This window comes from Chrysemys picta, chromosome 2 (genome assembly GCF_011386835.1).
Source record: "Chrysemys picta bellii isolate R12L10 chromosome 2, ASM1138683v2, whole genome shotgun sequence".
In the NCBI taxonomy this organism is placed as follows: Eukaryota; Metazoa; Chordata; order Testudines; family Emydidae; genus Chrysemys; species Chrysemys picta.
In genome coordinates, this window is record NC_088792.1 from 287,888,465 (window position 1) to 287,950,703 (window position 62,239).

General features: G+C 58.8%; 3 protein-coding genes across 4 annotated transcripts; 2 read left to right on the plus strand and 1 right to left on the minus strand.

Moving 5' to 3' along the window:
* Nucleotides 1-16,266: 16,266 nt before the first annotated feature.
* On the plus strand, nucleotides 16,267-35,095 carry LRRC24 (leucine rich repeat containing 24). Its single transcript, XM_008165098.4, has 5 exons — nucleotides 16,267-16,585; nucleotides 30,126-30,288; nucleotides 31,401-31,679; nucleotides 32,518-32,686; nucleotides 33,631-35,095. Exons 1-5 carry the CDS (start codon nucleotides 16,542-16,544, stop codon nucleotides 34,647-34,649), a joined length of 1,674 nt encoding a protein of 557 aa, XP_008163320.2. The 5' UTR covers nucleotides 16,267-16,541; the 3' UTR covers nucleotides 34,650-35,095.
* A 3,873-nt stretch (nucleotides 35,096-38,968) lies between these two features.
* IQCN (IQ motif containing N) lies at nucleotides 38,969-40,667 on the minus strand. Its single transcript, XM_065582487.1, has one exon. The coding sequence runs from the start codon at nucleotides 40,665-40,667 to the stop codon at nucleotides 38,994-38,996; it is 1,674 nt and encodes a 557-aa protein (XP_065438559.1). The 3' UTR covers nucleotides 38,969-38,993.
* Nucleotides 40,668-51,118: 10,451 nt separating this feature from the next.
* On the plus strand, nucleotides 51,119-54,236 carry LOC101934397 (uncharacterized). 2 transcript variants are annotated; one of them, XM_005291114.4, is made up of 2 exons: nucleotides 51,119-51,433; nucleotides 51,935-54,236. In XM_005291114.4, the coding sequence occupies exon 2, from the start codon at nucleotides 52,038-52,040 to the stop codon at nucleotides 53,232-53,234; it is 1,197 nt and encodes a 398-aa protein (XP_005291171.1). In that variant the 5' UTR covers nucleotides 51,119-51,433; nucleotides 51,935-52,037; the 3' UTR covers nucleotides 53,235-54,236. The 2 variants fall into 2 exon arrangements, with proteins under 2 accessions (XP_005291171.1, XP_008163319.1); XM_008165097.4 differs by having other exon boundaries at nucleotides 51,307-51,433; nucleotides 51,938-54,236.
* The last annotated feature ends 8,003 nt before the right edge of the window (nucleotides 54,237-62,239 follow it).

A 62,239-nucleotide genomic window follows, 5' to 3' on the forward strand; every position in this document is an offset into this window, starting at 1 on the left:
TCAGGCATGACAGCTCTGAGATGAGCACACGAGGTGCAGAGGACCCACAGGCTGGGTCCTGGGAGAGAACAGCCTCTGAGGGCAGCTGCAGCTCGCCTGTTGGCCAGACCGTTGGTACAAGGCCGTTGGCTGTGATGGGTGTGTTCCCGAGCGCTGGAAAGTCCTTACGTCTGGCTCCACCCACCAGGCGAGTCGAGGTCCCGGGCGAGTTTTGTTTGGCCTCGGTTCAGGGCCAACTGAAGAGCAGCGGGACCAAATGGTGCATTTACTCTAGGTCCTTCGTGCGAACAAAGCTAAGTGTGCCCAGACCACTGTCAGAAAGCTGCTGAGGGTCGCAACCCGGGAGCGGGTGTGTTGTAATTCCTGCTCCTGTCTCTGCTCGCTCCCGTTCGTTGGGCGATAGCAGGAGAACCGAGGGGCAGGTGAAGCGCAGGGAAACGAGCCACGTTACACTGGAATAGCCGCCGAGGGCAGGGGCACGAGCCCTGTTGCTCAACACCCTTGAAACGAGTCTGGACAAAGCACAAATCGGTGCCCGCAGGGAATATGCTGTTCTGGCTGGGAGACGGGCTGGCTGGGCCCATGGGTTATTCTTCGCCTTGGCCTCCACCCACCCTGAGTACGTGTTATCCCCCGGGCACGGCTCAGCGAGCCACGTACACCAGCCCTGCGTGTAGCTGCACGCTCCAGGCTTCTGCTGAAATCCCCTCTGGTGCTGGGAATGATGTAAAAATAAATGGAGATATCCTATCTCTTAGAGCTGGAAGGGACCTTGAAAGGTCATCGAGTCCAGCCCCCTGCCTTCACTAGCAGGACCAAGTACTGATTTTGCCCCAGATCCCAAAGTGGCTCCCTCAAGGATTGAACTCACAACCCTGGGTTTAGCAGGCCAATGCCAATATCGCCACCAGTGCCACTCGTTATGGGGACAAATGGTTATGAAAACCAATACCCCAATAAAAGAAAAAAAAGGTTCTCCTGATCCCAAAGGACCAAGCCCCAGACCCAGGTCAACATACAAATCAGATCTTACCCACAAATCACGCTGTTGCCAATCCTTTACAATCTAAAATCTTAAGGTTTATTCATAAAAGGAAAAAGCTAGAGATGAGAGTTAGAATTGGTTAAATGGAATCAATTACATACAGTAATGGCAAAGTTCTTGGTTCAGTCTTGTAGCGGTGATAGAATAAACTGCAGGTTCAAATCAAGTCTCTGGAACATCCCCAGCTGGGATGGGTCATCAGTCCTTTGTTCAGAGCTTCATAGAATCATAGAATCATAGAATATCAGAGTTGGAAGGGACCTCAAGATGTCATCTAGTCCAACCCCCTGCTCAAAGCAGGACCAATTCCCAGCTAAATCATCCCAGCCAGGGCTTTGTCAAGCCGGGCCTTAAAAACCTCCAAGGAAGGAGACTCCACCACCTCCCTAGGTAACGCATTCCAGTGTTTCACCACCCTCCTAGTGAAATAGTTTTTCCTGATATCCAACCTGGACTTCCCCCACCGCAACTTCAGACCATTGCTCCTTGTTCTGTCATCTGCCACCACTGAGAACAGCCGAGCTCCATTCTCTTTGGAACCCCCCTTCAGGTAGTTGAAGGCTGCTATCAAATCCCCCCTCATTCTTCTCTTCTGGAGACTAAACAATCCCAGTTCTCTCAGCCTCTCCTCATAAGTCATATGCTCCAGACCCCTAATCATTTTTGTTGCCCTCCGCTGGACTCTTTCCAATTTTTCCACATCCTTCTTGTAGTGTGGGGCCCAAAACTGGACACAGTATTCCAGATGAGGCCTCACCAATGTCGAATAAAGGGGAACGATCACGTTCCTCGATCTGCTGGCAATGCCCCTACTTATACAGCCCAAAATGCCGTTAGCCTTCTTGGCAACAAGAGCACACTGTTGACTCATATCCAGCTTCTCATCCACTGTGACCCCTAGGTCCTTTTCAGCAGAACTGCTACCTAGCCATTCGGTCCCTAGTCTGTAGCAGTGCATGGGATTCTTCCGTCCTAAGTGCAGGACTCTGCACTTGTCCTTGTTGAACCTCATCAGGTTTTTTTCGGCCCAATCCTCTAATTTGTCTAGGTCCCTCTGTATCCGATCCCTACCCTCTAGTGTATCTACCACGCCTCCTAGTTTAGTGTCATCTGCAAACTTGCTGAGAGTGCAGTCCACACCATCCTCCAGATCATTAATAAAGATATTAAACAAAACCGGCCCCAGGACCGACCCTTGGGGCACTCCACTTGAAACCGGCTGCCAACTAGACATGGAGCCATTGATCACTACCCGTTGAGCCCGACGATCTAGCCAGCTTTCTATCCACCTTACAGTCCATTCATCCAGCCCATACTTCTTTAACTTGGTGGCAAGAATACTGTGGGAGACAGTATCAAAAGCTTTGCTAAAGTCAAGAAATAACACATCCACTGCTTTCCCCTCATCCACAGAGCCAGTTATCTCATCATAGAAGGCAATTAGGTTAGTCAGGCACGACTTCCCCTTCGTGAATCCATGCTGACTGTTCCTGATCACTTTCCTTTCCTCTAAATGTTTCATAATTGATTCCTTGAGGACCTGCTCCATAATTTTTCCAGGGACTGAGGTGAGGCTGACTGGCCTGTAGTTCCCCGGATCCTCCTTCTTCCCTTTTTTAAAGATGGGCACTACATTAGCCTTTTTCCAGTCATCTGGGACCTCCCCCGATCGCCATGAGTTTTCAAAAATAATGGCTAATGGCTCTGCAATCTCACCCGCCAACTCCTTTAGCACCCTCGGATGCAGCGCATCCGGCCCCATGGACTTGTGCACGTCCAGTTTTTCTAAATAGTCCCGAACCACTTCTTTCTCCACAGAGGGCTGGTCACCTTCTCCCCATGCTGTACTGCCCAGTGCAGCAATCTGGGAGCTGACCTTGTGCGTGAAGACAGAGGCAAAAAAATCATTGAGTACATTAGCTTTTTCCACATCCTCGGTCACTAGGTTGCCTCCCTCATTCAGTAAGGGGCCCACACTTTCCTTGATTTTCTTCTTGTTGCTAACATACCTGAAGAAACCCTTCTTGTTACTCTTAACATCTCTTGCTAACTGCAACTCCAAGTGTGATTTGGCCTTCCTGATTTCACTCCTGCACGCCTGAGCAATATTTTTATACTCCTCTCTGGTCATTTGTCCAATCTTCCACTTCTTATAAGCCTCTTTTTTGCGTTTAAGATCAGCAAGGATTTCACTGTTTAGCCAAGCTGGTCGCCTGCCATATTTACTATTCTTTCTACACATCGGGATGGTTTGTTCCTGCAACCTCAATAAGGATTCAGCTTGTAGCAAAGTTCCTCCAGAGGTATGAAGCAGGATTGAAGACAAGATGGAGGGGAGACATCAGCCTTTTATAGTCTTTTCCAGGTGTAAGAACACCTCTTTGTCCTTACTGTGGAAAATTACAGCAAAATGGAGTCTGGAGTCACATGGGCAAGTCCCTGTATACTTTGCTGAGTCTCAAGGCATATTTGCCTTCTCTCAATGGGTCAGTTGTGTAGCTGATGGTCCTTAATGGGCCATCAAGCAGGCTAGGCAGAGCTAACACCAACTTGTCTGGGGTGTCATCCAGAAACATAGCACCAGTTTGAAATAAAGACAGTACAGAGCCAATATTCATAACTTCAACTACAAAAATGATACACACATACAGAGAGCATAATCATAACCAGCAAACCATAACCTCTCCATAGCCCCTTTTGCAGGGGCACTAGCCCATTGCAGGGGCACTAGCGCCCCTGCTTCTGCCAAACCCCCCCCCCCCCCCGCTTCTGCCACCCCTGTTCTGTCCTGCTCAGAGCACTCACTCCCTGCCCCCAGCTAACAGCACCGGTGGCTCTAAAAACCCCAAACGCCCATTGCCTTTAAAGGGAGCTGGAGACGGGCGCCTGCCTCAAATTCCCGGTGAGTGCTCTAGCAAGCGGAGCCGGGGTGCCGGGGTCTCTCCTGCCTTTGGGCTGCTCTAAGCAAATGGCCCTCCCAATTGGGGTTTGCTCCTGGGACGGGAGCAATGGCCAGACTGGAGCAGACCACAGGGCTATGTAGCCCAGTTGCCTCTCGCAGCCAGCACCAGATCCCGAGAGGCAGGTGTACGAACCCTGCAGTAGCAGAGGGGGAATAATCTACCCCCCACCTTAGGTCTCAGCCTAATCTCTAGTCGTTAGAGATTGGTATAAAGTAAGCCCTGAAGCCAGAGATTTAATATCCCTGCCACCGTTTGTTATAATTAATTGTAACGCTGGCTATTCTTGTTAGCCATATAAATGCCCAATCCCTTCCTGAATCTTGCTGAGTTCTGGCCTTAGCGATATCCTGTGGCAAGGAGTTCCACAGGCTAATTATGTACCTGAGTGGCAGATTCTCCATCTCAAAGGGTGACTGGCCCCTTTAAGAGGGAGTAGGGGCCAGGGCAGCTTGACTGATTATCTGTGGCTTAAAGGGAGGCACCTGGGTCTTGCCCAAATTTAGTTAGAGGGTTGCAGAACGGTTCTGGCAGGCTGCTGTTATCTGTGGATCGCTCTGAAGTAGCTGGGGAAGTGGCTGGGTGAGCTGCTGTGGGTGGGCATTAGGCAGATCTGCAAGACCCTGGACTGAGTGGAAGGGTTTGGGCCTGGAAGCCAGAGGTGAAGAAGGCTGAGGACTAAACAGGCCAGACTCTGGAGTAGAGGAGACTCCAGCCAGGAAGGGCTGAGAGGGGCCTGCCAAGGCAGTGCAGAGCCGTAGAGCCCAGACTCGGGGGGCAGAAGAGAAGCCGTAGGACTGAGCACTGGTTTGTGTCCTTAGGTCAATAGTGGACACAGAAATGGCGGCACGGCAGCTGCAGAGCCCTAGGCTGCCGGGCAAGTTCCCTTCTCTGTCCTTCAGCCCGGAGTGGCTGCCTCGCTGGAAGATGCTTCAGCCACGCCTAAGGGCCTGGGCTCCGGAGAGGGGCCCTGGCTGAAACTGCCCGGCCTGGGCGCACCCAGAGGCCTTCGCCTCTGTGAATGGTGTGACGCGGTATTTCCCGTAGCAGGGCTGAGTTTGCTGCTCGCTGCGGGGGGGCGGTTTCCCCATCTCACTGCTCCGGCTCTCTTGCTCGCTCCTGCACCAACGCGCTGGCTCGGAAGGGCCTCCTGGAGGGGCTGAGCAGACCCCTCTAATAGGGGGCTGGCGAGGGGGGGCTAATTAAGAGCAGGCGTCAGGGGATTTGGGCCCTTTGTGCCCTCTCTGTTGATGGGGCAGAGGGGGCTGCTCTCTTGGGGAGCTGCCTCTGGGGAAGGGGTGGCCCCAGCATGGCCGGGGGGAGGCCCCAGCCAGCCCCTGTGTGGGGAGAGAGGAGAGGAGAGGCTATGGGTCATTGCTATAGAGTGGGGCAAACCCTCTCTGGGGCTGGGTGGAGGCACCAGGTAGCCCTTGTGTAGGGGGAAGGTGCAGAGGGGCTAATGGAGAGGGGTAGCCCCCCTGGGGGAGGAGGGAGGGAGGTTCCCCATCTCAGAGGGGGTGAGAGTCAGAGACCCACTGCTGAAGCCTTCATTCCCCTTTCCTTCCCCATGGGCCTGCTCTGCCCCCTCAGACAGCAGCCGTGCTCCCACCCCCCCCCACACCCTGTGCCCCCCCTGCCGCGGCAATAGGGGGCAGCGCCGGGGGGCAAAGGAACTGGCTGGCTGTGCCCCCCAGCAGCATGCCCTGTGGCGACAGGGTGACCAGTCAGTGCTGGGGGGCAGGGGTGGGAGCAGGCAAGATGTGCCCTGGCCCACCTCTGTGCGGCCCTTGGCTGGCTGGGCCCAGCGCTCCTTTGGGATCCGCGTGGTCCTGTGCCCGGGTAACCAGCCAGTGGAGTTGCTGAGCTCCCCCCAATGTGGCCAGGGAGGGGCAGTGGCATGGGGTGGTTGGCCCCTTGTAGGGGAGTCAGGGCCCAGCCCGCCCATGACAAACTCCTGCAAAGGGAGGCAGCTGTGGGACTAAGGAGCCCGTGGGCCTGAGAAAAGGCCGTGAGGGCCCAGCTGCAGGGAGGTGTCCCAGCGAGTGACGCGCTCATTGGGGAGAGGCGCCCCCAGGCCAGGGCTGCGAACCACACGCCCTAAGGAGGAGGCTGGGTAACCCCCAAGGTGAGAGACTTTAGTTCATGTTTCTTTGGACTCCGCAGAAGCCCAGCGGGGGAATCCTGTCTTGCCTGCTTTGGGATGGGGTGGAGTTCTTCGGGGGCCCTGAAGGAAGGAAACTGAGGCAGGGTGTGTGCAGAGCCATGCTGTGCATGTGGGTGTTGCACTTCAACAAGCAGGAGTCGCTAAGTGCACAGGGTGGGGCACGCTGCTCCCAGACCCGGCCCCCCCATGGGGAGAGGAGCTCAGCTCAGCCCAGCCTCCAGGGCCCGCTCAGTCCCTCGGCAGGCGCGCTGTGCACACCAGGGGCCAGGACTCATTTCACTAGTGAGCTGCCTGGACTCAGGCCTCCTCCCCCTGCAAGGCTCCCCCAGGGCAGGTGGGGGGAACTCGTGCTGCCCAGCCTGTGCCCGCCCCTGGGATACCCAGCACATGCCCAGCTGTGTCAATCTGGCATGAGAGGCAGGCACAGGGCAGAGGGGTCCCAGAGTGGGGTGGGGAGGGCATGCCGAGTGGGGAGTTGGGGGGCAGCAGGGCCCCCTGAGACCTGATCCCCATTTGCCACCAGAGCTGCTCATGCGAGACAAACAGCCCGTATGTTCAGAGGGAAAACAAGCCATTAGTGCCGGGCTTAGAGCTTGGCAGGCAGATGATGCGTGTGACGCTGGCACTGCCGGCTCTCAGGGCCACGTGCCAGCTGTGGGGATTCCAGCAAAGAGCCGATTGCAGAGCAAGGGGCAGTGCCCACGGCACAGCTGGGAGCCCCAGGGATGGGGGGAGCTCAGCCTCCAGCCAGATCCTTCTCCATCCTGGCTTCCAAACCTCGCTGACTGCAGAGGCCCCTAACACTGCTGTCCTCATGGGGAAACTGAGGCACAAACCCATCCAGTACCCCAGAGAGACGAACCCCCAGTCGCCTGGGCCCTCCTTGACTCCCATGCTTAGTTCTCAACTCTGTCTACTGAGTCTGCATCACCACAGAAGGGCTGTGGGGCACACACTGATCCCCACTGTGGGAGGGGGAGCAGAGCCCGTGCGCCTAAGAAGATGGGGGGACAGCTGGCCTGTAACAGGGTGCATTGGCCCTATAAGCCAAACGAGGATCCTGGCCCAGAGCGAGTTGAATTGTGGAAGTTGTAGTTCCTGGGGCTGATGGGAGCTGTAGGCCTCACAGCCGGGAATGCTGGGAAGGGAAGCTGTATATAAACAGCTCCTTCCCCTCATTCTATGGCAGGGGGTAAGAGTGGTGTTGTGAGGGGTGGCTGGGAAAATACCCTGGGGAGGGGGGATTGCTTGGGCCCATGAGCCAGGCTTCCCCAGGGACTGTAGCAGAGCTGAAGGATATAGCCTTGCAGGGAGGGGTGTGGGTGCTGGTGTTTTCACCAGGGTCCCAAGGCTGGTGGTCTCAGTGGGGGGAGGGTGGGCGCTTGACTCTGAGGGACCCCAGCGGTGCTGTTGTTATACCCTGGAGAGGTGAAGGTTGGGAACTCTCTCTGCACTCCTGGCCAGCTGAACACTTGTTCTGCTGGGAGGTGGGGGACTGGACCTAACCTCTTCTGGTGGAAGGGAAACTGAGGCAGCACAGCCAGTGGTAAGTGACTCCTGAGTCTGCCCCAGAACCCCCATGCACACCCCTGGGGACGTTCCCTGTCATGCCATGCAGAGCTTGATAGCCCCTCCCTGCTCTCTGCACAGCTCCCCACGCCCCCAATCTCCTAAATGCCTACTTAGAAGGCCTGTGTCACTGCTGTGCCTCTGACACTCGTGAGATAATTTTCACACACCCCAGGAGCTGGGGGAGTGCCAAGCCCTGCCCTGCAGATGGGGAGGTGCCTCATCTGGGCTTGTGCACAGAGCCTGCATTGGTGCCAGGAACTGAACGCAGATCTCCTGGCTCCCAGCCCAGTGCCTTAACCAGCAGCCTCTTACTCGGCCGCCTCCCTTGCTCCCTCCAGCCCTGGGTGCTGGGGGTGAGGAGAGGGGCTGCTAACTCCCCCCCCCCACACACACACACACACATCAATGGGAGGGAGGAAGCTGGGGACATCCCTGTTGGCAAATGGAGTCAAATTCTCTTCTCCCAGCATCAGCCTTTGTGGGTTGTTTAGCATGGTGGGAGGGTGAGTCGGCTCCCTTTCCCCCCCGGCCCTGCCCCAGCCAACTGAGCAAGAGCTGGGGGTAGGCTAGCGGTATCGGTGATTCAGTAGGGGGTGCTCTCCGTTCTTAGTGCTAACCCCAGGCTGGCACTAGCGGGTGCTGTGCTGTAGGGGAGGAGGGCGGGGGGCTCTGTAGAGGATGCCTTCCCCTGGGAGTCACTGCTGACCCCAGAGCTAAGGGGCGCTGTGCTGTAGGGGGGGAGGGTGGGGGGCTCTGTAGAGGGTGCCTTCCCCTGGGAGTCACTGCTGACCCCAGAGCTAAGGGGCGCTGTGCTGTAGGGGGGGAGGGTGGGGGGGCTCTGTAGAGGATGCCTTCCCCTGGGAGTCTCTGCTGACCCCAGAGCTAAGGGGTGCTGTGCTGCAGGGAGCTAGGGCCATCTCCCAGGGCAGATCAGACTCTCTCTGCCCCTCCAGTCTGTCTGTAAGTGTCCCACGTATTATGATTAAGTGTTGGAGCCCATCCCCCGCCTGAGAGCTCTTCCTACCCTGGCTTGAGATGGGGCTCGGAGGCTGGGTAGAGGAGAGTGGGGTCGGCTGATGGAGAGGGCAGCTGCCAAACGGCCTGCTGCGGTGTGAATCCGTGCATGGCCGTGGGTGCCCCAGCAGCACGCCGTGTGCACACTTCCTCACGTGCTCACGGCCTGTTTTCGGTCTCGCTTTCTTGGCAGTCGTCCCTGATCCTGCCTGGGGGGGGGATCATCTGGGTAAACGAAGTGACATTCTAGAAATTCATGAGCTCTGCTAATTGAGTTGATCTAGGTAAATTAGTGCAATTAGAACGGCGCTGCAGAAAGCAGCCGCTTTGTTTGCCAGCTCTTGTCTGATTAGCGCGGCGTTGGGGATGAATAGCTCACGCGGATGCAGCCCCTTCCCCAGCAATCCGGGCCCGGTTGCTCCTGCTTCTCGGGGCTCATCTTTAGAAGCTGATCTCGCACCTTGTCTCTTTCCACCTGCTCCTCTAACAACCCCGGGCAGCAGGAAGTTCGAACCCCGCTCCGTCAGAGCAAACGCCTCTGCCCCTGGAGCTGAGGAAGTAACTCCTTCGGCTGGTAGCAGTAGTTGGCTCTTACCCTCAAAGGGGGCCCAGCCACCAGAGCAGGAGGTGAGACAGACTGCTCGGGTGGGTTGCCCTTGCTCAGTTAGCACTGGCCTCCTCCGCCACCCTTCCCATAGTCTCTGCACGCTTGGCGTGAGAGCTCTCGTCCCGCTCCTGGTGTCTGGCACCGTCTCCCTGGAGCGCTCCCTCAGCAGCCGTTTCATGACACGGGCTCTGCTGAAAACAACCCCTCCTCTCCCTGCAGCACCGCACCCCTAGCCCTGCCCTAGGGCCTGTACTGATTAAAGGGGAGAGCACCTCCTACTCAGCCATGCACTGCACCCCTCACACTGACTCAGGAGAGAGCTCCCTGCTGAGCCACCCCTCGGCCGCACAGCACCTCCTAGCACTGCTCGGTCAACCCCCATGCAGAGGAAAGAGCATCCGTACAACAACACCCCCCTTCCTTTGGGGCAGGGTCCTTGTCTGGCTCTAAACTATCCGCAGAGCAGCAGCGACACAGATTGTCCAGTGGCTCTGGGTGGTGCTGTCCATGTCCCCTCGTCCCTAGTGCGCCCCCTACGGGCCAGCCCGTTCTCTCTCTAGCGATCACCCCATTTCCAGCCCTGCCTCTGGGGATTGTCTCCCCCCACGAACACTGGCCCTGCTTAGCTTAGGAAACCGCTGGGGCGTCTCCACTGAGCTCAGCACCGCCTGGTAACCCCCGGGGCCGCGCCGCTGTGCACATGCTGCAGTACGGGCCGTTTGACGGCCCCCCGAGCACTGGCTGGGCCGTGGCTCTTTAAGCCGGTGTTGCTGCTAATTGAGTTTTACTAGCAACTTTACCGCTCTCCATTAACACCCATTTAACAGGTCTAGGTCTAGGCCAGGCAGCAGGTCCCTGAACACTGTCTAATGCAGCTGCTCCCAGCGGGTGCCTGGGGGCAAGGCCCTTCCTGGCCAGGACCGGGGCCTGCCTGCCAGTCTTGTCCTGCGAGCACACATGGGACAGTTGATCTGGATCGAGCTGGGGGCCATGATGTCAGCAGCAGGGTTTGGACTCACGGCCCCTGTCCCAGATGCCCCCCCGACTCAGCACTCTGTTGCCCATCACCTCCATCGAGGCCTGGTCACTCCGTGAGCTCTGAGTGCAGAGGGGGGGTGCTGGCCCTAGGATGCTAACTGGTGTTCCTGAGGGTAGATCTGCGCTTCAGTTAGACCCCCGCGGCTGGCCCAGGCCGGCTGACTCGGGCTAAGGGGCAGTGTAGATGTTTGGGCTCAGGCCGCAGCCCCAGCTCCGGCCCTGCCCCCTCGCTGGGTCCCGACTCCCAGAGCCTAACCCCGAACGTCAACACCGCAATGAAACAGCCCCGTAGCCCGAGGCAGCTGGGTTTTCAATTGCAGTGCAGACAACCCCTCTAGTGTCTCTGTACAGCACCCGGTGGGTGAAGTCCGCAGGCAAATCCATTGCTGGGGCAACCATTTGAAAACGTTGCCTGTGTCTCATTTTGCTCCCTGATCTGCCTTCCTTTCCCTGCAGGTGATAACACGCTGGGCTCCTTCCAGCCAGGGATCTCCAAACCCTTGGCAGACATCCGTGATCTGCCTCTGACACGCTGGGAGTCTGACTCTGTTATCCCCCTGGGGTGGGGGGAACTGAGGTACAGAGCAGGGGAGTGACTCACTCACCGCTGTGCAAGCAGTCCATGTTAGAGCCAGGGGCCCTGAGAGAAAGTCCCCCTAGGAGAGGCTGCCCGCGGTTATCTATGAACTTCCCCCCTCCCCCCCAATCCCCGCACTAGGCTGCGAACACACTGGCTTTAGCCAGTCTGGCCGAGTTTGGTAACTCCTAGGAACGCTTTGGCCCTTTCGATACTTGGCTGTACCCTGAAGAATGGCCCACGGTGCTTCCTTCTATGGTGCGCCTGACAACCCTCCATTATTGAAGAGGAAACTGAGGCAGAGCTAAGTGGGGTGACTTGCCCAGGAAGTCGTGGGCAGACCTGGGATTGGCTGCATGGCTCCAGCAGGTGGCCCCAGCCCACACTGCCTCTGGAGCACCCCTCTCGGGCAGCGAGCAGCTTGGACTCCCGCTCCCTGGATTTCTGGGCACTGTGCGAACCCCGGGGCTATTCTGCCAGTGGCAGGGCTGCTGGTGTGTGACTTTACCCGTCAGCCTCGCTTCCCCACCCTGGGGACGGAGCTGGGAGCCAGGAGCTGCTAATTGCGGTGAAATGATGTATTGGATTTATCGACAGAAAGTTTAGCACAATGGGCTAGTTAATTACAATGATTCCTGGCATCCTATGAGTGCCACAAAAGGAGATGTGTGAAGGCTGATAGCTGGGCTGATATGGGTGCCTTGGAGTGTTTTTTAAAGCTAAGCAGGAGGGAGCCCTGGTTGGCATTTGAATGGGAAGGGCTGTGATTCAGTAGAAGGGGTGGCTGTCCTTTGCAGAGGAGACATAATCCTGGGGTGGTGGTAGCCTCTCTAGTCTGTTCTCAGGGGATTCTTATCCTGCCCTTAGCACCGGAGCCCCTTCCGGATGTGCACTCTGTGCTGTGAAGTCCCTTCACTGGGGTTTCCGAAAGGAGGCTGGAGCCGTCTGTCTGGGGTGGGTCAGACACAACAAACCCTCATTTTGGCAGGGGGTTAGACCAGCTGACCCTTGTGCTCCCTTCTACCCCCGTGATTCATCTGAGACTGGCGTGTCCCTCGCTTAGCTGAGGGATTTTTAGTTCTTTGTTTTGGGGTTCGCTGTGCTGTGGGTAAGCTCAAAGGGCTGGTCCTGCCAACTGCATTCCTTCTGTAGCTCCAACTACACCGGGCAGGGGGAAGGGGGGCTCGTCTTTCTTCCTCTTGTGTCAGTGCCACCGTGCAGCTCCCACGCGCCACCCTAGAGATGCTGCATTTGGGAGGTGGGTGAGCTGTCCCTGACCGACCTCAGGGGATGGCGTGAGACTTAGTGAGTGAATATTTGCGAGGGCTTCCTGGGTGAAAGGTCCGGAGCGGAGGATGCACCCGGTGTGCCTCGGGGAACCCATTTTCTGACACAGGTTAACACAAAAACAGCCCCAGAGTGAGCCCTTTCTCCAGCAGCCGGCTGGGTAGCTCTCTGGACCGTGGAGCAGTGGGCCAGACCAGGAGGGAGGGGGGCGCTCTGGGAAGTGGGGGTTGGGGGCAGCATCCATGGAAGCGCTGTGCCTCACCCAGAGGCCGGGGCCCTGATCTGGCCGGCTTCAGGCGGACGACTGGGATTGTTGGTGTGGTGTGTTACAGCCGAGAGCGTCAGTGCCTCAGTGGCACGAGGTGGCCCCCTGCCAGCTCACCGTGCTGCTCTCCTGCGCTGCGGGCCGGGTACTGAGCTGCTCGCCCACCGGGGCCGCTCGGTGGAGGCTGCACCCTCCTGCACAGCGAGGTGTGAGGCCTGCCCCATGCAAGGGTGTGTGTGTGACTCACCCGCATAAAACCCACTCAGCTTATAACCCTCCCCTCCCCACCTGAATACAACACCCAGGCCCCTGCCTCTCTCACACACATCCCTACCTTCATCTGCATCAGCCGAGGGGAGGCCCCCGCTGTCCCCAGCTGAGAGCACCTGTGAACTCAGCCCCCTGTGATAACAGGCAGGGACTGCCCTGTCTTCCTCTGGAAGGTGGGGGGAGGGAGGGATCGGGGCCTCGCTGGAGTGGCCAGGTAGGGAGGGGAGCATGTGGGGAGGATCCCCGTGGGAGGCTCTTTGCAGCACAGACGTTCCCTTTGCACCGTCTATGGTGGCAGCTGTTCTCTGGTGGCTCCACCCACAACTTGACCTTGGTGAGGTTATGCCTGTGACGATGCCGCCACTTCGGCATCCTCGAGATCGTGGTGCCAAGGAGGGGAGCACATCCGGGGTGTGCTCTGCTGGGCTGGTCGGGCGCCATGGCGATCCGTGGCCAAGTTCGCCAGCCCTTGCCTTGGTGACAGGACGGTGTCTGAGCAGCGGGGAGTGCTTTGCACCCTGCCGGAGGCTGGCAATGCCCTGCTCCAGCCCTGCCACAGTGCCAGCTCCCCTGCGCTGATCCCTGCCCTAGAACTTATCTCAGGAACACAGAGATGCGGTTTATGGCTAACGAATGCCTGGTGCTGGTGCCACTAGCGGCTGGTCGTTAAAGGCCCAATCTGGCATGACGTGTGCATGCCAAACTCCCATTAATGTCAGTCAACAGCCCAGACACCACCTGGTGGACATCAGCCGGGTTTAACCCTCTGCCCCTTCAGCTCCATAGCACAGGTTTCTAGAGCTTGTGCTAAAGGAGTAACTTTACTAGCTGGTGGCAATAGTAGGCTGTTACCCTTTATGTGGCCTCTACAGGGGGTAATGAAACACACTGTGCAAGCTCATTGTGCCGGGTGTTGAGGCCATTGTTATCTGGAAGCTGGGCTTTTAGCTAGTTTCAGAGAGGCCCATTTCCCACAGCCTGGCCAGATCTGGGATCACATGCTGTTCTCCTGGCCCGGGGGTAACATGCCTGTCTGGAGGAGAGCTCTGCACAGAGGCTGGGAGGAGAGCCGAGGTTGAATCACTGAGTGTTTGCCAGGCGCAGTTTCTCCCTGCTCAGAAACCAAGGGGGAAGCGCCCGTTGTTAATCACTGGCAGGGGCTGGAAAGGACGGTTAGAGGCAGATGAGCTGTGACCCCTGCAGAGGGTTCAGTCCTTCTGTGGCTGCCAAGTTGCAATACGAAATGAATTTGCGTGGCTGGATTACAGCGTGCCCTCGCCCTTCGCTGGCGGTCACAGGGGGGCTGGTGTCTCCATCCTGCCCAGCTTCTCTAGCCTGAGACGCTCAGAGCCCACTGAGGCTGCAGGCTCCGCTGCGCTGGGAGAGCCGCTGACCTTTCCGTCCACAGGCCAAGGTGCTGCCTGTGCTTTGGGTGAAACCGTCGTAAATACGGAGAAAGAAAATCAACCCCCAGCCAGAGCATTTCACACACTGCACGTGGGTGGCAGCAAGTGGGCACTGTCCATGGTACCCAGCAGCAGCCACCCCCCCTCCCCCCGCACCCCCAGGCAGGGAGCAGGCCCCGGCTGCATTCAGGAAAGGAGACATGGGGATAGCTTGGGGTGGGGGTGGGAGTGGGGTGTCCTTGTGGGGGAGGGGATTGAAGGGAACCATCCCTAGGTGACTCCCAGGGCAGCTCGGGAACTGATCAGCCCGAAAGAAATGAGAGAGTCAAACCTGCCAAGCCGCTTAATAACAGAGCTAGAGCTGCTGGTGTGTCGATTCAGCTGTCGCCCTCTGTCCGTCCCCCCCATACACAGCGCTCTGTCTGTCTGTCCAGCCCTCCCCGTACCCCACCCTCTGTCTGTCCAGCCCTTCCCGTACCCCACCCTCTGTCCGTCCAGCCCCATACACAGCGCTCTGTCTGTCTGTCCAGCCCTCCCCGTACCCCACCCTCTGTCCGTCCAGCCCCATACACAGCGCTCTGTCTGTCTGTCCAGCCATCCCCGTACCCCACCCTCTGTCCGTCCCTCCCATACACAGCGCTCTGTCTGTCTGTCCAGCCCTCCCCGTACCCCACCCTCTGTCCGTCCCCCCCCCATACACAGCGCTCTGTCTGTCTGTCCAGCCCTCCCCGTACCCCACCCTCTGTCTGTCCAGCCCTTCCCGTACCCCACCCTCTGTCCGTCCCCCCCATACACAGCGCTCTGTCTGTCTGTCCAGCCATCCCCGTACCCCACCCTCTGTCCGTCCCCCCCATACACAGCGCTCTGTCTGTCTGTCCAGCCATGCCCACGTGCAGCCCTCTGTCCGTCCCCCCCCATACACAGCGCTCTGTCTGTCTGTCCAGCCATCCCCGTACCCCACCCTCTGTCCGTCCCCCCCCATACACAGCGCTCTGCCTGTCTGTCCAGCCATGCCCAGGTGCAGCCCTCTGTCCGTCCACCCCCATACACAGCGCTCTGTCTGTCTGTCCAGCCATCCCTGTACCCCACCCTCTGTCCGTCCAGCCATGCCCACGTGCAGCCCTCTGTCCAGCCATCCCTGTACCCCACCCTCTGTCCGTCCAGCCCCATACACAGCGCTCTGTCTGTCTGTCCAGCCATCCCCGTACCCCACCCTCTGTCTGTCCACCCCCATACACAGCGCTCTGTCTGTCTGTCCAGCCATCCCCATACCCCACCCTCTGCCTGTCCAGCCAGCCATGGACGCAGCCCTCTGTCCATCTGTCCAGCCAGCCCTGTATACAGCCCTCTGTCTGTCCATCCACCATAGTCCATCTATCTATCCCCCCCCGCCCCCCCCCGCATTCACACCTGTCTATCTTATCTTCCTTATACGCCCCCTTTCTCGGCCCATCGCCCATGCTAAGACCCGCCCCCCAGGTGTCTGCCCCCCACCCCCAGGCGCGGCACAGCGGTCCCTTGGCCAAACCGTGCCCACGCGGCTGTCCCCGGCACTTTCCCCAGCGCGTTGGGGCTGTGAGTTCTGCTGGGGCTCCCGCACAGTGTGTGTGTGTGTGTACGACCCGTGTGTGTTTGTGTCTGTGGCGGGGTGTGTGTGTGTGTGTGTCTGTGAGTACGACCCGCGTGTGCATGTGCATCTGTGTGTGTGTGTACGACCCGTATGTGTGTGTGTGTCTGTGGCGGGGGGGGGGAGGTGTGTGTGTGTGTGTGTACGACCCGTATGTGTGTGTGTCTGTGGCGGTGTGTGTGTGGCTGTGTGAGTACGACCCGTGTGGCTCTGTGTGTGTGTCTGTGTGTGTGTGTCTGTGTGAGTACGACCCGTGTGGCTCTGTGTGTGTGTGTGTGTGTGTGTGTGTGTGTGTGTGTGGCTGTGGCGGGGTGTGTGTGTGTGGCTGCGTGAGTACGACCCGTGTGGCTCTGTGTGTGTGTGTGCACGACCCACGCGTGCACGTGGGAGCCCGGCGCCCCGGCCCCGCACGGCGAGCTGGCGGGCTCAGGAGCGTGACATCACATCGCAGGCCCGCGGTTGGCCGAGCCCGGGCTGATGTCAGCCGGAGCCGCCAATCGGGTCCCAAGGCAGCCGGCCGGGGCTGCGGGTTCGGGCCCGGGCTGCCGGCCGCGCTCAGCCGGGGACGGGCGCAGGGGGCGGCGGACGCGCAGCGCACAGGGGCCGCCCGCATCCCGCTGACCCGCCCCGACCACGGGCCCGGGACGCCGCCCCCTGGAGCCGGGGCCAGGCGCGGGGCTCGGGCAAGGTCCCCGCGGGCTGCAGGCGGATGCCATGGACCGGGAGCGCTGGCCAGGCAGCCCGCCCGCGCAGGTGAGCCGGGCCGGGGGAGCCCCGGGGACGGGGGGGGTCCCCAGAGGTTGACCGGGGGCGGGTCTGGCTCTCGAAGTTGGGGGGCAGTAGCCCCCCCCCCATCCCCGCTAAAGTCACCCTCTGGAGGGAGGCGAGCTGCATGTGAGAGCAGCGTGGGGCCATCCGAGCTAGGACGCCTGGGTTCTCTTCCCGGCTCTTTGGCCTGGTTCAGGTCCCTCTGCCCCTCCCCCCGGGCCTGTAAGGTGGGGTGAGGGAGCGGTCATGCCCCCCCTCCCCCTCCCCCGTGGGAGGACCCGAGTGGCAGCAGCGGGGCAGAGCCTGGGGTGGATCACAGGCAGGGGAATGGAGGTGCCAGGTGCCAGTGTCGCCGGGCGGGGGGCGGGGGGGGGAGTTCCTGGTGGGATCTGCTCGCACCCGGGTGCCTTTCCAGCCCCCCCCCCCCCATTCAGTCACAGGCTGCTCAGGATACCCCAAGAGGGGCTGATGTCTGCCCCCCATGCAGCCCCATTGATTCCTGAGCAGAGTCAGGGCAGAATAAACCCAGGTGGCCCAGGGCAGGGGGCTGTTCTGGTGACAGGGTGGAGGGTGCCAGCTTGCAGGGGGTTGGCAAGAAGGGTCGGGTCTTGCTCCTGGGATGGTCCCCAGGTCGGCTGGGGCATGGAGAGTATCAAGGGGAGGGGGTAAGACTGAGACTGGAGGTTGGTCGGGGGAGAGACTCGCGGGCGAATGGGAAAAGCCAAAGGGAAGGAGCAGGATCCCAGCCAGGAGCATTCCTGTCTCCCTCACCTGTGAGAGAGGGTCACTGGCTGGGGTGGGCCAGGGTTCCCCCAGCTTTGTGACCCTTTCTGGAGCATCAGGCCTGAGCCAGGGCTGGTGGACTCAGGTGGTTGATCTGGCCCTAGGCCCAGAATCAGGGTCACCCACGCTGTCCCGCATGTGCGACAGAGAAACACAAGCCCTCTGGAGACATCCTCTCCCAGCCATGCTGGCCTGCACTGGCTTCATGCTTGGATAACCCAGAGCGGGGTAGGGGACCCCGACCTTGGGTGTGTGTGTGCACCAGCCAAACGGGGCTTCCTCCAGGTACAGGGCGCTAGGGAATTCCTGGGCATGCAGGATGCCAGGTGGTTCTCTCTCCCTCCACCTCCATACCCCACCCCTCGCTGCCTGCAGCCCCCTATTTCATCGCCCATAGCCGCGGCACAGGCTTGTTACGCCCTATACGCTGCGAGGCGAGTGTGTGGGTCCAGAGTCCTGAGCTGAGCTCTCTGTACCCGGTAATGTCACTCTGTGTGTGTACATGCGTGCACCACTGATCTCTGGTGGGTGGAATCAGATCTGCCCGGCTGTGTCACAAGCCCCGTATTGCTCACAGCTGAGGGGGAGTCTCCCTGGCCGAAGTGGCGGGATCTGTGCATTTGGAACACGAAGCTCTATTGTTGCTTTAACCGTGAGGCGCCGGTTATGGGCGGTGACAGGGCGCGCACGGATTGGCTGGTGCCAGTGGATCTGTCTGTCTCTGCCTGGGGGGAGGAGTTACAAATGTATTGCTGGCGAAAGGTGCTGTGTTGATGGCCCTGGGGGCTGGATCCTCTGAGACGCAGCCCGGGCCGCAGTCGTGCAAGGCGCCGCCCTGGCAGCACCCTATCTTCATGTTTCATTTGCTCCCAGGCCCCTCTGCTGAGGCTGCCAAGCCAGGGCCACGGCAGTGCAGTGTGGTGAGGACGCCCCGCGGGACGTGGGCTGAGACCTGGACACGGGGCTGGATTATCAGAGGGGCTCAGCGTGGCGGGGGCACGGTGGGTGCCGAGCCCTGGACGATCTGGCCCCAGGCCCCTGTCGCTCTAGGAGCAGTTCAGAGCTAGCTGAGAGGGGCTCTGTCCCCACTCCCAGTTCTCTGTGCTCCGGGGCAGATGGCTGCCATGCGGCTGACCCTGCTGAGGCGGGGCTGGAGTGCGACCTGGCCGTGGTTTGACTTTGTGTCGTTTGCTGATCTCGCTCCGACTTGCCCGCTGGCTCAGCCAGCGAAGGACCTTGTGTCATGCCCCTTCTGGAGGTCTGGCTCCCTGCGCGCCCGGGGAGTCCACCGGAAGTCACTAACCTGTAGCCGGTTTGGGATGCTAATACTGATACTGTAACAGATTGGACCAGGTGCATGTGATCACCACTGCCCTCTAGCATACTGAGTCAGAGCTGTTCCGCTGTACTGTTAACAGCCCCGGAGACTCTCCTGTAACTCAGGTGGAAAAGGCCTAATTCTAGCTTTGCTGTCACTCTGCAGTTCCACGGAGATCTGTTTTATTCGCTGGTGGTGGGAGGGTTCGTCCGAGCAGCTTCTGTTTTGGTATTGCACCGGTTACCTCAACCGTATGGCCACGTCTCGCCGGTAGGCAGCATAACCCCCTGCGCTAAATGTACTGGGCAGGGCAGAGCCAACCTTATTGGAGCGGGTGGAGCCTGCCCCGGGGTTTTCATATCTTCCTGCAGGCCTGGGGTTGGATGAGCTCATGACCCCCCACCACCCGAAAGCCACGAATGAGTTTGCCTCGGATCAGCCCGTTGGAGGCACCTAACCTGTTCCGTGGCCTCTGCACTGTCCAAGCAACAGCGCGAGAACTGACCTACCCTATCCTGCCCTGAGGGGCTTCCCAGCGAAGAGCCAGACAAGGGCTCCGAGAGGGGAGCGAGGAGTGAGGAAAAGGAATGTGAGTCTTGGAAGGAGGGGAGAGGACGTTCCTTCCGAGGGCAGGAGGTGGGAGCTCGGCTGGGAGAAGCCATGAGAGAGGGACGGGGAGCAGCTTGGAGAGTGTGGCAATAGGATCGGGGAAGCAGGCGGTATCATGATCCCTTTTCCCAGCTGGGGAAGCTGAGGCACTGAGTGGGTACGGGACCCGCCCTGCCCAGTCCAGGGTCACGGAGTGAGTCAGTGTCAGTGCTGGTACGAGGACGCAGCTGTTCCTAGCTCTGGCTCTCCTGCAGTCACTGGTGCGTCCCAGCCACACTCCGATTCTGATAGCTCTAACATCCCCCAGGAGGCTGCGATTGGCTGCGGGCTTTCTCCTCACTTCCTGTCCCAAACCGCTGTGTAGGATTGCTGGGCACCGTTATGTGGCTGAGATGTTCTGCACCAGAGGTGGCTGCATTTCAATGGTGGATGAAGGGATTTATCCTGTGTATAGTACCATGGGAGCCTTCTATGGAAAAGTTGTCTCGTTAGTCAGTTCCTGTGTGTGTTGTGACCTGTCAGTGCCTGTGAGATGGGAAGGTGCCCAACACCCCAGAAACCCTCTGGGCCCAAGCTCTGAACTTTCTGTTGTTTGTAACCCTTGACGGTGTGTTTAAATCCCAGGGCAGGTGGTTGTTAATATTAGTGTTGGGCTGGAGACGGAAACCCCATTGTGCTGTGTAAGACGCAGGCCCTGCCCTAGGCCGCTGGCGCGTGGTCTGCCCTGGGGGAGGAGAAATAGAGCTCCGGTCAGTGACGGAGCTAGGGACAGACTCCAGCTCTCCGAACTCCCAGCCTAGTACCCACGACCGGAGCGGGTCAGAACCAGAGCTGTGGGTGGGAGAGAGATCTCAGCGCGGTGCGTGCGGCCGATCCAGATGGCGTCCGAGCCCTCTGACAGCAAGCGGCTGTTCCAGCACTGGTGGAATCGGCTGGTTGCTCTCTTCCAAAGCAAACACGGGACAGAAGCTGTGAGATCCCAGTCCTGCTCCAGCCCAGAACCTCAGGAACGTCCAGCCGAGACGGCTAAATAACCACACCGATAACCAGAGCTCTGGGCCTGTCCGGCCTGGCTAGCAGACTTTGCTCTTCCCGGACCGAGCTCTGACAGCCACGGGAGCCCAAACTTGTGTTTGTGGACCACTGAGGCTGCTGAACTAATTTTGCTTGTGAGCGACCTGCGAGTTCACACGTCCTGGCGTGCAAAGCTAGCGTGCTGCCGGTGCACAAGGCAGGTCAGGCGGAGAAGCTGATCGGAAACTCCCGGGAGCCGCTCCGGCTGCTCCACTGCTCCGAGCTAACTGTCTGCTTCCTGTCAGAGCCAATATTGTGCTGTGGAGCAGGGCCCTGCAGCCGGCAGGCTCCCTGCAGCACCGATCCGTGAAAGCAGGCGCATCGCCTCTGCTCCGACACGAGAGACGCGGGGCCCTGCTCTGGGGAGTGTGCACACAACGCTCTCGCATGCACCCACGTGCACGCTCACGCTCCAGCAAGCACGCCCACGCTCAAGCACACGCAGCCCCATCGACATGGGCTCCCGCCTACACCAGAGAAGACAGCTCCATGCTAAAACACACACTCGTGCCCAAACATACGCCCCCATCAAAGGACACTCTGCTCACCCCTGCTGCTCAGACGCACCTGCAAACACACACGTTCAAATGTAAGCACCATGGGGCGTGCCAGGGCAGGCCAAAACAGTCACTCGCACGCACCCAGCATGCGTCACACGCCACAGCACTCACTTCTGTGCACCAGTGTGCACTCCCCAGTGCATGAGTGCCAATCCCCCAGATGGACGGATGGGGGGAGAGAGACACACACACACACTCTGCAGTTCTTGTGATAGGGGTTTATTTTTGTAGCTGCAGGCAGATGAATAGGGGAGAATCTCTGGTCTCCTGGCCCTGGTGAAAAGCCCTTAAATGTGCCCCCTGCACTCCCAAAAGCTCAATCCAGCAGGTGAATGACAAGAGCCTGCATCTTATAATTGTTTAAAATCTCCTGGCTTTTGAGCCAGTCTCGTGACCTTCTGGGGCCAACTGCTGGTTTTTGAACATGTGGAGCGGGTAATGCCGCTGCTGATGTGCCTGGGGACAAGATGGCAGCTGGTATCGGTTCCCTCCTGCCACGGGGTGGGCCGTGTGTGGGCGGGCGGGAGAAATGGCCAGTCTCTCTGTGTTAGAGCATCGCAACGAGTGAGGCTTCGAGCAGGAGGGAGCTGGGAGTCAGGACACCGGGGGTCTATTCCCGACTCTGCCCCTGACTTTGTGTGCGAGACCCTGGGCATGTCCCTTCCCTGTCCGTGCCCAGTCCCCCAGCAGCACCTTGTGGTTAGCATGGCTGGCGTGCACCATGGCCCTGAGCTGGAGCAAGCGGCTGCAGGGCCTGGCTCTAGGGCTGGGCAGGGACTTTCCCTGCCACTCGTCCCCCTCAGCTCTCCCCCAGGCTGCGGAGGATGCATGTGTGTCTGGGGCTGCGTGGTTGCTGCGTGGGCGATGCACTGACCTTTCCTTTGCTGGCCCCTCCCTGCTGACGTGCATTCGAGGATCTTGGGAGCTGAGCAGTGTTCACCGAAAAGACCCCCTGCTTCTCCGCTCCCCCTGCAGACAGCTAGCGGTTCCCCCCTCTGATAAACCCCCTTCTGAATTCTCCTCCCTGCTCTCCTGGCTGGGTTGGCCCCGGGCGCCCCGATGGGAGCAGGGCAGAGATCTGGGTGTCTCCTCTCGGGCGTTATTCTCCCATCTCTCCAGCCTGGCAGCCGCTTTTGGGGCTGGGAGCAGGGGGCTGTGCTGCCGATTCACGGGGACTCCCTGTCACCCTCTGCCTGGCCCAGGTTGTGTGTTGTGACTGGCTGGCACTGGTGGACATTGATGGCTTCACAAGCCCCTGTCAGCTCATTCTGAGTCCCCCACCCCCTGCCCAGCCAAAGCCCCTCACGGGACAGGAAAGGGGCTGGAGCCACCCTGACATGTCAGTCCCAACCCACAGCTGTCCCGCCCTGGGATCCCCCCCAGCTCTGCCAGTGTCCCCCAGTCCCAACCTGCAGCCCCCAGGTGTCCCATGCTGGGATCCCCCCCCAAGTTCTACCAGTGCCCCTCACTCCTGGCCTGCAGCCCCTGGGTGTCCCATGCTGGGATCCCCCCCCCCAAGTTCTGCCAGTGCCCCTCACTCCTGGCCTGCAGCCCCTGGGTGTCCCATGCTGGGATCCCCCCACCCCCAAGTTCTGCCAGTGCCCCTCATTCCTGGCCTGCAGCCCCCTGCTATCTGACTTCTGGCCTCATCCTAGAAGCAGAGAAGGATTTGGTGATCTGCAGAATCAGGTCAAAAGGCCAGTGCACCTGTCCCCGCACAGCAGGGTCCTGTCCTAGCCTGCAGCCCCGCCCCCCATCATCATCATCATCATCTTCACCCTTCGATGCTGCTTCTGTTCCTGGCTGAGATCCCGCCCTGCTCTCTGACTTGTGGGAGAAGTTCTGGAGGGTGGTCATGGCACAAATCCTGCCCCTCAGCAGAGACTGAGCTGAACCCATCAAACTCATCTCGCTGGTGGCCTGGGATTGGAGCCCCAGTGCTTTCTTCAGAGCTGGGGAGACTCCGTGTCCAGCCTGGGCGCTGTTCTAGCAGGTCCCCGCCCCCGGCAGGCAGCCTCCCAACCCAGTTTAGGAGCATGTTTGGTGCATAAGACCCCCAGCTCCAGTGAGAACTCTGTAGGCGAGAGAGGCTCGGGCTGGATCCGGCTGTTGGCCAGCAGCCGAGGTCGGAGCCTGCCGTGACCATGAGGCCTGCGCAGACAGGACCTGGAGCCCAGCTCCTGGATTAAAAACTCCTCTGTGCTCCCTTCGGGGCAACAGCCCTGTGGTGCTTATAGCCCCGCCGTCCCCAGAGCATCACTGCGCCCGTAGTGCATTATCCTCCCCACCCCTGGGACGCTGGGTAGGGCCATTACACCCATTGTACAGATGGGAAACTGAGGCACAGCGTGGTTGAGTGATTTGCCATGGTCACACAGGGGGTGTGGTAAAGCAGAGAATCAAAGCCAGGTCTCTCTAATCACGGGACCAGCCTTCTCACAGATCACTGTTAGCCCTGTAGGCAAAGGAGGCAGCGTGGCCTAGCGGTTAAAGCACAGGACTCCTGGGTTCCATCCCCAGCTCCACCACTGACCTGGCTGTGAGTCCCTTCCTCTTTCCATGCCTCAGTTTCCCCCCAATGATATCACTGGGCGTGAGGGTAACATCTTCCCCCCGCCCCCCAAAAGGTGGGAGGGCAACGGCCAGGCAGGGACACACACACACCATCCCTGGCAATGCCACAGCCTCCCTCCCCTGCTCCTGAGTTCAGAGCAAAGAGAAAAACAGCATCTCTATCTAGTGTGTGTGGGGTCAGGGGTCGGTCGGGCCTGATCAGACCCATAGGAAGAACATGGCAGGGAAGAGCCGGAGGGGTGAAAGGCGTCTCCCACTGCAAGGTACCTGAGTGAGCCGCTGCTCCTGCGTCCCGCAGCCTGTTAGCCCCCGGGCTGGGCACAGACAAGCTGCCCCAGCCAGTAGTGTCCGCTGGAAGGGGGTGCTCAGCTCTGGCTTGCTGCTGCCCGGGGGGGCAGGGCGGGTGCCGCTCAGCCGGGTGAGGGTGGGTGAGGAGAGGGGAAGAGGAATATGTCTGCGGGAACATGGGTGAGTAGGCAGCGCTGTCTAGTGAATGAAGCACAAGGCTGGGGGTCAGGACTCCTGGGTTCTCTCCCCAGCTTGGGGAGGGGAGTGGGGTAGAGTGGGGCTGGGGGACAGGACTCCTGGGTTCTCTCCCCAGCTCTGGGAGGGGAGTGGGGTTTAGTTGGGGTACAGTGGGGGGACTGGGGGATAGGACTCCTGGGTTCTATTCCTGATTCTGCCACAGATTTTCTGTGTGACCCTGAGCAAGTCCCTTCTCTTTTGTCTCTGTTCTCTCCTTCCCAGGGGATCTATATAGCCCCCCATGCTGCCCCTGGGGCACCCCTCTCCTCAGTAGGGTGGGACTCCTGTGCTCTATGGCGTGTATTGGGTGTGCGGCTCCCTGATCCCCTCGTGCGATGGGGATCCAGCAATCCGTGCAAGGAGTCAGTGAGTCCCCAATGCAGGCACCCACTGCCCCATCCCATATCCATGCATCTCCCCTTCCCTATACACACCCATTACACACACTGCACACACCTGTTGTGCGCACGCACACACACACACACCTCTTCCTTGATCATACGCTGTCTGCACACAACGATTACACACACACCCCTTCCCTGATCATACACCATCTGCACACAACCGTTACACACACACTCCTTCCCTGATCATACACCGTCTGCACACACTCATGACACGCGCGTGCACACATCTCTGTTCATACACACATCACCCTTTCCACAGGCTCCCCTCCGCTGCACATACTGACTGTCCACCCCCCCTTCCCTGCACACGGATGCCCCGCTCCATGCACACACCCGGCTCCCCACTGGGATCAGCCCCAGTTGCAGCCCAACAAGCCCTGCCAGCCCCCTCCCCCTGCCCGCTAATCCCTCCCGGAGAAGCCTGAGTCCCAAATCCCCGGCCCCGTAAGCAGCTTTGGAATTATTTGGAGCTCTTTAAATACGCCATGAAACCTGCTGTAAAGAGGGCTAAGCTGAGAGCAACCCCCTGTGACGCCCCTGCAGCAGGGCCGCCTGGGAGTCATGCCCGCCACCCCCCCTGCCCCCCAGCTGCCAGCCGTCCACGGCCCACAACTCCCCGCCCCAGCTGCCCGGGTGTCATGTTATCAACCCCCCTCCTCCCAGCCGCCCAGGCATCAGGCCACCAACCCCCCAGCTGCCCGGGTGTCATGTTATGAATGGCCCCCCACCCTCCCTGCTGCCCCATGTCATGTCATCAACCGCCCCCCCAGCCGCCCAGCTGTCACATCAACAAGCACCCCCATGCCAAGTCCCTGTGTCGGGGGGAGGGTCCCTTTGGCTGGCGCTGCTCCATGGGGAGGAGACAACGCCGGGCTGGTGCAGCCTTTGCCCACTGGGCTAGTAGCCCAGATCCCCAGCCCAGCTGGTGGCCAGAGGCCGGGATCCCCGGAGCCAGGCAGTCTCTCTTCCTGGCCTCTTTGTGGGACGTCGTTTCGGATTCCTGGTCCCGTGGGGGAGTCTCTCCCTTGGCCACTGCAGCAGATGGTGTTTGGGTCTCGATCTCGCCCGTGTCCCGCTGCCTACGCGGGCGCTCCTCTCTGGACTGGGCGCCTCCCTGCCTGTCGCTGCGGGGAGCGGCTGCCAGCTCGCCCCTTCCACGCAGGGAGCCGGAGCCTCCGGCTTGTTGGCTTTGATTTGCTCTCCTCAGTGACTCGTCCGCTCTGGCCTCCTGAGCGTTTGGGGGCCGAGTGGGGTTGTTGGCCCTGCTGCCCGGGGGCTTGGAGTTAAGGTATCCGCCTGGGATGAGCGTTGAGCTCCGGGATAGATCGTGTCCACGCGTGAATGCGCTGTCTGATCCCCATCAGTTTCTAGTGGCTGTTTTAGGGGCTTTTCCTCAATTGCTGTGTGTTTGTGATGGGGGCCGGCTCCTCCGGCAGCTGGTGGGGAGGGACGGACACTCAGCTGGGCTATTGTTTGTTTTATTTGGGTTGGACCAATGTGGGTGCAGTGAGACAGTCCCTGCCCTGAAGAGCTCCCAGACTAATGGGAGGGTTTATCCTCCCCCGTTCAAATAGGGGGAGCTGAGGCACAGAGCGTAAGTGATGTGCCCAAGGTCACATGGGAAGTCAGTGGCAGAGGCAGGAATCGAATCCAGGCCTCCTGAATCCCAGCTCAGTGCCGTGGAAAAGCCATTTTGGGCCCCCCACCTTGGTCGCTCCCTGCCATCTTCCCAGTGTAGCCGTGAGTCGCCCAAGCAATGGGGCTCCCGGGGGGAGACGGCTCCACAACCCGGGATGTCTCCTGGCCACCTACTTCCCCGTTAGTCAGCCTCCACTTTCCCTTTGCTCCATTTCATTCTTGTCCTCTCGTTAGACCCCCTTGTTGCCTCCTGACTGATTCCCCTGCCTCCTGCTGGGGTTCGGTCCCTTCCCATACCCAGCCACGTTCGACTCAGCCAGTGTGCTCCGACTGGTCCCATGGGGCGAGCAGCCCTGGGCCTCTCTGCCCCATTGCTTGGGTAATGCTGGGCACTCCCATAGGCCAGTGCACCGGGCACAGCTGAGCCCCAGGCCTGTTGGCTCCCAGGCCTGGGCAGTGAGGCCATCGCTCCGTGAAAGAGGCGGGCATGGCTCCGGCCAGCACCTGCATCCATCTCCTCCTGCAGCGTGTCTGCATGGGTCACTTCAGCAGCCCCCTACCATGCAGCGGGAACCGGGCTCCCCTCCCCACCGTCTCTGAGTTGGACGGATGCTCCCAGCGCAGAAGCAGGCAGCTACCCAGGCCTGTGAGACTTCAGCAGCTTGGAGGCTTGCTGGCCTCCTCCGGTGAGCAGATGGATGGCTGCCCACTCGCCCTCTCGGCTGCCATGGGCTCCAGATGACATTTTAATCGAGCCGAGCGCGCTTTCTGCTTGTTATGCCTCAAAGGGACTGGAAGGCAGTTACCGAAGTGCTGGAGCGAGCGTGAGCTCTGGATGAAGGCGGCCCGGGGCCCGGCAGACAGGGATCCCCTCCTTGGCCCAAATGATGCCTGCCCTTTAAATGGCGTAAAACACAGCAGGTGGCACCTGCCCTGGCCTTTAATAGGGGAGGTGCAGCCTGCTGGGGCTAGCGGCAGTGCATGCTGGGAACTGTAGTCTCAGCCGGCCACCCGCTGTGCCGGTTCATTTTCGATCCCTGCCAGCCTGTCCCGGGCACCGTCAGCTCCGGCACCCGCCCAGTCGGTGCTTCTGGGACGGTTCCAGAGAGGGGGCTGCTCCGCTCCAAGATGTGTCTAGCGGGGCAGTGGGCACGGAGCGTGGTTCCCAGTGTAGTGTGGCGTGGCCTGGCCTTCTGGGGGTGGCGGGAGGGATAGCTCGGTGGTTTGAGCATTGGCCTGCTAAACCCAGGGTTGTGAGTTCAATCCTTGAGGGGGCCACTTGGGGTAAAAATCTGTCTGGGGATTGGTCCTGCTTTGAGCAGGGGGTGGGACTAGATACCTCCTGAGGTCCCTTCCAACCCTGATCTTCTATGAGTCAGTCTGCAATCCACTTGGGTCCGGTTTAGGAACAGCCCATCCAGCCCGCAGAGCCAGGGGCCTGCAGGGTGCAGACAGCGTTTGGACGGCTCCGCGGCAGGCTGGATTCGCTGCCCAGGTGACGGTCGGGGCGTCTCTGTGATTAGCAGGCGGCACGTGGGGTGTTGAAAACAAGCATCTATTAGCCACGAGTAGATGCTCGGTGTGGGAATATCGACTCCCGGATTCGGCCTCTTTGCTCCGGTGACAGAGCATTGGACGGGGATCAGCAAATCGGCCATTTCCCCCCCCCGCTGTGCCGGACTCTTGCCCCGAGAATGGCTGGGGAGAGGAACAGCCGGGCACAGACCTGACTGGGACCAGCCCATCACACCGGGACAAGCCAGCGGCTTCACTGCCCTGCGAATGGCTGCACCTGTGCCCAAAGCCCTGCGCTCGGCTGGCCTAGCGCTGGGCCTTAGGGGTGCACACAGGAAACGGGGTGGGGCTGCAATGGGAATAAAGGGGGCTCTCTGCTGCACACACACCGACCCAGGGGTGTGACCCAGCCTGGGCTGCCCATTGGCACGGTTACAGGTCTCCCAAGTCCTTGACACAAGCCATGGCAAACAGTAACCAGCGGGAACTGAGCCTGCAGCAGCACGGACCATGAACAGGGCCTGTGAGCGTACCCAGCGTCCGCCTTCGGGGTGGGCAGGGGCCTCTCTCCCTTGTGCTCTCTGGGACGGGCCCAGGACTCTGGTGGGTGCAATAAAACCTTACAACCTTACATCTAGGCACTTCCATGGCCCCTTGCTCCGCCCCGCATGGGTTCATCGTCCTGGGGAGGTGAGGGCTCCCCTCTGTTTACACTGCTGCACACAGTAAGTGACTCTCCCAGGGTCACGCAGGGAGTCTGTGGCAGAGTCGGGAGTTGAACCCGGCTCTCCTGAGCCCTCCCGGGGCTATGCCCACGAGGCCGTGCGTCAGGACAGGAGGGGAGCCTGGCTCGGGGGTTAGTGCAGGGCTCGGCACCATGCTCCCTTCCGGGTCACAGTATCCAGTGCCCGGGGAGTCCTCACCATCTGAAGGCTGCTGAGTGAGCCAAGGCCGTGGCCTCCCGTTGGCAGGGTCGGCACCGGGATGGAGAATCTCGGGGGGGACGCTGGCATTCGGGGCTTTGCTTGATTGCTTGAGATGGGAGCCAAAGCCTCTAATGGGTTTAGGAGGCGCTGAGCTGTCTCTGCCTGTTCGGGGGTGGGGAGGGGGGCAGTGAACTGGTGAGTGTGCCATTGTCCCTGGCCTGGCTTCGCCCGCGCAGAGCGGCTGGGCCCGAGCCTGGGGTCCAGTGGGCCAAGCGGGTCTCCCACCCTTGCCATAGCAGGAAAGACCTCGCTGTCTGGGAGTGTCTCCTGCTGCCCTGTCTCCATGAGGCCCTGGCACCTCGTGCCCATCTCCAGCCCAGGGGCCCCACCCTGCCACTTCCCCCTCACCTGTGGGGTGAAGCTGCGCCCCAAAGCACGTGGGAAAAGGAGACCCCCTCGCTGTGCTCCTGCTGGGCCGGCTCTGTGGCAGCACAGGGCTCTGCGGGGCCCCAGGGCCTGGGCCTAGTTAAGGGGATGCCCCTGGGGCAGGTTTGTGGGTGTCGGGGGACAAAGGGCCAGTGGTGGCCCAGTCCCGGGGCTCCTGGACGCCATTGTTGGCAGTGTTCTCCGAGGCAGCTCTCCTAGTCCCCATGGCCGTTCCAGAGGGGCAGGGGACCCCACACACACATTGCGACTTCTTGGGGGGGGTCCACTGCTGTTCTGCCAGCGGCTGTGGAACTGGAAATCAGACAATCTCCCCAGACAATGACAAATGAGTGAAAGAAGCTTGTGAATCCCCAGCAGACAGCTGGCGGTACCCCACCCCCGTGCCCCCCAGCTCTGCGGGACAGGTCGCAGGGAGAGACCTGAGCCTGGCAGGGAGCCCGCCCGCTCCAGGGGTGGGATCAGCGCTGGGCCCTTCCTCAGAGCTCGGGGGGACGTCCCAGGCACCGGCGGGGTCAGGGAGGGGGAGCGTCTGCTCTGGAGGCCAGCACCCAAGCCGCTGGAGTGTCTCTCTCCCGCCTGCCAAGAGAGGGGCTTGCAAACTTGGGGGCTAACGCCTGGGGGCTGGCAAGGGGTGCCCCCCCTTGTCTAATAAGAGCTATGTCCCTTTAACACAACACCCTGGGGAATGCGGTGTCACTGCTCCCCCATCACTCACCCCCCACCACCCTGTCCCAGCCGGCCGCCTACAGCGCCTCCTCCAGGCAGCCAGATGCAGCCCTGGCCGGAGCCGCTCTACAGGGCCTGGCATTTGCCCTGCATTAGGCCCAGCCAGGGAGGGGCCTGCCCCACGGAGCCTCAGCCAGGCTGACTGCTGATTCTGGGCTGTAGGAGCCCCAGGCTGGTTTGGGGATGGATGGGTAGGACTCACATGTGAGCGTCGCCTTCTGGTGGCTGGACCTGTGTCCAGGAGCAGGGACCTACTGCTGGGGCTGGGCCGAGGAAGACCTCCCCTGGCTCAGCGGGCAAGCGCGCTGTTTGGGGCCAGGGCACCTGGTTCTAGCCCCGGCTCCGCAGGCGCGGTGGGGTTTGGGGCAGGGGATCTGTTCTGCGTTGGCGATATTCAGCCCCCGCTCTCTGTCTCTTTGCCAGCTGGTCTAAAATGGCCCTGCTTGTCTCGCCCCTCCTCCTCCTGGCCCTGCTGGCGCTCAGGACCAACGGCTGCCCCGCCACTTGCCGCTGCTACAGCATGACCGTGGAGTGCGGCTCCCTCGGCCTCAAGGAGATCCCGGCCAGCATCCACCCCTCCACCCAGGTACGGCTGGGCACCCCCAGGCCCACCCAGTTTCATGTTGGCATCCATCCAGCAGGCACCCTTGGGGGGGGAGGGTCATTATCCCCTTCTACAGAGAGGGAAACTGACATGGGGCAGGACCAGCCCAAGTCAGGGATAGAACCCAGGCGCCCATTATTATTACGGTAGTGCTAGGCGCTGTACAGACAGAATAAAAAGTCAGTCCCTGCCCAGGCTAAGTACAGGGCAAGAGACAACAGCTGGCTACAGGTGGGGGAGAACAAGGATACGATACTGGTTCATGGCAGGCAGTTGTCTCAACACACCCGCAGCCGAAGACAGCAGCTCGTGTTGGATGCGCTAGAGAAGGGGGAGCCGGGGGAGGGATCCAAAGAGAGGGGGCCACGTGGTCAAAGGGACCGGCTGGGAGAATGGTCTTTGCAGCCGAATGGAGAGGAGCCGGGGAAGATTGCGTTTGTCGGGGCTAGAGAGAAGGATGGTGCCCTGATGGAGATGCTGAGAGCCGGGGCGAGGGTTTCAGCGGTGTGGATGGAGAGGAAAGGCTGGATTGTAGTGATGTTGTGCTGGAAGAGTCTGCATAGCAAGGACTGGTCTACACGTGAAAATTAACTCGACTTAGCTACAGCGCTTAGGACTGGGGGAAATGTCATGCCCTGAGCACCTACCTCCTGGTGTAGACTCCACGGGGACCGGGTCAGAAGGGGCCGTCGGCAGTAACAGCCCCACCCTGTCCGCTAGGTGAACCGGGCGGCAGGCCCCTCGCCAGCCTGCAGCCACCGAACGAGGCTAGAGAAACCAGGAGAGAGGAAGGAAAGGCCAGTGCTGTGATAAGCCTCAGTGCATTCTGGGTAAACCCCCACGTGCACTGGGTACCCGACCCCTGAGCAGATGCTCTAGTGACAGAGCTACTGGGGCTTTATCCCTGCCCGGGCTGGTATGGGAGACCCTTGGCCAAGGCCTGGCATGTGGGGGAGGGAGGTTCTGGGTTACTCCAGGGGGAGATGCATCTGTTTCTCACCATAGGGCAGGGAGGCTGCGGGGGGCTGGGGAGGGCAGGGCCCCCCTGGGGGGTGGAGCCAGGGCATTGCTCTCACCCCGTGTCCCCTCCGCAGACCGTCTTCCTGCAGGATAACAGCATCACGCAGATCCACCAGCAGGACCTGGCGGCGCTGCGGGGCCTGCACTACCTCTACATGCAAAACAACACCATCTCGGCGCTGGAGCCGGGCGCCTTCCGGAGCCAGCGGCACCTGCTGGAGCTGGCCCTCAACGGCAACCGCATCCACCTCCTCAACAGCAGCATCTTCAAGGGCCTGGAGCACCTGCGCGTCCTCTACCTGGCTGGCAACCAGATCACCAAGCTGCTGGATTTCACCTTCTGCGACCTGCAGGTGAGGGGGGAGGCAGGAGCTCCGCTCCTGGGATGAGGCCGGGGGAAGGAGCCCCGGCTTGTCTGGGCAGCCTGGAGCGGTCGCCAAGGGGGCTGCGTGCGGTGCCAGGGCTCACTCCAGCCCAAGGGGGCTTGTAAGGGAGCCATGTGGCTGTGGATGGAGGGGTCATTACCTTCCCCTAGGGTGGGGTCACCTGGATTCCCTGCCCAGCCCGCCCATGCCCACATGCAATGGACGTGCGCGTATCTAGGGGATGGCCCTGGGTTTTGGTGGCGCTGCTTCCAGTGCCAAGCGGAGACCCCGCTGCCCGGCCTCAGACTGCGGCTGGCTGCAGCTCCCGCGCCTGTCCAGCCCCTGGACACAACAGACGAGGGGCTGGAATGGCCTGAGAAACGGATGTGAGGCTGGAAGCCCGGATTCCCCCACCCCGTAACGCGGGAATCATGTTCCCCCATCTCCCAGGGGATGGTTCGTGGAAAGAGCTGAGCCTCCAGGGTCCCTGGGAAACTGGGGGGGTCTCTTGTGGCTTGCAGCGTGAAGGGCAGCGGCTTGCGGCATTCTGGATGTGTGTGTGGGGGGATGTGTATGCGAGTCGGGGTGGGAACCGGCGGGCGTACGTCAGCCTCTGTACGTGGCGGTGTGTTTGGGGGGGGGTCTCGGGGCGTGGATGTGTGCACCGTGACATGTGCCTGCGCGTGTTTGCACGCGTGTGCGCATGTCAGGCGTGTCGGGCCGTGTCTGCTGGCGGGGGTCAGCCCCGCTGGCCTAGCCCAGCGCTCTCCAGCGGCCGAGCGAGCAGCCGTTGCAGGCGACCCTCCCTCCCCGCACTCCCTTGCAGAGGCTGCAGGAGCTGCACCTGCAGGAGAACAGCATCGAGACGCTGGAGGAGCAGGCGCTGGCGGGGCTCTCCTCCCTCGCCCTACTCGACCTCAGCAAGAACAACCTGCGCACCATCAGCCGTGCCGCCCTGCGCCCCCTCATCAGCCTGCAGGTGCTGAGGCTGACAGGTAACCGCCAGCCCACCTGTGCAGCGCCACCTGCAGGTCAGGCGGGGCGGGAGGGAATCGGCTGGTCCTGTTGCTTGGCAGGACCAAGGGCTCCCTCTGGAAAGTCCAATAATAATCGGTGACCAGGCCCTGACCCTGGCTGGACCCCCCCCCCCCGCATTCAGGGTGTGGGGGCCCAGGCAGCTCTCTGGCCTGGATGCCACGAAGCAGAGCAGGGAGCTGGCAGAGAGAGCCAAGGCTCTGCGCCGGGAGGGGGGCTGCAGGCTGCTGAGCGGGACCTTCCCCCCCCCCCCACTCCCTGGCACAGCAGATGGAGCCCTGGCTCGGGCAGCGAGGCCTGGGGAATTAGCTGCCATGGGGCTGCCCCCTGTTGTCCAGGGGGGATAGAGGGTGCTGACTGGTCCCCCAGGATACTCCCCCAGCGATGGTGTCGTTCAACATCGCCCCACCTGACGGGCGTCTCTGAGAGGCAGCGGATCTAGCACTTAGCGCCCGGGGCGGGGAGTCGAGAGACCTGGGTTTGATTCCCGGCTCGGCACACGCGCCCTGTGGGACCCTGAGTCACCCCCCGGCAGTGCAGCGGGGACGACGGGGACGATAGCGCTGAGGTGTGGAGGCTGAGGGGCCGAAGCTCCCTCAGGGCACGACGTGCTGGAGAGGGGCGAGGCGTAACCAGCCTGCCCCCATGGGAGATCGGTCGCCCCTCAGCCCCCCTCACCTGTGCTCAGCCTATGAGCCCCCCCCAGCTCTCCCTGCAGGGAAACTCCCCCAGCTTCAGCCAGACTTTCCTTCGACTGACTTTCAGCCCATTCCCCCGAGCTACCTGCCCCGGCTCCCTGGAGCTGCGGCTGGACCTGCCTCTTCGTCAGCCGGCCCCTGGGTTGGCTTGGGGTGGGGGTCAGGTGACTGGACACCGTCCCGACTGACCCAGCCTCTCTTGGCAGAAAACCCCTGGCGATGTGACTGCGCCCTGCACTGGCTCGGCGCCTGGATCAAGGAGGAAGGGCAGCGTCTCCTCAGCTCGCTGGACAAGAAGATTGTGTGCTCGGAGCCCCCCCGCTTGGCCTACCAGAGCCTGCTGGACATCTCTGGGAACAGCCTGATCTGCATCCCGCCTGTGGTGCAGGTGGAGCCTCTGGAGGTGACGGCCCGGCTCGGGGACGACCTGCGGGTCTCCTGCCAGGCCTCTGGCTACCCGCAGCCGCTGGTGAGCTGGCGGAAGGTGGCCCATGTGCGGGCAGGGCCCGCCACGGTGAGCGCCAGGCCGCTGGGTGGGAGGGCGGAGCTGCGCGAGCGCAGCGGCGGGGAGCGCTTCGACTCGGACACGGGCAGTGGAATGCTCTTCCTCAACAACATCACGGTGGCCCACGCCGGCAAGTACGCGTGCGAGGCCTCCAACCCGGGCGGCACGGCCCGCGTGCTCTTCCACCTCACGGTCAACCTCTCCCAGCAGCAGCCGCTGCCGCCGCCGCGCGCCTACCCGGCCTCCGTGGACGTCAGCCAGGAGCCCCTCTACGACATGGAGAGCATGGACTTCAACGCCCTGAGCATGGCCACGCAGACGGCCATCGCCGTAGGGATCTCGCTGCTGGCCCTCGTCGCCCTGCTCCTCATCGTCATGATCTACCGGAAGCACCGCAAGCGGAAAAAGGCCAAGAAGGAGGAGAACATCCTCTACGTCAACGACTACTCGGACGGGCCCACCACCTTCGCCCAGCTGGAGGAGTACCGCGATGAGCGGGGCCACGAGATGTTCGTCATCGACCGCACCAAGCCGCTCTTCGCCACCTACAAGGACCCCGAGGGGCTGGCCGGGGCCTTCCCGGGGCTTCCGGAGCCGCTGCAGGACCAGGCCACGCAGACCCTGGAGGGGGAGGAGGAGGGCGAGCGGGAGGCCAGCGAACTGTTTGTCAATCAGGGACTCGCGTTCCAGCCGCAGATCGCCTACGAGATCCACTGCTGAGGCACCGTGGGGAGATGGGGGCGTTAGGGCAGGGCAGTGGGACAGATCCCCCCCATCCCCACTCCAGTGTGGATGTGACCCCGACCGTTCTCCTGCGTCCCTGTAGCTGTGATAGCTCTGCCCCGCTGTGATTTAGGGCGAGTAGAGAGGGAGCCGGGTCTGTCCTGGTGGAGCTGCCTGGGCATCACCAGCACCGGGCATGGTTGGTTCCCAGGGGTGCAGGGGCTAGACAGGCCGTCTACCCAGCCAGACGGCTGCATCGCAGGGTGACCCTCATTTGCTCCCGGACTCCCCTGCACGGCTAGAGACACTGTGAAGCCACCTAGGGCCCCCAGGGCATCGCCGGCCTGGCCAAGGGAGGGAAACGTCTCCCAGAGCTGAAAGAATCGCCGGGGGTGGGGGAGGGGGTGTTTTTTAATGAAAGAAATAAAATTGCGTCACTGTCAGGAGAAATGGAAAAGCGCCATATTTGTAGGACCTACAAAACCCAGCCTGGCTCTATGGGCACCCACACGCGCTCCCGTCCGTTCAGCCCTGAAGGCCAGACGGTTTCCACAGGCGCGTGGCGGCCAGAGCTGGGGGTTGGTGCGCCTGGCCCAGCCCTTTCTGTTACCCTCTGCCGGGAGTGGACCCCCGTCACTTCCAAGCCACCCGGCCTGGGCAGAGCCTCGTGGCTAGTTCTAGTCCTGGGGCGTCCTCCAGGGCTTAGATTCCCTTCCCTGGGCTGCCTGAGCCCTCCCATGTCCCCCGTTGCTCACATGTACCCCAGAACCCCAGCTCGGCTGGGGGCTCTCTTAGCTTCCTTGTTCTGGCCCCATAGTCAGGCCCCCAGCTGAGCCCAGGAGTTTCTTAGCCACCGTGACTGTGTGGTGGGGCAAACGGATCTTTGAAAACCTAAGTCCCTGCCACCGTCTGGCTCCTGGGAGCCCTGCTCACGTGAGTGATGGCTCCTGCCCCACGATCGCACTGTGACGTTCCTGATCCCCCCATCGTGCTTCTCTCCCTCCCCCGCGACTGCCCCCTGTCTAGAAAGTCCCCCCGTGGCTGGGAGACGATCAGAATGCAGTGGTGACGGCTCTCGCCGGCTTTCCCCGGACAGGCCCTCAGGCTGGAGTGGAGAACAACAGGCTGATGGTGGCGGTGCTAATATTTCCACAGCCAGCGCCCCCAGTTCATGCTCCGGGACAGACGCACCCCACCCAGCCGTGGGAGTGCAGGGGGGTCACAGAAGGAGCAGAGGGCACACCGCATGGGGCTAGGGTGATCAGACAGTAAGTGTGAAAAATTGGGACGGGGTGGGGGGTAATAGGAGTCTATATAAGAAAAAGACCCAAAAATCGGGACTGTCCCTATAAAATCGGGACATCTGGTCACCCTACATGGGGCAGACAGACAGGGCCGTCCCTAGCCATTTGGCTGTGTGGGGTCCCAGGCCTCCCCCCCCCCCCCGGATCTGGGAGGCAGGAGTTGTGGGGGGCCACTTTTGGGGGCCCCACAGGCCCAGAGTGGCCCCGGGGAACTAGCGGGGAGCAGCCCGCTCTGCTTCCCTCACGCCGGCGCCAGCTGTGTCGCTCGGGGGAGGAGGCTTGGGGGAAGGGATCCCTGCCGCACTCACCGGCAGCGGGGGGAAGCGGAGCAGCCCGGCCCCAGCCCGCTCCACTCTGCCAGCTCCCAGCCATGGTGCTCCACTTCCCCTCGCCGGTGAGAGCCGGGGGCGTCCTTTCCCCAACCCAAGCGACATTCCCGGGGCTGGGGCAAGGGAAGCGGAGCGGGCTGGGGCCGCGTCTCTCCGCTTCCCGCCGCTGGTGGGAGCCGGGGGCGTCCTTTCCCCAACCCGAGCGACATGGCCAGGGCCGGGGCAAGGGAAGCGGAGCGGGCTGGGGCCACGTCTCTCTGCTTCCCGCCGCCGGTGAGAGCCGGGGGCGTCCTTTCCCCAACCCAAGCGACATTCCCGGGGCTGGGGCAAGGGAAGCGGAGCGGGCTGGGGCCGCGTCTCTCCGCTTCCCGCCGCTGGTGGGAGCCGGGGGCGTCCTTTCCCCAACCCGAGCGACATGGCCGGGGCCGGGGCAAGGGAAGCGGAGCGGGCTGGGGCCGCGTCTCTCTGCTTCCCGCCGCCGGTGAGAGCCGGGGGCGTGTCCTTTCCCTGCGCTCACCGGTGGCGGGAAGTGGAGCGCCGCAGCTGGGAGCTGGCGGAGTAGAGCAGCCTGGAGCTGGGTTGCTCCGCTTCCCGCCGCTGCCCGTGAGTGCGGGGTCGCTGGGGGAAGAGGTGGAATGGGCACGGGCCATAGGCGGAGCAGGGGGAAGGGTAAGAGGTGAGGCGGAGGGAGTTGCCCCTTGTGGGGGGGGCCGGCCGAGGGATAGTCGCCGGGGCTGCAGCGAATGCCACAGATTTCACGGTGCCCTAGGTAGCTGCGTATGCCACAGGTGCCCTGCAGACAGACGCTGCGTCGCCGTTTCCAAGCAGGTCTCACAAGCAGCTGCGAATGCAAAACCAAAAAGGGCCCAATAAACTCGCCAGGGATGGTGGCTGGCGGTGCCGGTGGTGCCAGTGTCGGGCTAGCTGAGCAGCGTGGCCCCAGGCTCTCGTGTGCTGGACGGGGGGTGCCCAGGTGGGAAGGCTCAGACCTGGGGGGTCTCCATATTGGGGCACCATCCTGCCATTGATGGGCTTGGAGGGCGAGCGGCACCTTGCAGGATCAGGCCCTGTGTTTGTCTCTGAGCTGGGCAGAGGAAAGGGGCCTTTGAGCCACTCCGGTGTGTGGCCACGCCCCTTTCTGAGGGCAGCAGCCAATCACAGCCCAGCCAAGCTTGAGCGACCCAGCTGGGAAATGAACTCGCAGTGGTCGCCCCCTCCCCCACCCGTCCTGACCGTACCAGGAACGCGCCTTTTGGTCCAGGATCTGATGGGATTTGGCTTGGTGGGAGCAGGCACTGAGGAGGAGAGGCCTTGCTGCGTTCTACATGCCCTGGCTGGATCACTGCACGCTTCTGCAGCACCCGGTTAACCTGTGCAACTCCCTGCTGCAGGGTGCTGGTGAGGCAGGTGGCTCAGTGAGACTCTACGCCCTGATGCAGATGTTTATCTATGTACAAAAACCTTCTCCACTGGCCCCCACGCTCCAGGCCATAAAGGGAGCTAGGGCCAGGGAGGAAGTGCCCTTCCCACACCCCCAGGTAGATATGGCATAGTAACCTGCATTGCGGGGGCTTACATCTTCCTTGGAAGCCTCTGACATTGGTGCCGACTGTGAGATGATGGGGCGGGCGTGACAGCCCACCCCTCTGAACAGCCCTGCTCAGACAGGGTGTGTGTGTGGGGGGGACAGAGGCGCGGAGCTGGGCGCAGCTGCACACTCAATGCCCTGCAGCCCTGTCTCCTCACTAGCCCTATCAGGGGCCTCCCAGGGTACGTCCACACAGCAATTAACCACCGTGGCTGGCCTGCATCGGCCGCTGTCCGTCCACACGGGGCCCCAGAGCCCAGGCTTCAGCCAGCCCAGCCCCACTGGCTACACTGCAGTTCTATAGCCCCACAGCCCGAGCCCCGTGAGCTCGACAGCTGACACCGGCCAGGCATGGGTAGTTCATTGCAGTGTAGACAGACACTTCCCACCCCCCCGCCCCCGGCCACTGACGCAGCACTGCTCCAGCAGGGGAGATCCAGTGTGGGGGTGTGTGTGGGGGAAGTGGCTGGAGAGTGAGATAACCGAGAGTCCCGTCCCCCCCCCCCCGCCCAAGACACCAGCTAGCCAAGCCTTATGTGTGTGAGTGACATTTACCAGCACAGGACTCCTGGGTTCTGCCCCCAGCTCTGGGAGGGGAGTGGGGCTGGAGGGGAGAGGGGCTGGACATCAGGACTCCTGCATCCTAGTCCTGGTTCTGGGAGGGGAGTGAGTAGGGTGCAGGGGGACAGGGGGTGGAGGGGCTGGAGGGAAATCTGAAGTCCTGGGTTCTTCTGCCACAGATTTCCTGGGACAAGGTGGGTGAGGTAACATGAGGCGTCTCTCTCTCACCAACGGACATTGGTCCTATAAAAAATATCACCTCCCACACCTCGGCTCTGTAATATCTTGGGGCCGGCATGGCTACAACAACACTGCATCCAACTGATTTCCTGGGTGAGTCGCTCACCCGGCTCCGGGCCTCAGTTTCCCCCTGGGTGAATTGTGCCTGTGGGCTGGTAGCACTAGTCAGCTCCCTGGCTGGGGTGAGTGTCTGGCGCACTGGAGGAGCCGGCCAGCGGGTGTCGTTGGAAAAGCTGCAATTACTATAGCTTTATTGGGATTGGCAGGGTAACAAACCCATGCACCGCCCCCCTCCCTGCCCCACACGGGGCATCTTGGCCTAGCGGCACCGCACTGGCGGGCAGCTCCACACACTGTCCGACTCCTCCTCCGTCTCGCCCCCGCTCAGGATGCCTGCCGTGGAGAGGTAGGTCCTGGTCCGGTAACCCCGGAACGCCGACTGGATCCTGATGGCGGCCTCCTTCTGCTCACGCAGTGCCCGCCGCGCCTGGCAGCCCCGCCAGAAGGCCTGGATGCGTGTGGCTGCCCGCGCCAGCTGCCAGTACCGCTTCCTGGTCTTGAAGACCCGTCTCTCGACCTCGGGCTGGCTGGGCGCAGAGAGCCAGGCTGCGTCTGTGCCCGCGGTGGCCTGCTGGCGCTTGGAGCTCGGGGGGAAGCTGACAGAGGAGTGGTACATCTTGGCACGCAGGCCAGCCGTGCTGCCCCTGCCCCGCTCCCTGCACCGGGTTGCTGCCCGGGCCACACAGGGGCGACCCTTCTGTCCTTTCTCCCTGCCCTGATGCCACACTTTGGGGACAGCCCGATCTTCACCCCTGCTTGCTGGAGGGGTGACCGTCCAGTGACGGTGCCCTTTGTAGACTGCTCCCTCGGCTCTCTCCGTACGGTAGGCCCCGGCTTGTCGGGCCTGAGCGCTGCCATGCCCAGTGCCGTAGCACGCTTGCTCAGCAACAGCACTGTAGCCGGTGCCCTCCCTCCTGGCGCTGGGGTGGCCAGGTGCCGCCTGCCGGGGGAGACCCTGCATGTGGTAATAAGGCCCCTCCGAGCTGGTATCCGACTCGTAGTCCGTGCCCCTCCCCTCCCCCACCAGGACCCAGACCAGCGTGCTCCGCCCGCACTTGGAGCATTTCTTGAAGGCAGGGGGAGCCGTGCCCCTTCCCTGCGCCCGACCTGACAGCTTTGTCAGCTTCTCCCTGCCAGCCCTGCACTCCCCTGGCCGGCGAGCAGGGAAGCCGAGCGGCGTCTGGGCCCCCGCGAGGCCGTGTGTCCTGGACGCCAGGCTGGTGGGGGATGGGGCCTCCTGCGCCCCCGTCATGTAGTTGATGAGCCCTCGGTACGTCTTGCTGAAGAAGTCCCTCAGGCTGCTGGTGGGGTGGGGCGCGGCCCTGGCGTGGGCTAGCTTTTGCCTGGTCCGGTACCCCCTGTAGTGGGCTTGGATGGTGGTGGCGGCTCTGTGGCTCTCTGCTAATGCCTGGCGTGTCCGGTACCCCCTGTAGTGGGCTTGGATGATGGTGGCGGCCAAGTTCTGGTTGTATATCTCACACCGCACCCTGTAGCCCCGGTAGTGGGCCTGGATCACCACGGCAGCCTGCTCCTCCTCGAGCTCCGGCTCGGCCCAAACATGCTCCCTCCTGGCCGTGTAGCCCTGCTGGGCAGCCGCCCCCACCCTCTGGCTGGCCAGCCGCTCCCTGGCGAGGTATCCCCTCCAGACGGCTTGGATGGCGACGGCCGCGTGGTACTGAGCGCACAGCTGCTGCCTGGCCTGGTACCCGCGCCAGGCGGCCTGGATGACGGTGGCCGCTGCGTCCCGGAGCATGTCCAACTCGTCCACCAGGACGTCGTCGAAGGAGCTGGCCCGGTGCTTGCTGTGGAGCCGACTGGGGCTGAGTCTGCTTCTGGGCCGCCGCCGCCCCGCAGGGGTCAGCGCCTCAAAGCTCAGCTGGACGCGGCCATGCCACGGGCCTGGGGCCGAGGGGTACTGCGCAACGGCCTCCATGCTGTGGGGGCAAAGCCACCTGTCAGGCCTGACCCTGCCACTTCCCCCAGGACGGAGTCCCTGGGGCCACAGGGCCCTGCTTCACCTTTGCCTCTGCCGCGATGCCAGCAGCCCCCAGAGAGGACCGGGGCAGGCAGCTGGGTAGGACCATGGAGACTCCCCCGCCCGCCCGGGGTTTGTCACTTCCAATCCCCCGTTCGGCCCAGCCCTAGAGCGAGAGCCCTGGCTGCTTTGCCCAGCGCCATGGGGCCCCGGGGTGATGCCGCAGGAGACATAAATGATCATTAAGAGCAGGTGTCAGATGCATGTGTGATATGAGCCCCCCTCATGGGCAGCATTGTCAAGGCTGATGCACAAGGTCAGGGAGCGCCCTGAGCTCAATGCCATCCCGGGGAACCTCTCCCAGTGTCCTCCCCTTTGTGATCAGCTTGCCTCGGCTCAGCCCCGCCCGAGCAGCCTCCTCCCCAGAGCGCCCAGGGCTCCACCAGCCCCAGGGGAATGCAGCCACCGCTAGGTGGGGGCCACCCAGTGCCCCGCACAACGGTTCTAGTTCACTGACAGCTCAAACGGCGAGGCCTCAAGCAGTGATGGCGGGCAAGGACGTGTCTCCTGCCCCATCCCCCTTCTCCTGGTGCATGCCTGGGTCTCAGCCGGCTGTGGACAGTGGATGGGGGCTGGGGCAGCTAGCAGAGGTACTGAGAGGGCAGTAGCAGGGGCCAGGGAGTGCTGAGGGCAGGGGTGTTGGGGGAGAGGTATCTGGCAGATCCCATGCTTGTCGGACAAGGCACAGGCTAGTGGGGAGATGGCTGAAAGGAAGCGGTATGTTGTTAACCCGCGGAACTCACCACTGCAGGATATTAGCCTGGAAAGCTTTTTTAAAAGGCTCAGACAGAGCAACTTAGACCTGGGGACATGAGCTGCACTTCCACTCACTAGGACAGACAGAGGGTGTGATTCCTGGCCGCCAAACTGGGCTCCTACAGGTCCCCCCGGCAGAGATTAGGACATAACGCAGGCCAGCAGGGCTTGGTTCTGCTATAGTGTCCCAGCACGCTGCCGGCACCCCCAGACACACTGGGAATGGGGTGTGCGGGGCTGCTGCGCAGCGCTTGGATTGGTCTGGGTCACTCTCCTGCAACAAATTGACATCTCTGCGGGAGGGGGGGGCGGGAGGGGGGCGACTGGAGCATTAGAGACCAAACGAGGAGCCCAAGGCTGGCCATTAATTGGCGTTCACATGCCAGAGGGCCTGGTCCTGTCCAGCCCAGGGGTGGGGCATTGAGGGACTGGGACACTTGCAAAGGTGCAACATCAGGGGTGAAACAAAGCTTCACATTTCATGCAAAGGCAGGGTTCCAGCCAGGGTGCCAGGGGCTGGCGGGTGTGTGTGTGTGTGTGTGTGTGTGAGTGAGTGCCCAGCCCAGCCTGCCAGGGGCTGCGGGGGGCATGACCCAGCCCTGCAAAGCCCAGCCAGAAAGCCAGGTGCTCGGGTTGGGGGTAATCCATCCATGGAGGGGCTGGTCACGGTGCCAAGCTCTCGGGGCTGCGATGCCCACCCCTATTCCCAGGGAAAGCTACAGTCCTGAAGCCTACCTGCACCGGCACTGAAGTGGGGAGCTGGGAAGCCTGCTCCGGTGCCAGCTGGGGGGGCCTCCCAGCTCCCTGGTCTCCTGCCGCCACATGCCCAGGGAAGGCAGATGTCTCACTGTGTGATGTCATAGTGCCTCTGTTGCCATGGCCGGTGAGCTACCAGTCCAGCTGTGGGGGAGGGTTGTGCCCTGGCCCCGCCGTGTCCAGCCAGCAGTGCCAGCTGTTTGTGGTGGCACATCTGCACCAGACACCCCAGTCCAGGGGCAGGCACAGCCTGAGGCCCTGATGGACCCATACAGGGCTGGCGGAGGAGGGGGCCGACGCGCTCGCACAGCTTGGGGGCACGGGGTGCCCCGCCACGTCGCCTGCATCGGAACATGTGACGGCACCTGTGGCGTTGGCCTGATGATGATGTCATGGCACAGGTCCAGCAGTGCCAGGTTTTTTGGGGGTGGGTAATCCAGCCCTGATCTTTTTCACATAGGGCAATGACATGCCCCAGCTGCAGGAGGCGCTGTCTGTGGTGGGTGGCACTTGAGCTGAACGTCAAGCCAGAGGAAGCAGGCAGCTAGCGGGGCGGCAGGCAGGCTGGGCTGGGCTTTGCGCTGCAAACAGGGATTACAGCTCCCTTACTCCGCGCCCGCTCCCTGCAGCGTTAATGTAGCACCAAACCGCCCGGAGGGGCTGGCTCCTTGGCGCCCTCTGCCCGTGAGCCTCACACGTTTTCAGCCCCTGCTGGCTGACAAATGGCCTGGACCTAAACCCTCAGACACCCCCCGACTTTGGAAACACATCAGACGCGCGCGCCGGGGCGCTGCGGGAACCAGGGCCGGTGCCAGCCCATGGAGGGGGGCTGCACACAGGGCCGGCTCCAGGCACCAGCTTAAGAAGCAGGTGCTTGGGGCGGCCAAGGGAGAGGGGCGGCACCTGCGGCAATTCGGGGGCGGCAGGTCCCTCACTCCCTCTAGGATCCCCGATCGCGGCCTTTTTTTTTTTTTTTTGCTTGGGGCGGCAGAAATGCTGGAGCCGGCCCTGGCTACACACAACACATACTAATCATTAATAGCCCCCCACCTTGAGCTGCTTGGGGCCCTACACAAACACTGAGCCGGCTTATGCCTAGCGCCGGCTCTGGGGGGAGGAGCTGGGCTGTGATGCCCCATGGCCATGTCTATTGGCACGCTTCAGCAGCAGCACAGGTGATTAGTCAGGCATCAGTGTGACAGCAGAGGTGACTCAGCCAATCATCACCAGGCCCCGCCGGTTAATTTGCATGCTGCAGTCCCATTGGTGGTAATGAACGGGGGGTGTGAGGGCGGGGCGCCAGAAGGTCATGGGGACTGGCTCCGCGGCGCCGGACCCCATGCTCCTCGCCAGCCCACCGCTTCGTCCCCCTGGGCGGCAGCAGAAAGCGGAGAGAGGCAGGTGTCCTGCCTGCAGGTAGCTCCCTGAGCAGCATTGGCGACCAGCATGGCAGAGATGGTGACCCCGGTGGGACAGATGTCCTGCTGGCCTCCAAACTCCCAGGAGGGAATCTGCTGCGCTCACTGTGACGGGTTGGATCACAAAACCCCCACTTGGGAGCTGCCACCTGATGTGCCAAGACTACCTCTGCCCCTGCCTTCCTGCCCTGTCAGCTTAGGACTTCAGTGCCCTGCCTGGTTTGAGCCAGACTCGCTAGCCTGCTGCAAACCCAGGTCTGAATCACGTCCCCTAACAGCTGTAGGCTTACCTGAAAGCAGCTAACAGAGGTGTTCTTGTCTTCAACACTCAGATGCCCACCTCCCAGTGGGGTCTAAACCCAGATAAATCCGTTTTACCCTGCATAAAGCGTATACAGGGTAAACTCATAAATTGTTCGCCCTCTATAACACCGATAGATACAAAAGGGACAGGCGTGAACCGCACCAGATACATGCCTGTGCTCACGGCTCCATGAAGGAGTCGCCAACCGATATCCCCGGCGGGCCGCGGGGCCAAGGTGGAATACAGGCTGGCCCACCGGTCAGCGTGGGAGCTGTCAGGCAGGCAAGTGAATGGCAGGAACCAGGCGATAACTGTTTGCTCCCCTCGTAAATCTCCCTGACAGCCAGCACATGGGTTTTGCCAGTTCCCCAGGGAGCAGGGCACGAACGGGATGAGCAAAGGGCTGCAGAGAGGCTCTTCATCTCGCCGCCCAGCCTGTCAGCCTCCTCTTTCCAGCCCCCATTCTTCCTGAGGGGGCTTTCTGCTACGGGGGGTGGGGCCATGGTGCTCAGTGACTCATTACCAAACTGCAGGGGGGAGGTCCCATGGGACCAAAGGATGCAGGCCCTGAGAGCAGAACTCCTAGGTTCTATCTCCAGGTTTGGGCGGGGCCTGGGAATCAGGACTGTGAGGCTGGCAGACCAGGTGCCTGCTCATGCCAAGGTCCCCAAGTCTCAGCTGAACACTGACCAATACATGGCTGGATCCCGCCTGGCTCCCCTGCCTTGTGGGTCCTGTGCAAACAGGTGTTAGAATGAGAAGAATCTGTTTTGTGTTTAGTCTTTATGGAATGCTTGTGAGTTGCTGCTGGTATTAATCTCAGGCCTGGTCTACATTACAGAGTTAGATCAGCATAAGGCAGCCTACCCTGACCTAACTCTGTAAGTATCTACACTAAAACGCCACTCCCACCGATGTAACTCACCCACTACACCGAGGTGATAACTCCGCCTCCGCGAGCGGCGTATCACTTAGGTTGATGTAGTTAGGACGATGTAGTGTCAGTGTATGGTTACCTGCTTTAACTGAGTGTTGCTTACATCAACTGTTGCTGCCTTTCATAAACCATCCCACAATGCCCCACACTGGCAGTTAAATCAGTGCAAGCGTTCCTGGTGAGGACACGCACCACCGACACAGGAGCGTGGTGCGGACACATAAAACCGATTCAATTACCAATGGCTTTATGGCGAGGTAACTTGTGTTGACTTAATTTTGTAGTGTAGACTTGCCCTCACTTATGACATTGATATCCCATATTGTAAGGTTGCAATGTGAGGCTCTGTGACAGTAAATCACCAGGCAGGAGAGACATTAACTAGTGTGAGGTGCTGAGCTCCAACAGAAGGTATTATGCCCTGCATTGCCAGCAGATCGAGGGACGTGATCATTCCCCTCTATTTGACATTGGTGAGGCCTCATCTGGAGTACTGTGTCCAGTTTGGGGCCCCACACTACAAGAAGGATGTGGAAAAATTGGAGAGAGTCCAGCGGAGGGCAACAAAAATGATTAGGGGGCTGGAGCACATGACTTATGAGGAGAGGCTGAGGGAACTGGGATTGTTTAGTCTGCAGAAGAGAAGAATGAGGGGGGATTTGATAGCAGCCTTCAACTACCTGAAGGGGGGTTCCAAAGAGGATGGATCTAGACTGTTCTCAGTGGTGGCAGATGACAGAACAAGGAGTAATGCTCTCAAGTTGCAGTGGGGGAAGTTTAGGTTGGATATTAGGAAAACCTTTTTCACTAGGAGGGTGGTGAAGCACTGGAATGGGTTCCCTAGTGAGGTGGTGGAATTTCCTTCCTTAGAGGTTTTTAAGGCCCGGCTTGACAAAGCCCTGGCTGGGATGATTTAGTTGGGGTTGGTCCTGCTTTGAGCAGGGGGTTGGACTAGATGACCTCCTGAGGTCCCTTCCAACCCTGATATTCTATGAAAGGTCCATCGACACAGATGGACTATTGTGGGTTGATAAAGAAGGCAAAGGACTTTGTTGTTCTGCTTGCCCCCATGAAGATGAGTCATGAAAGTGGATTCCTCCCATCGGATGAGCTTGCAGCTCAGAGCACATGGCAGGTTGGGGATAATGCCCCCAAACAAAAGGAACTAGGTATCTCTATGCTGCTTGAGAGTGGGTGGGGGGGAAGAGGCAAAGATTTTCATAGAATCATAGGACTGGAAGGGACTCGAGAGGTCATCTAGTCCAGTCCCCTGCACTCATGGCAGGACTAAGTATTATCTAGACCATCCCTGACAGGTGTTTGTCCAACCTGCTCTTAAAAATCCCCAATGATGGAGATTCGACAACCTCCCTAGGCAATTTATTCCAGTGCTTAACCACCCTGACAGTTAGGAAGCTTTTCCTAAAGTTCAACCTAAATTGCCCTTGCTGCAATTTAAGCCCATTGCTTCTTGTCTTAGCCTCAGAAGTTAAGATCAATTTTTCTCCCTCCTCCGTGTAACAACCTTTTATGTACTTGAAAACTGTTATCATGTCCCCTCTCAGTCTTCTCTTCTCCAGACTAAACAAACCCAGTTTTTTTTCAATCTTCCCTCATAGCTCATGTTTTCTAGACTTTTAATAATTTTTGTTGCTCTTCTCTGGACTTTCTCCAATTTGTCCATCTCATTCCTGAAATGTGGCGCCCAGAACTGGACACAATACTCCAGTTGAGGCCTAATCAGCATAGAGTACAGCAGAAGAATTACTTCTCGTTTCTTGCTTACAACATTCCTGCTAATACACGCCAGAATTATGTTTGCTTTTTTTGCAACAGCATTACACTGTTGACTCTCATTTAGCTTGTGATCCACTACACCCCCAGATCCCTTTCTGCAGCACTCCATCCTAGGCCGTCATTTCCCATTTGCTATGTGCGTGTGATGTTCCCCTCTGGTGTTGTCTGAACCGGTGAACTCCTTGACTCTGGGATCCAGCCTTACCCTACTCTGCTGTGAGAACCCCCACTCCTGGGCTGTTCACGCACCACCTCTGGTATGTGAGCTGCTCCTTGGATTGTGTAACCCAATTACACTAGCCAATATCTCTGGTCCCAGACACAACCCTAGGAACTTCCATCTTGCAGTGTCCAGTTATGCCCGCTGGATGCTGCAAGCTTATATGAGTTTGTCAATTTAACGAAGAAATTGATATGCACCAGGCTTGTTATCCCAAGGGGAGACTCTGACACACTTCAAACCAAACGCACTGCTTCAGGTCGAATAAACAAACAGATTTATTAACTATAAAGATAGATTTTAAGTGATTATAAGTCAAAATATAACAAGTCAGATTTGCTCAAATGAAATAAAAGCAAAACGCATTCTAAGCTGATCTTACCACTTTCGGTGCCCTTACAAACGTAGATACTTCTCACCACAGCCTGGCTGATTGCTCTTCAGCCAGGCTCTCCCCTTTGATCAATGCTTCAGTTGCTTGGTGTGGTGTCTGTAGACATAGGTGCCGACTCAGTGAGTGCTTCGGGGCTGGAACACCCACGGGGAAAAATTAGTGTGTACTTTGCACCCACCGGCAGCTCTCCGTCCCAGCTCACCTCCGCCTCCTCCCCTGAGCGGGCCGCCGAGTCCTGCTTCTCCCCCGTCCCTCCCAGCACTTGCACCACGAAACAGCTGTTTCTCTTCTCTTGGAGAGTTTTTGCCTGGGTGTATTTTAAGCCACGATGATACATTTTCAGTCTCATAACTACATCCATTAAATTATAACCTATAACAATTACTATAACAACCATGCTCAGTGCATCATGAGCAACATGACAAACTTTGCATTGGATACCACACAATCATTTTATAAAGATGAACATAGGGAGTGTAGGGTGGTCCCCCAATGCACAGAGTGCAACCGATTGTTCCTTCCTAAATGGAGTACTTTGCATTTGTCCTTATTGAATTTCATCCTATTTACTTCAGACCATTTCTTCAGTTTGTCCAGACCAGTTTGAATTTTAATCGAATCCTCCAAAGCACTTGCAACCCCTCCCAGCTTGGGATCGTCCGCAAACTTTATAAGTGTCCTCTCTGTGCCATTAGCTAAATCATTGCTGAAGATATTGAACAGAACCGGATCCAGAACCGATCCCTGCGGGATCCCACTCGTTAGGCCCTTCCAGCATAACTGTGAACCTCAGATAATTGCTCTCTGGGAATGGTTTTCTAACCAGTTATGCACCCATCTTATAATAGCTCCATCTAGGTTGTATTTCCCTAGTTTGTTTATGAGAAGCTCATGTAAGATAGTATCCAAAGCCTTACTAAAGTAAAGAAATACCACATCAACCACTTCCCCCCAGCCACAAGGCTCGTTACCCTGTCACAGAAAGCTATCAGGTTGGTTTGACACAATTTGTTCTTGACAAACAAGCGATTCCCCAGCGGCTCACCCTGGGCTAGCCCTAAAGGACAACAACACTTGTTATTATAGACGCTTCTATTAACTTTTGAAATTCAAGCTTATAGCACATTTGTGTATCTATGGTTACCTGCTTTAACCTTGTAAATAACACTCTAATTTCCTTTTCTTAAATAATAAATCTTTATACAGATTTTTATAGGATTGGCTACAAGCGTTGTCTTTGGTGTGAGATCTATGGTGCAATTGACCTGGGGTAAGTGACTGGTCCTTTGGGACTGGGAGTAACCTGAATATTGCTGTGATTGGTGGTGTAAGAGACCATCTATCATAAAGGTAGGCTCACCGGGGTGGCACAATAGATTGGCGTATCCAACAGGACTGTCTGTGACTCCATGGTAAGGCTGTTATAGTGTGTGAGGAGTTCACACTTGATAACTGGTTGGTGAAATCGAAGAATAGAATTCACAATCAATTTGGGATTTGTGTCCCGGTTCCTAACAGTCTGCCCTGAGGTCGGGTCTCATGCGCTTGAGTCACTGCAGGCAGCGTTACAAGGACACCTGGGTTCTACTCCCATTTCTAGACGTCAAGGTGGTCTCGTGTTTGGAACCAGATTGCCAGGCGTCCGGTTTTCTACCAGAACACCCGGTCGAAACGGGACCCTGGCGACTCTGGTCAGCACTGCTGACTGGGCCGTTAAGAGTCCAGTTGGCGCAGGGCTGGCAGGCTCCCTACCCGGCTCCCAGGAAGCAGCTGGCATGTCCCTCCAGCTCCTAGGTATTGGGGCAGCCATGGGGGCTCTGCACGCTGCCCTCACCTGGAGCGCCGGCTCTGCAGCTCCCATTTTCTGGGAACTGCAGCCAATGGGAACTGTGGGGACGGCACCTGCGGCCAGGGGAAGTGCACAGAGCCGGAGGAACATGTCGCCGCTTCCCAGTAGCTGCCTGAGGTAAGCGTTGCCTCCCACATCCAAACTCCCTCCCAGAACCCACACCCCGCACTCCTGCCCACACTACAACCCCTGCCCCAGCCCCAGCCCTGAGCCCCCTCCCGCACTCAAAATCTTTCCTGGAGCCTGCACCCCAAACCCCCTCCCACACCCCAAACCCCTGTCCCAGGGCTGAGCCCCCTCCTGGAACCCAACCCCCTGCCTCAGCCAACACCCCGCATCCCCCCCACACCCCACCCCCTGCCCCAGCCCTGAGGCCCCTCCCGCACCCAAACTCCCTCCTGGAGCCCGTACCCCAAACCCCTACCTCAGTCCAGAGCCCCCTCCCACACCCAAACTCCCTCCCAGAGCCTGTACCCCTCACCCCCGCCTGAACCCCAAACCCTGCCCCAGCCCTGAGCCCCCTCCCGCAGCCAAACTCCTTCCTGGAACCTGTACCCCAAACCCCCTCCTGCACCCCACCCCCCTGTCCCAGGCCTGAGCCCCCTCCCACACCCCAAACCCCTGCCCCAGCCTGGGGAAAATGAGCGTTGGGGAGGGAGTGAGGGTGGGGGACAGCGAGCCACGGAGGGAGGGTAGGGTTACCATATTTCAGCAAGCAAAAAAGAGGACGGGAGGAGCCCCGCCCCTCCCACTTCCCGCCCCCCCAGAACCCCCAACCCTCCCCCCGTTCCTTGTCCCCTGACTGCCCCCTCCTGGGACCCCTGCCCCTAACTGCCCCCCAGGACTCCACTCCCTATCTAAGCCTCCCTGCCTCTTGTCCCCTGACTGCCCCAACCCTTATCCACACCCCCACCCCCAGACAGACCCCTGGGACTCCCACGCCCCATCCAACCACTCCCCACCCCCTGACAGCTCCCCCCAGAACTCCCAACCCATCTAAACCCCTCTGCTCCCTGTCCCCTGACTGCTCCGATCCCTCTCCCCACTCCTGCCCCCTGACAGCTCCCCCCCAGAACTCCCAGCCCCCCACCCCCCTGCTCCTTGTCCCCTGACTGCCCCCTCCTGGGACCCCTGCTCCTAACTGCCCTCCAGAACCCCACCCCCTACCTAAGACTCCCTGTTCCTTGTCCCCTAACTGCCCCCTCCTAAGACCCCCCCAACTGCCCCCCAGGACCCTACCCCCTACCTGTACCCTGACTGCCCAAAACTTTCTCCACTCCCCCCAAAAAGCCCCCCCATGAACTCCCGACCCCCCCTCCCCCATTTCTTGACTGCCCCCTCCAGAACCTCCCTGCCCCGTCTCCTGCCCCCTGGCCCCCTTACCCTGCTGCTCAGAACAGGGTGTTGGGCTCTGTGCCAGCCGAGCCGGACACGTGGCTGCGCTCCCCAGCACAACAAAACCCGGTCCCTGGCCCTGCACAACAAAACCCGGTCCCTGGCCCTGCACAGTGCTGCCGGACTGGGCTGCAAGGGAGCTGCCGGCTCAGAATGCAGGGCGGATCCGGCTCCTCTACAGCTGCTCCGGAGTCCAGCCTGGGACTTTCCTGCAGCCCTCCCAGCCGCTCGCTCTGCTCTGCCGGGGGAGGGGGGAAATCCCGGACATTTTGAGTGCTTTACAAATTCCCCCCGGACGCTATTTTTAGAACAAAAAGGAGGACATGTCCGGGTAAATCCGGACGAATGGTAACCCTAAGGGAGGGGGATGGAGTAAGTGGGGCGGGGCCTCAGAGAAAGGGCGGGGCAGGGGGGGGGCTCAGAAAAGGGGCGGGGCCTCGGGACAGGGGCGGGGCCTCAGAGAAGGGGCGGGGCACGGTGAGGGTGTTAGGTTCTGCAATTAGAAAGTTGGCCTTGGGGGCCGGGGGGGCACGGAGCTCGGGGCCCAGCCTGGGGATGTGCCTTGCGGAGGGGGGGGCACTGACCCGCCCCTCCCCGGGGAACTTGGCTCCCTCCGCGATGGGCGGGCGGTTCCGAGGCCCGCCAGCAGGGGGCGCGGGGAGCGCAGGAGGGACGCTCTGGCCTCACCTCTCCGCTGCTCCGGCCCCTGTCGCTGTTTGATGACGTCTACAGGGAGCGCGCCGCTGTGTGGGCTGGGCACCCGGAAGAGCCCGTAACAATGGGGGCAGCGAGGGGAGGAGCCGTTCAGAGCCCGGGGAGGGGGAGCTCCGGGGAGAAGGTAGGTGGGAGGGAGACAGGATTGTACGAAGGGTAGAGGAGGGGAGGGGCTGCTCTGGGGGGGGGGCTGAGGGAGGGGGAGGGGAGGGGCTGCTCTTTGGGGCTGAGGGAGGGGCTCCTCTGCGGGCCGGGGGGGGGGCTGGGGGAGGGGAGGGACTGCTCTTTGGGGCTGGGGGAGGGGAGGGGCTGCTCTGGGGGCTAAGGGAGGATGTTCTGGCGGGCTAAGGGAGGGGCTCTGCTGGGGGGGGGGTCTGCGCGCAGTACTGACGGGGTGTGTGTGTGGAGATGGCGGTGGTGGGAAAGTTGGGGGAGTAGGGTTGGGGGAGGGGAATGGGTAGCAATCCAGAGAGGAAGGTGAAAGGCAACAGGGAGGCCGTGGCCCCCCATCCCAGAGCGGATGGAGCCATCTGGCTGCAAGGCACCGGGTGCTGTGAAGTTTGGAGCGGGGGTTCGATGGGGATGTCTGGTCCATCCTGTGTAACAGGGTGTCATGCTCTCTCAGCAGGTCTCAGCCGGACATGCCTCCCTCCGACGTGTCTAGTTGAGCATCATTGCCACTGACCCTCTGCGTTGGGTGGGGCCTGGCCTGTGGTTGGCTGGGCACGATGCCTCGGAAAAGGAAACATTGTCAGCGTGCAGCCCCCCCTCAGCTGGCTGCGGTCACTGCTGTGGGAACCCCAGCTGTGGCCAGGGCTGGCTCAGGGTGTCGCATACAGCTGGGTCGCAGGACTAGGAGCCCAGCCTACTTTCCCTTCAGCTTCCTGCCGGTGGACTGTCAGCTCCATGTCTTCTCTTTCCTTTCGGAGGTGGAGAAGTGCACAGCTGCCTTGGTTTGTGAAGCCTGGAGCAAGCTGATCCGCACCCCCAGGCTCTGGAGGGTGGCTGACTTCATGAGACTGGGGGCCTTCCAGTCAGGCATGGATTTGGTGCTGGTTTCTGCCAGAGAATTTGAGAGATGGAAAGAGTGGGTCCACCAGTATGCCTATCACCTGACCTCTCGCAGCGCTAGCCTGCTAGTCCTCAGGGCCAGCTTTGATTTGGGTGACCAGAAGACCAAATGGGCTGACTTCCTTTCACGCTTCTTGGACAGTGTCCACTGTGGGGAGCTGCAGGAGCTGGAGCTCAACTGGACCTTGACTCACTTGGAACCACCAGACTTCTACCCGCCAGGCATCTGCAGTATGACTCAGGTCAGCCTGACCAAAATGGACCAGATCAGCAACTTCCAGACCCTCTTGGAGAAGTTTATCCAGAGATCTCCAAAGCTCACCAGGATGAAGCTGCCCTTTGACTGGTCTGCATATTCCGTTGCCATGCTGACCCAGTTCCAGCAGCTTCACACCTTGGAGTTGAAATACTTCTGGAGCTTCAAAGGGGTTTGCCCAGAAATCATGCAAGATCTCACCAAAGCCCTGCCCAACCTCAAAACTCTCATCCTTCATGTGCTGGTGCCAGTCAAAGACTTGGGCATCTCCTATTCTCTGGAATCCAGATCCCTGGAGTACTTGGATGTGTCCCAGAGCCGTGGCCTGGTGTTCTGTCACCTCGACCTGCCCTCCCTGAGGGTGCTGAGGATCAAGAAGACGGTTCGGGGCATCATCCTGAACCGGAGGACTAGGCTGGCCCTTCAGAGTCGCTGGTCCTGTCTGTACAGCTTGCTACGGAGTGGCACGCCCAACCTTCGGGTGTTCAACAACCAGGTGTTGCTGCCGCACTGGCGGGAGCAGACGTACAAGGAGCTGAATGCCTTGCTGCTGCAATCATGCTACTGTGTTCAGCACTCGGACACGTGGTTACTGTAAAGATTGATGGTGAAGGGAACAGACAGGAGAACCTGGTTCTCTTTTATCTAATGGTGTCACTGAAGGGGGTGTATAGCATGAAGAGACCATGTGTTGCCTTGGGAGCGTCCAGGTGGCCTGTGTGTCTCTGGGCCTACCATTTGTCAGGTTTCAGGAGAGGCTGCATCTGGGCTCAGTTTGCTCAAAATGGGAGGCTGACTGAGGGATGTTTAGAGAGAAGGACACTCTGTGTTTCTCTTCTACCAAGACAGTAAATGTTCTGTTCCCCACAGCTGGTCTCCGCTTTTCATTTATAAGTGCACTTTATGGCCCATAAGTGATGGCCTGTGTTCCTTACGTACCAGGACGGGCTCTGAGTACTGCACATAGTAAAATCACACCGTTGCAGCCAGACACGGGTGCCCTGGTTGTCTAAATGCGCTGATGCAGAAGTGAAGATAGAATTGGTAACCTTTTGAGCTCAGACCCCCACAAACCTCTGCCTGATGCATTCACAGGGTAGTTCCATGCTCTTAGCTGGACAGTGTTATCAGCTGGTTAGAGCAGGGGAGCTGGGCTTCCTGGGTTCTTTTCCAGTCACTATCATTATTTTTGGAAAGGATTAGACTCATTTTCAAAAGCAGCCTCTAATTTTGGCTGCCTGACTCGAGTTATCTTGCAAGTTGCGGGAGCGCAGCAGCTCTGAAAATCAGGACCAAGGGGTCTCAAGTTAGGAACCTCCGTTTTCCATCTTTGAAATGGGAATAAGCCTAACTTACCTCTCTGGGAAGGTGTGAGGCATTTAGACCCTTGGACTTAGGTGCTGCCAAAATGTAAAGTAGTATTGGAAAGTGGAGGAACATGGATGTTTGCCATTTCCCAGCCAGCAGAAGGCATCCCTTACTTTGTTATGCTGATATATAACCTGACTGATTCTTCAGACCATATCTGTTCTCAGCTGGTTCCTCTGACGCTGGTGGCCAAGTGCTGAGCTGACCCTAATAAAAATTTAACAGAGCCCCATCGCTGTCAGTCTGTTCTAACTCTGCACTGGGCCAGGAGTTCTTACTAATGGTTGAATCTGTTTCCTAGTAGCCTCTTCCTAGCCTGGAGGGAGCATATGTGTAATCCTGGCTTTGCAGCGGTGACGCTTCTTGTGGGACATGGTGTGGAAGACGACATGGCTTTGGGCTGGGGTCCGTTTCATAGGCTGCGATGAGGGGCCAGATCCAGAGTTATTCCTCTGAGGAGGGCATCTAGATGCATGTGGCGTTCAAACTGCACAAGTGGCTGGGGAAGAGGGAGCTTCGTTGTCAGATGCTGGCAGGGGTGATTCCCATGCGTGGTCTCTGCTGCTGTTGATTCTCTTTCCCTCAGGAGGCTTGAGCCAGAAGCCTCTGGCTCAACTGACCCAAGTAAGGGTTTGTCCAGCACCTAGTACACCGAGGTCCATGACTCGGGCTCCTAGGCTCTACAGCTAGACAACTAAATAATCCGGGTCCTACCCCACATCTGTTTGTACCTTCAGTGGAATGAGTGGGGCCCTCCTGCGTCTCCTGCCACTTTCTGATGCCTGAAAACTTGCTTTGCTTTTCCTGTCGCTCCCTCTCTCACAGCCTTTCTCCCCCAGGAGCTCTGCTTGTCTCTGTGCCAGCAGCACGTCAATCTCCATCCCCACAGGGGGTCCATGAGGATAACAGGGAGCACAGCAGCACATCTCCTTAGCAACACTGGCTGCCAGGAACACGTTACTCCTGTCCTCTGCTCACTGTGCTGGCTTCCCAAAGAACATCGAATCAAGTTCAAGGTCCTGATCCTCATTGTCCTAGCCTGGACCCAGGGTATCTAAAAGAACCTAAAGCTCCAGGATGCAGCTCCACTCCTCTGGCACCATGGGACTCTCAACAGTGAGGACAAAGCTCGTTTGTGCAGGAGACAGTCTCCTCAGGGATCACTCTGAGCCCATGGAATGAACCCCCCCCCCCGGCACCTAGGACCACCCCACCGTCCGCTCTGAGCACATTGCCTTGCCTTCTCTAATATACACATATTGCAGTGTGTGTGTGTATCTATGCAAAACAAAACGCCCCCCTGCATGCAGGGAGAGGCTGAGAGTGTGGCCATGTTGCTTAATGCGCTCCGGCAGGCGCTCAGATACAGAGAGGAGCACAGTATAAGAAACTCTGTAGTACAGAATAGATTGGATCTGTGGGGCTCTGCAGCCTGAAGTGATCACAGGCCATGGTGCATCAGTAATGTGCACAGAGGGACGGTGGTTTTTGTTCCTCCTGCACACAGCTGTGCTGGCGGGGGGGTTGTGGTTTGGTCACACTGTAGGGTAAGGAGAGGCAGCATTGTACTCCCCTAGTGCCTCAGAGCCCAGTCGGGGCCCAGGACCCCATTGTGCTAGGTGCTCTACAGACACAAGTCAGTCCATGAGAGAGGCAGTTCTGGCTCATGTTGTACTGAAACATGGTAGCTAAGTGTGACCTCATCAGTCTGATCACTCCCCAAGGGTGCGTGGCCATGCTGCCTTCGTTCCCCCCCATGCTGGTGCAGGCAGAGGGGCTGCTGAAAGCACTGTAAAGTGTCCTCTCTCTTGGGGTGTGCTGTTGGAAAAGACACAACCTGCTTGAGGGGGGAGGGTGCAGCACTTGCACTTCCCTGAGCTCTGGTGACCTGTGTGAACATGCAGCTCAGTGTGTGTGGTTGGAAGCAGCCAGGCACTCCAGACGTGCTCTCTCTTGCAAGGTAGAGCTCCCCACCATCCCCTTTGAAGGCTGAAGTCCTCTCTTCCTGGACAGCTCCACTCCGAGCAGTGCAGTGTAAGCTCCCCTTTCTCTTTCAGTTGCAGGATTAGTTCTATGGTGCATCTGTTCTCTGCTCTTAATGCATTTTTTTAAAAAACCATAAGAACGGCCATACTAGGGTCAGACCAAAGGTCCATATAGCCCAGAATCCTGTCTTCCGACGGTGGCCAATGCCAGGTGCTTCAGAGGGAATGAACAGAACAGGGAATCATCAAGTGATCCATCCTCTGTTGCCCATTCCCAGCCTCTGGCAAACAAAATCTTCTGACATTTAAAAAAATCCTTCCAGTCCAGATGTGAATTAAGTTTTAAAAAAAATCCACTGAGTTGTGGTTCGTTTTTTTTAAGTTTCCCCAGACTTCTGAAAGCAATTCTTACCAGATGTAAATCACTTCTTCGCTGAGAACATAATGGAACATTTCAACCCAGAATGGAACGTTTTCACCAGAGAATTAAGGGCTTGGACGGGAAATGTCACCATCACCCATAGCATCACAAACATGTGGCCTGTGTGAGACTCTCAGTTGACGGTAGTTTTAAGCTGGTATCGAGTTAGGTGATTGGAGAGACCTGCTAGTTCATCTTCTACATCGGCCTAGGTTGGGCTAGATCCCGACAGTATTGCTCTCCCCTGTCCAGTCTAGTTCTAAACAGCTAAAGCAATGATCAGATTTTTAGGCGTGAAGCTGGCAAGCTGTGTCCCTGTTTCCATCCCAAACCTCTTTGGGGTTAGTGGGTTCTCTCTGAACCAAGGGAGTGTTTCAATGTTACTTGCTAACCATGGGCTGAATATTTAAAAGTAAAAACGTGTCATTGAAGTAATTTTGGTTATAAATACTGAATAAAGCTCCCTAGTTGCACGCAGACAAGGTTGCATTTGGGTCTTGTGTCAATCCAGAATAACTCTTTTGACTTCAGAGGGGATATTTTACATTTCCAGCTGTGTAAGTGAAGTCAGCATCTGGCCCACTCAGTGCATTCCAAATCAAATGAATAGCTACCTCAACCTTCCAGCAGTCAGAAGAGAAATCCAGGGCTTGTCTTCAGCTGTGCACAATCCGTGTTTAGAACTCTGCTGCCAGGAAGCAGCTGTATTATTGATCAGATGTCAAATGGCTCATGTGAACCCTTGAGTTATACAGGCTACTGTTTGAATCACCAGCACGCACTGTCCTAGGCTTTGTTGGGAGCCTACACGTTTGTCACTTATCTACAGAAATTGGGTTTGTTTAGTTTGGAAAAGAGAAGACTGAGAGGGGACATGATAGCAGTTTTCAGGTATTTAAAAGGGTGTCATAAGGAGGAGGGAGAAAACTTGTTCACCTTAGCCTCTAAGGATAGAACAAGAAGCAATGGGCTTAAACTGCAGCAAGGGAGGTCTAGGTTGGACATTAGGAAAAAGTTCCTAACTGTCAGGGTGGTTAAACACTGGAATAAATTGCCTAGGGAGGTTGTGGAATCTCCATCTCTGGAGATATTTAAGAGTAGGTTAGATAAATATCTATCAGGGATGGTCTAGACAGTATTTGGTCCTGCCATGCGGGCAGGGGACTGGACTCGATGACCTCTCGAGGTCCCTTCCAGTCCTAGAGTCTATGAATCTATGAAATGGTAAGGACAAATTGTTAACAAAAGTCCTCTTAGCATTCACCTCATTTGCATTTCAATCTGCATTGCTACCAGTGCTACATTGCTACAATCTTGAGAATGATGCTGTGTCTCTGAACTATAAATACACTTAGTGCTTTAACTGTTCTTTCCATCGGAGGAACTCAAAAGCACTTAAGACATTAACAATCTACCCTAGGAGCTAGGTCAGTACTGGTTCCTTTCACGCATGGAGGAACTGAGATGGAGAGAAGTGAAGCAACTTGGCTAAATTCCCCAAGAAACCACATGTGCTGACTCTCCCCGTGCCTTAACCACAAGGCTGTGCTTCTCAAACCACAGAGTGCCTTTCAAACGCCTCTCAGCCGGTTCTTGCCACACCTCTTCCTGGTGAACTAGAAATGTAATTCAGTTAACCTGCATTGATCATCAATAGGAAACACCCCGGGAATTATAATCCTCAATATCCATAACTGAATTAAAGTTGCTTAGGCCCTAAACCTGAAGCGTCAATAGATGTTTTGTGGGATTCCCCTCCTAGCAATTACACTCTGTACTATCAGCACCTTTTCGGCTCGTACGTTTTTGAGCTGATCATTTCTTGGGAATTGATGGAAGGCTTTTTTGTGGTTAGCACATGGGAGCGGGAGGCAGGACTCCTGGATTCTATTCCCAGCTCTGCCACTGACTTGCTGAATGACCTTGCATCAATCACGTTCCTGCTCTGTGCCTCAGTTTCCCCATCTGTACAAAGGAGCAGAGAGGCATAGTTCATTTGTGTTTGCTAAGAGCTTGGATGCAGGGGAAAGGAAGGAGCTACACAACAGTTCAATATGAGGGGAGCAAAATGTTAATTTAAAGGGCTGTTTTGTGGCAGGTGAGGGATCCTGACTCAAAGGAAGCACACTACGGAACATCTTGGGCGAACATCTCCATGGTATGGGTGGGCAAACCCTCACACAGAGAGGTGACTTGACTTGCCTGGAGTCACCCAGCAAGTCAGGAATAGATCCCAGATCCTCATGACACTTGGCCCAGTGTCCTCACTGTTTGTCCATGCTGCTTGTCCTGGCCTGTCAAGTCACAGTTCCCCTGGCTACGTCTTCTGTGCATCCCGCGCTGAGGTAGGCACCACTGCTTTGCCACGGACCATAAGAGACTGCAAAACAGAATGAGCTCAGTCGTTAGTATTTGTTTTCCAAAAGCCCCAAAATGTGCTGGGTGTTCCCCTCCCACCATAAAAACAAGGAAGGGGTGTGCAGTCTAAATTAAATATAATTCACGCCCCTCTCCCCTCCACCCCACAGCTGTTGGAATAGGGGTGGGATTGTCTTCCCCTTCTAAATACCATAAAAGATGTATTCCACCAGTCTATTGCTAAAAACACAGGACACAAATACTAGTAACAATAACTGGCCTTTATACAACACCTTCCCGCTGGGGATCTCAAAGCACGTTACTAAGGTGGATAGTTGTTGTTGTTGCTGTTTGACACAGGAAACTGAAGCACAGAGAGATTAAGGGACCTGCTCAAGGCTACAAAGGGAGTCCTAGGCAGAAATGAACGCTGGTCTTCAAATCCTCGGACTTCTGTTCTAACCACCAGCCAGTGCTGCCTCTGCAGCAGTTTAGGCCGGGTCTATAACGGTGTTGTTGTGGCTGCAGAAATGGTATAAATTGCTAATAGACCCTTTCCTCTGAGCTGGATTGACGTGAGCTGTAGCGTAACACAAAGAGCAATGTTGGCTTTAGCTGAATCATAGAAGATAGATATGAAATTGACCTAGTTGGTTGTGCAATCCATCTCCCCATCAGTGCCTATTTTTTTTTGCTAGTATTTTGCCCAGTCTAGTGTTAAATTTCCCAAGCCACTGGGCTGAAAGAAACCATAGAATCCCCCACGGTCCATCCCGCTGTTTGCTAAGTGGATCTGACATGTTCATAGAGTAAAACAAACCTCGGAGACCAAAGGCAAGGTGTACTGCAATGCTGTTCTGCTCTGAAAAGCGCTCTCTCTAGCAGCAGTACCATGTTCATTGCCTCCTGCTGGCTCCGGTCAGATTAGCTTTAGTTCCTTGTGAATAGGGGTTGGTGTTGCTGGAGATGCCCCCTGAGATCAGCAAGTCAAGTAGGATGCTTCCCTGCCTCCTGGGGGTAGAATCATAGAATCTCAGGGTTGGAAGGGACCTCAGGAGGTCATCTAGTCCAACCCCCTGCTCAAAGCAGGACCAATTCCCAACTAAATCATCCCAGCCAGGGCTTTGTCAAGCCTGACCTTAAAAACCTCTAAGGAAGGAGATTCCACCACCTCACTAGGTAACCCATTCCAGTGCTTCACCACCCTCCTAGTGAAATAGTGTTTCCTAATACTTTAAGGCTACTCCATTAATGTGCAGAAATTGCACTGGGACCTTTGAATGCAAAGTATTGTGGCTTTGTGCATTGGCCAGTTCAAGTTAGGCAGATTCCTACTGGCCTCCTCGACTCAACAGATGGAGCTGGGAACCCTCTGCTGGCTTTATTTTTTAATATGCAGCTACAGTGCCAGAGGGCACTTTACGCAGCAGGCCTGTGTCCTGAAGAACATATAAACCAGGGGTTCTCAAACTGGGGGTTGGGACCCCTTAGGGGGTTGTGAGGTTATTACACGGGGGGCCATGAGCTGTCAGCCTCCACCCCAAACCCCAAGTTGCCTCCAGCATTTATAATGGTGTTAAATTAAAAACACTTTTTTATATATTTATAAGGGGCGGGGGTCGCACTCAGAGGCTTGCTATGTGAAAGGGGTCACCAGTACAAACGTTTGAGAACCCCTGATATAAACTATGCTGACTATGATACACTGGAGGAGATTGGAGGTTACATCAGGGAGGGAGGGAGGGATGAAGGTAATCACAGAATAAACCTATGGGCTTTGTTGTTGGCTCCTAGCTTTAGAAAAATGTTTCAGTTGGTTTTTGATTGCTGGAAAGGAAGCAGTGGATTGTTTCAGGGCCTATGGGAAAAGGAGGAAGGGGAGGTAGTGCAGAGTATGGGGTCAGAGCATGCTCTGGGGTGGGGTAAGGAAACAACAGGGGCATGGCAGGGAGGTGTATTGGTGGCCCACAAGGTCAGATTGGTGGGGGACCGATGCAGGCAGGGGCAGAACTGGGCAAGGACTTTGAAATTGGTGCAGAAGGGGCTGTGGAGCCTGTGGACGGGGGTGCGGGTGATATGATCAGAACAGCGGATGAGAAAGCTGGACGCAGCAGAATTTCCGACGGGAGCGAGGTGGCTGGTGGAAAGGCCAGAGAGAAGGGGGCTGTAGTTGCCCAGGCGGGAGACTGACGAGGGGTTTGGCAGTAGGGAATGGACTGGGAAGCAAGAGCATCTTAGCCAGCCAAAATGAGGAGCCCTGCACTGCGCCTTGAGGAGCAGTGAAGAGCCACGGGGGAGAGACCTGCAGCAGAAGCCTTTCCACTAAACCTGGCTTGCAGTCAGGTCTCCAGTTCAAATCCCAGCCCTTGCCCTGCTGCATAGAGAGAAGCAGCCCCACGCCCAGCTTCAACAAAGGGGCAGGTGGCTAGTAACAGAGCAGGGCGCTGCCTTCCCTCCGTACCGCTGGCCAAGAGGGCTTTCTCTGCCAGCGTTTCCTGGGCTCCACTGTTCGGCGTTATCGGTTTCCTCGCGCGAGCTGTCTCTTCGCCAGCCTCCTAGAGTGCACCACTTTGACGTTCCCTGTAATTTGCAGTAAGCACCAGGCACTTAGTGCCCCTTGTTGGTTTCAGCAGGTGGCAGGAGATGAACAGACTCATGTTAATAAGCCTGGAGCGACTCTCAGCAGCAGCCCATTAATCTCTCAATTAGAGGGCGCATGTAGCGTTGTGCATAAATTTGTGGCCACGTATATTTAAACGTCACTAATGCAGGCTAAACGGAGTACGTAAATCCTATTATCTCTCGCCTCCACATCAGAGTGTCAATTGATGGGGGAGATTCCTAGATGATTTTATGTGGGCGCAGCCATGAAGTTTCTGCAGAAAGAGGAATCATAGAATATCAGGGTTGGAAGGGACCTCAGGAGATCATCTAGTCCAAGCCCCTGCTCAAAGCAGGACCAAACCCCAACTAAATCATCCCAGCCAGGGCTTTGTCAAGCCAGGCCTTAAAAACCTCTAAGGAAGGAGATTCCACCACCTCCCTAGGGAACCCATTCCAGTGCTTCACCACCCTCCTAGTGAAAAAGGTTTTCCTAATATCCAACCTAAACCTCCCCCACTGCAACTTGAGACCATTGCTCCTTGTTCTGTCATCTGGTACCACTGAAAACAGTCTAGATCCATCCTCTTTGGAACCCCGTTTCAGGTAGTTGAAGGCTGCTATCAAACCCCCCCTCACTCTTCTCTTCTGCAGACTAAACAATCCCAGTTCCCTCAGCCTCTCCTCATAGTGCTCCAGCCCCCTAATCATTTTTGTTGCCCTCCGCTGGACTCTCCAATTTTTCCACATCCTTCTTGTAGCGTGGGGCCCAAAACTGGACACAGTACTCCAGATGAGGCCTCACCAATGTCGAACAGAGGGGAATGATCACGTCCCTCGATCTGCTGGCAACAGATTTATGAGAGCAAA

Coding starts and splice junctions, on each gene's coding strand:
- LOC101934397 (XM_005291114.4), top strand. CDS start 52,038: ATGCCTCGGAAAAGGAAACATTGTCAGCGTGCAGCCCCCCCTCAGCTG.
- IQCN (XM_065582487.1), bottom strand. CDS start 40,667: ATGGAGGCCGTTGCGCAGTACCCCTCGGCCCCAGGCCCGTGGCATGGC.
- LRRC24 (XM_008165098.4), top strand. CDS start 16,542: ATGCCATGGACCGGGAGCGCTGGCCAGGCAGCCCGCCCGCGCAG. Junction 31,680..32,517: donor TCACCTTCTGCGACCTGCAG/GTGAGGGGGGAG, acceptor ACTCCCTTGCAG/AGGCTGCAGGAGCTGCACCT. Junction 32,687..33,630: donor GCAGGTGCTGAGGCTGACAG/GTAACCGCCAGC, acceptor CTCTCTTGGCAG/AAAACCCCTGGCGATGTGAC.